The 70,371-nt window shown below is 34.2% G+C and overlaps 9 protein-coding genes across 10 annotated transcripts in view; 5 read left to right on the forward strand and 4 right to left on the reverse strand.

Annotated features, from left to right (window-relative positions):
- The first annotated feature begins 6,751 nt into the window (after positions 1-6,751).
- Positions 6,752-11,803, forward strand: LOC132181272 (low affinity sulfate transporter 3). The gene is made up of 12 exons (XM_088513059.1): positions 6,752-7,206; positions 7,345-7,393; positions 7,543-7,750; positions 7,847-8,021; positions 8,192-8,257; positions 8,361-8,595; positions 8,684-8,806; positions 8,934-9,220; positions 10,676-10,866; positions 10,965-11,050; positions 11,150-11,226; positions 11,428-11,803. Exons 1-12 carry the CDS (start codon positions 6,871-6,873, stop codon positions 11,578-11,580), a joined length of 1,986 nt encoding a protein of 661 aa, XP_088369185.1. The 5' UTR covers positions 6,752-6,870; the 3' UTR covers positions 11,581-11,803.
- A 428-nt stretch (positions 11,804-12,231) lies between these two features.
- Positions 12,232-13,734, forward strand: LOC132166877 (zinc finger CCCH domain protein). Its single transcript, XM_059577723.2, has 2 exons — positions 12,232-12,413; positions 13,428-13,734. The coding sequence occupies exons 1-2, from the start codon at positions 12,234-12,236 to the stop codon at positions 13,566-13,568; spliced, it is 321 nt and encodes a 106-aa protein (XP_059433706.2). The 5' UTR covers positions 12,232-12,233; the 3' UTR covers positions 13,569-13,734.
- Positions 13,735-14,967: 1,233 nt separating this feature from the next.
- Positions 14,968-21,644, reverse strand: LOC132170565 (uncharacterized). Of its 2 annotated transcripts, XM_059581622.2 has the most exons (21): positions 21,597-21,644; positions 20,186-20,329; positions 19,926-20,102; positions 18,998-19,204; positions 18,765-18,899; positions 18,423-18,544; positions 18,178-18,307; positions 17,957-18,063; positions 17,773-17,859; positions 17,575-17,688; positions 17,389-17,496; positions 17,211-17,300; positions 16,983-17,096; positions 16,682-16,795; positions 16,403-16,585; positions 16,185-16,302; positions 16,030-16,101; positions 15,799-15,879; positions 15,554-15,660; positions 15,352-15,446; positions 14,968-15,190 (listed from the first exon to the last, which is right to left on the reverse strand). In XM_059581622.2, the coding sequence occupies exons 2-20, from the start codon at positions 20,327-20,329 to the stop codon at positions 15,359-15,361; spliced, it is 2,298 nt and encodes a 765-aa protein (XP_059437605.2). In that variant the 5' UTR covers positions 21,597-21,644; the 3' UTR covers positions 14,968-15,190; positions 15,352-15,358. The 2 variants fall into 2 exon arrangements, with proteins under 2 accessions (XP_059437605.2, XP_088369184.1); XM_088513058.1 differs by lacking the exons at positions 17,211-17,300; positions 17,389-17,496; positions 17,575-17,688.
- Positions 21,645-25,728: 4,084 nt separating this feature from the next.
- AGL104 (AGAMOUS-like 104) lies at positions 25,729-28,952 on the reverse strand. The gene is made up of 12 exons (XM_059578333.2): positions 28,768-28,952; positions 27,925-27,978; positions 27,796-27,822; positions 27,519-27,537; positions 27,327-27,391; positions 27,170-27,197; positions 27,013-27,074; positions 26,802-26,901; positions 26,637-26,687; positions 26,415-26,521; positions 26,000-26,165; positions 25,729-25,884 (listed from the first exon to the last, which is right to left on the reverse strand). The coding sequence occupies exons 1-12, from the start codon at positions 28,950-28,952 to the stop codon at positions 25,750-25,752; spliced, it is 999 nt and encodes a 332-aa protein (XP_059434316.2). The 3' UTR covers positions 25,729-25,749.
- Positions 28,953-32,718: 3,766 nt separating this feature from the next.
- LOC132167675 (Heavy metal transport/detoxification superfamily protein) lies at positions 32,719-33,412 on the reverse strand. Its single transcript, XM_059578685.2, has 2 exons — positions 33,148-33,412; positions 32,719-33,025 (listed from the first exon to the last, which is right to left on the reverse strand). The coding sequence occupies exons 1-2, from the start codon at positions 33,305-33,307 to the stop codon at positions 32,727-32,729; spliced, it is 459 nt and encodes a 152-aa protein (XP_059434668.2). The 5' UTR covers positions 33,308-33,412; the 3' UTR covers positions 32,719-32,726.
- Positions 33,413-37,948: 4,536 nt separating this feature from the next.
- Positions 37,949-44,630, reverse strand: LOC132167455 (aspartic proteinase-like protein 1). Its single transcript, XM_059578438.2, has 10 exons — positions 44,232-44,630; positions 43,972-44,110; positions 42,253-42,494; positions 41,885-42,112; positions 41,614-41,752; positions 41,458-41,528; positions 41,276-41,375; positions 40,306-40,366; positions 39,828-39,899; positions 37,949-38,346 (listed from the first exon to the last, which is right to left on the reverse strand). Exons 1-10 carry the CDS (start codon positions 44,537-44,539, stop codon positions 38,084-38,086), a joined length of 1,623 nt encoding a protein of 540 aa, XP_059434421.1. The 5' UTR covers positions 44,540-44,630; the 3' UTR covers positions 37,949-38,083.
- A 1,915-nt stretch (positions 44,631-46,545) lies between these two features.
- LOC132167611 (Ribosomal protein L7Ae/L30e/S12e/Gadd45 family protein) lies at positions 46,546-49,372 on the forward strand. The gene is made up of 5 exons (XM_059578621.2): positions 46,546-46,667; positions 46,769-46,874; positions 47,023-47,124; positions 48,971-49,039; positions 49,129-49,372. Exons 1-5 carry the CDS (start codon positions 46,647-46,649, stop codon positions 49,167-49,169), a joined length of 339 nt encoding a protein of 112 aa, XP_059434604.1. The 5' UTR covers positions 46,546-46,646; the 3' UTR covers positions 49,170-49,372.
- Positions 49,373-56,230: 6,858 nt separating this feature from the next.
- On the forward strand, positions 56,231-57,307 carry LOC132167610 (structural constituent of ribosome). Its single transcript, XM_059578620.2, has one exon. The coding sequence runs from the start codon at positions 56,465-56,467 to the stop codon at positions 57,212-57,214; it is 750 nt and encodes a 249-aa protein (XP_059434603.2). The 5' UTR covers positions 56,231-56,464; the 3' UTR covers positions 57,215-57,307.
- Positions 57,308-68,914: 11,607 nt separating this feature from the next.
- Positions 68,915-70,371, forward strand: part of LOC132167663 (Galactose oxidase/kelch repeat superfamily protein) — a 2,846-nt gene continuing 1,389 nt past the window's right edge. The window contains exons 1-2 of the mRNA XM_059578676.2: positions 68,915-69,124; positions 69,895-70,371. The exon at positions 69,895-70,371 is cut by the window's right edge and continues 1,389 nt beyond it. Coding sequence (XP_059434659.2) covers positions 69,995-70,371 — 377 coding nt within the window. The 5' untranslated portion in view covers positions 68,915-69,124; positions 69,895-69,994. The remainder of the gene's footprint in view (positions 69,125-69,894) is intronic.

Raw genomic sequence — 70,371 nt, forward strand, 5'->3', positions numbered from 1 at the left:
AAATATTTGGTATGAAAAAAGTAAAGAAAAAAAAATATTTTGTAGTGATTTTTTTATTAAAATAATAATAAAAAATGATTAATGTAATGTAAAAAGTAAAAATATTGAAAGTTGAAAAAATTAAGGAATAGTATTTGGCAATGGTTTGGCCTTTGCCAAACAAAGCCTAAAAAAATGTTATCAAATTATCGTGTTTCTTCTCTTAAACAATGTTCAAGAAGAAGTAGCAAGTCAGCCAAAAAAATGGACTCGGAATTGACTCGAATAATCATAGCGCAATCAACTGGAGCTCACGAGTTGACGTCCAGTCACACCAACGTTATGTGGAAAACATTTATAAGATGAACGAAGCCATCTCATCCACAGAGTCATATCCTCTTGTCAGCACAATTCATGTGTGGCCAAACAGTCATACTCGATTACAAAGTTGAATTCATGAGATCCTGATTGTCAATAATTTTTATTTTTTATTTTTTTTAAAAAAAACCTTCACTTAATTCTCATATGTAAACCTTCTTGTCATATATGGGGACGGTGTCATTACATTTAGTTATTTTTGTAATCATTTTTTTTACAGTAAAAAAAACTCTTAATTTAATGTATCATACTTTAAAAAGTTTGTAATGTTACTCCACCCATTAGGATTTGAGATTAAATCAAACGACAAAGAGATAAATGACATTTATACTCCTATAAAATTTATAAAGTTACAAAATCACCTTAATTAAATAATTTTTTAAGAGAAAACAAGGGTATTTTGAAAATTTCCAATTCCTTCAGTAGGATATAATAGAAAATCATAACGAAAAAGTGATATTACAAACTTTTTAAAGTTTTGATACATTAAATTGAAATTTTTTGAATAATATGAAGTAATTATAAAAATAATGAAAGTTCAAAACAAGTTAAGTAGAGCCATAATTTTTAACAGTTCAGTAAAAAAATGCAAAAGAATTCTTATGAAATTTACGTGTTCTAATAAGTGGGTGAACTCTTTCACATTTGTCATCCGAATTACTAAGAAAACGATCCTCCTTAACTAGATGTTTTCAAACAGAGAAATGATTAGGTGTGTGAAGCCAATTAACCAATAGTTTAGCTGCAAATTAAGGGGGCACTTTAACTCAATGTGCATGCCACTGCAATTAAGCATCTACCCCTTATTCAGTCCAAATGCAACATGAAGTTGATTAGGAACCACTTTGCTGAAACAAGGAATTGATGTAGAGGTAGTAGAAAGGTTGACTTCCACTTTGGCAATAATCAATTGCAAAATAAAGCATCTTTGAAACTTTTGGAATGCAGAGACCCACTCTCCATGAATCATGATCGTCCAAGAGCCTGTCTTTTCATTATACAAAAAAATTATGACAAGCATCTTCCCATTCGCTTCCCTTCAAAACTTGAATCACACCTATAAACGATTCCTGCATATTCTGTGTAAAATGTGGATGAAAACAAGTCCATGTACCCCAAAGGAGAAGAAGATGAGCTACAGAAGGGCTGAGGGCTGAGGGTCAAATGGGAGTAAAATTTTAGGAAAAAAGTTAGTGGGTCGGCTTGAAATGGTTGGGATGGGATTGTAGTGGCACATCCTTTCACTAGGATGGGCACTAGTGTATGGGTGAGAGACCCTATGGATTTTGATTGAACCAAAGGGGACCATAGCACAAACAAAATTTAGCTAGATATATATAGCAAGTGGGCAGGCCACCATTTATATCCGACCAAGTGGTGGTGTTGCTGCTTTATTCACACCGACCAAATCCACCAATTTCATGGTTCATTGTCTTCTTGATGGTAACACTTTTATCATTGGGATGTACATGCGAACGAATATTAACCGTCTGCATTCGTTATTTACTACCCACACATACGGATGTGAATACAGTTAGCAAAAATTACTATTCGCTCATGCGGATGCAGATAGTGATTTTAAAGTATGCGAATGTGGTTAATTCATTTATATATAATTATCTTATATATATATATATATATTGTATTTAATAAATTCACCAAAACAATGTTGTTTTGGTGTTTAATACTAAAAATGACATTGTTTTGGATTAAATTCATATGGGTTATGTGTTACCTTGTTTTTAAAAGTAATGTGAAATCAATATATTTTCAAAATATTAGGGCTTTAAAAAAAATAAATAAATAAGCCCAAAACACTAAAAATCGGCACAAATTATTTTCATAATCGTTTAATAGAGACCTAAAGAAGGCCAAAAAAGACTAAAATAGGCACAAAAGCCCATTACCTAATATGCGGATAGTGAATAATAACCACATTTAATAACTGCAATAATTAATGCAGATTCAAATATCTAAAAGTGATATCCGCATTTACGGATACGGCTACAAATATTGTAAATAACTGCATCTCATTTACATCCGCATGTACACCCCTACTCTTCCATACTTCTTCAATAGGTGTGTGCCTCGGTTCTAATTTTGAAACTCCATATCTTATCCTTATCAAACACATACAAAATATATTCATACTTACTTTCCATATGAAGACTTTGACCCATTATATTTCTTCTGCTTGGTAAGGATGTTCATAGTTAACAACTATGATCTCTCCATTTTTTTTTTCTTAGCAAGCTAGAGCAAAGAAATTCACATGTGGATCTTTTTCCACTAGCAACCATAGATCCAAAAATTAAGAGCTATTAATCTTAGAAACTACAGTTTTTATACAACAAAACTAACGTTGCAATTCCAACCAACTATTAGATTAGTCATAGTTAAAAAAAAAAAAAAAAAAAGAAAAAAAGAAAAAAAAAGAAAAAGAAGGAAACAGAGTCTTGGTTCTTCAATACTATCTTCTTTATATTTCAATTTTTTCTTAGTCCTTTTATTTGGTCAATTGTATGGCTGTAATCGAGCTGAGAATATTCAACCATAATTTTATTTTGACCTCGATCAAGCTTATCATTAAACTCGAGCTTTTTTAATAATTGATCATAATTTTTATATCAAAATAAAAAATAAAATAAAAAATAATTTATAGTAATTTTATGTTCACATTCGACTCATTCATCAAACAAATTAAATTTAAGTCAAATTTATATAAAAAAAATATCGACCTAGTTGTGGAACAAAACTTACGTGGAGAACTCCCTATCTCTTTTTGCTTGACTTGGGTCTCCCCATCACCTCCACTTTATTCCCCACCCCCCCCCCCCCCCCCCCAAATAAATGAATTATTCCCCCTAAATAAAATAAAAAATAATTTATAGTAATTTTATGATTCACATTCGACTCATTCATCAAACAAATTAAATTTAAGTCAAATTTATATATAAAAAAAAATATCGACCTAGTTGTGGAACAAAACTTACGTGGAGAACTCCCTATCTCTTTTTGCTTGACTTGGGTCTCCCCATCACCTGCACTTTATTCCCCAACCCCCCCCACCCCCCCCCCCCCCCCCCCAAATAAATGAATTATTCCCCCTAAATAAAATAAAAAATAATTTATAGTAATTTTATGTTCACATTCGACTCATTCATCAAACAAATTAAATTTAAGTCAAATTTATATAAAAAAAAAATATCGACCTAGTTGTGGAACAAAACTTACGTGGAGAACTCCCTATCTCTTTTTGCTTGACTTGGGTCTCCCCATCACCTCCACTTAATTCCCCCCCCCCCCCCCCCCCAATAAATGGATTATTCCCCTCCACACCCCCCCCCCCCCTAAGGCGCATAAATGAATGAGAAGGGGGTGTAGTGGTGGAGCTTTCAGTGCCAACAGTCGAATGAATTATTCCCCTCCACACACATCTCCCCCCCCCCGCGCGGGCATAAATGAATGAGAAGGGGGTGTAGTGGTGGAGCTTTCAGTGCCAACAGTCGAATGAATTATTCTCCTCCACACACAACCCCCCCCCCCCCCCCCCTAAATGAATGAGAAGGGGGGGGGGTAGTGGTGAAGCTTTCAGTGCCAACAGTCGTTTGATGCTAACCCAGTCAAGAAGTCAAGCAAACATTTATTAGGTTTATATTACTTTATTACGTAATAGACTTAGATTTTTTTTTTTTTTTGTTAATGGGTGGCAAAACCCAAAAAGAAGAAACTTCTTTGATGGAAATTAAGGATTTTAATGCTCTCATCTGAAAGGTAAAAAGACAAAACATTGTACAAAAAGATCTTGCCCACCAAGCGTTAAGAAGATAAGATAAAGATTAAGACGAAGATAATTATCATTTTGATGCATTATTAATATCTAATCACTATAAATTTTGAGTAAACTTTTCCTTTTATCTGTCAAAATCTATGTTGGTATAGATAGATAGGTATGGTAAACCCTATCAATTTACATACCTTCCGTCCCACTCTCTGTAAAAATCTTTATAAATTTGTTTATGTGCATTTTCCTATTGCTGTTATGATTTGTGGGGAAAATCACTTATTCAGAAGATAGAGCAAATTAATTAAGACAAAAAAAAAAAAAGACTAATACTTAAATAAATGGGTTATTAATAATGAAAATAATTTGGTTAATTAAATGAGAAAATGTGGGAGGGAGTTTCATGGGTAAACAAAAATATCTTGACAAAAAATCTAATTCCAACGTTGATAAGTGAGATATCTTGTCTTAATTAAATGGATTGAGATATAGAAGAAAAAAAAAATCCAGTCTGATTTCATTCCATTTCCTTTAGCAGTAAATTTAAATATAGTGATATAGCATAAATATTTCAAAATAGTGATTCAACACTAATGCAGCAACGTTTTTCACGCGCACACTCAAAAATTCCTCAAGCCTCTTTTTATACAGTGAAAAAAGAAAGATATTTATATATACCAAATGCTCAAAATGTCTAGTACGTACGTAATATCTATTATGAATCTATGAGTCATTTTGTTTTTCCAGTGGCTAATAAAATTTATACTACTCGGTAAACATTTACATATAAAAATTCACTACAACACACCAACACACCGAAGGAAATAAAATTATGAGGGTTTTAAATTTTTTTAACGTTCCTTCGGTACCCCGGAATGACTAATCTAGGGTTTTCACTAATCTCTTAGGAAAATGAATAATTATTACTGAGAATAAAAAAATGTTAAATAAAATAATTATTTATATTTCTTAGTTCAGTGATAACACATATACTTTCATTAATTAGATTGAATTGTATCAAAATTACTAAAATACTCAATAAATATATATAAAATAATAACAACATTTTTTATTTATTTATTTATTTTTATATAATGGTAGTTCCACCGTACCTACCACCTCAAACCTAGGAAAAATTACTCTTTATCTTCCATTATGTTTGAGTGTTTTCTGTTAAAAGTAATAAGTAAGTGATTAAATTTATCTTTTCTTATAAGCTTATTCTTTTAAGATAACTGGTGATTTAACATGGTATCCGAGCTAAAGATCCTGAGATTAAACATCGTCAATTCACCCTATTTAAATTAAATATTTTACGTATTGGGCTTTACTTATTAAAAGAGAGTTTAAACCTGCACATGAGAGAAAGTGTTAAAGTAATAATGAAGTAATTAAATTTACCTCTTCTTATAAGCTTAAGCTTTTAAAATAAGTGATGATTTAACATTTTTTGCATGAGAGGAGAGGGTTGTGTCATGACTTACCATTCTGTTTGAGTATTTCCACTGTTTTCTGCTGGAAATACACTTATCCAAAAAAAAGGTTAATATTATACTTCGACAAGACTAGATAAAATAAGAGAAATTAGTATTCATTCCGCGTATATTTTCACCGAATTTGCATGTTTTATTTATCATCATAGATATGCGAAATGAGCGCAGAATACAAAGAAGCATTTCTCCAAAGCCAATGATTTTTTTATTTTTTTTGGTGCTTTGAAATAACTGTAGTACTTGTAGTCTCACAGGGAATGGTGTACGAGGAGATTCCAAAACATCGTACGTGGGCGTCATATCCGGGAAACTGTGATCTTTAAGGGTGGAGTTCACAGGGCTGGGGTGGGGATCATATCCCCTCTCGCACAATCTATTATATAGATTCGGATTCGATTTGCAGACCACATCTATAGCTTTACATAATGGACTGTCTAATTAGATTCATAACTACAACACTCTATTTAATGAGCTTCATAAAGTAATTATTGAACATTTTGGAGTAATTCTAGCCTTTCTAGGTGGTCTACTTGTATCTTACTACCTACTTGTATCCTACTAAGAATAATGTGATTCTTAAAATCACTATTAAGCTTTTGATTGATCATTATTGAATTTTGATCAAGTGGTAATTTTAATAATCACATCATTCTTAATAGATTCGACTTACATGCTGTTATTTTAATAACAACATGTATGCTGTAGTTTAATCAACGGTCAAGATTGAATCTTAAAGTTGACTTACTTTTAGAAGTTTTTAATAGGAGAGAAAAAATAAAGAGAAATTTTTAGAAATTTAATATTAATCATTGATTAAATTATAACATACATATTTAATAACAATATGTAAGCCAAATTCATTCTTAATATGACACAAGTAAGACACCTAGAATTACTCAAGATTTTGGAACAATTTACTCAAATGGGATACGTTTATTTATTACCATTAATGATTACTAAATGGATAGAATACTGACAGAACAACATTAAATGATGATGAAATGAAGAAACAATCTCGACCGTTTATTTTTTCCATAAACAGGCTGCAACTCTTTACATCAGCAAAATATTAATGACCCTATATAATTTCTCAATTTCACGAGTCAATCACTTTCTGAGAAGTCCTACTTCGTGCAATCCATTTTTATTAAAGCATAAAGCGTACGGAGTACATAACTAACTCTCTGGAGGTACATAACAAGAAACGTTCTCCCAAACACTTCAATCGAAAAAACCATGACTTCTGCTCCAACTGGACAGAGCTTCAGTGTGGAGGAGGAGCAGCATCTGGAGATAGAGGATTCGGGTCGGGTTCAGAGGGGTGAATGGGTGCTCAATTCTCCTGACCCACCTGGGATATGTTATGAGCTCATAGGCTCAATCAAAGAGACAGTATTTCCTCATAGAAACAAGCAGTCTTCATCGTCCAAGAAGAGAACTCCATGGAAATGTGCAGTTTCATTCCTTCAGGGTGTGTTTCCAATCCTCAGCTGGGGAAAGAATTACAAGGTATCAAATTTCAAAAACGATTTGATGGCAGGTCTCACACTTGCTAGCCTTAGCATTCCTCAGGTACACACAAGTTAGTCCAGATCATCATCGACTTATATATATATATGGGTTTTTTTTTTTTGGATGAACTATATAGTTTTATGAAATCACCCTTGATCATCATTTTACTAATCACTCTTTTTATGAAATCTCTTGCAGAGTATAGGATACGCTAGTTTAGCAAAGCTTGATCCTCAATATGGCCTGTGTAAGTGTATATTATATGATCTGATGTGATCATTCTTTCAGAGTTCAGACCCAGTGACATAATAGTGGTGGAGAAAGAAACAAATGTTAATTCTGAATCAGAATCATTCTATGAAGTTATTTTTGATTTGGGTTATTTGCATTATTTAGATACAAGCATTGTGCCGCCTCTGATTTATGCTCTAATGGGGAGTTCAAGAGAGCTAGCCATTGGACCAGTAGCTGTTGTTTCCATGTTGCTGGCCTCCTTGGTTCAGAAAATACAAGATCCTGTGGCTGATCCCATTGCCTACAGGAAGCTTATTTTCACAGTGACCTTCTTCGCTGGAACTTTCCAAGCTGCATTCGGAATGTTCAGGTAATCATGATTACTCTTATTTTTCCTTGTCAACTATAAATATTTCTTGTTTCTCCTAAGAAGTAGTTAGTTTTTGTCTCCAATGTATGTCTGCAGATTGGGCTTCCTCGTTGATTTCTTTTCACATGCTGCTATTGTTGGATTCATGGCGGGTGCAGCCATTATCATTGGTCTTCAACAACTAAAAGGGCTACTTGGGTTTAGTCACTTCACCACCAACACTGATTTAGTGTCTGTCCTAGAGTCTGTTTTTAAATCACTTCACAGTGAGGTAAGTTTACATTTGGGGGAATTCTGTTCTAAGTTTACATTCATATATATGAAGAAATGATTAATGAAAAGTGCTAAAATAAGGGGTATTTGTTGTTTTTATTTTTGCTCTCTTTATGTTTACTTGATTAAGTTGACAGTTCCATCTCTCCCCTGTGCTTTCATTGACAGTGGTATCCTCTGAATTTCCTCCTTGGTTGTTCATTCCTGATCTTCCTCCTACTCACCAGGTTTATAGTAAGTGATAATTTAATCCTTGCATGATCACCATTTCTCCTCTAAGGCACCTTTGTTTTCTGTTTTGTTAATCAAGTCTTGATAAACCCCATCATATTTGCAGGGCAGAAGAAACAAAAAGCTCTTCTGGTTGCCCGCAATTGCTCCTCTTATATCAGTTATATTATCCACTTTGATAGTGTTTTTGACAAAAGCTGATAAGCATGGAGTTAAGATAGTAAAACATATCAAAAGTGGCCTAAATCCAAGCTCAATTCATCAGTTACAACTCAACGGCCCACATGTTGGAGAAGCAGCAAAAGTTGGACTAATTTCTGCAATTATTGCTCTCACGGCATGTCCTCATTCCTTTTCTCCATATATTGTCTACTTTAATTTTGACTGTAAATTGTTTTAACAATTATCTGACATGACCACCTCAGGAAGCCGTTGCTGTTGGCCGATCTTTTGCTACCATTAGAGGCTACCACATTGATGGGAACAAGGAAATGGTAGCCATGGGCTTCATGAACATAGCAGGATCTTTTTCTTCATGCTATGTGGCAACTGGTGAGCTCTCCTCATAACTTTTTCTCTCTAATATATACTGATCTTGCATACCAATTAAGCTAACAAAGTATTAATCAATACTTTAATAATTTAATCAATACTTTAATATATCTATGAAATTCTGCAGGTTCGTTCTCCCGAACAGCAGTAAATTTCAGCGCGGGATGTCAAACAGTAGTATCAAATATAGTGATGGCCATTACTGTGCTTGTATCAATGGAATTGCTCACTAGGCTTTTGTATTTCACTCCAATTGCCATCCTTGCTTCAATCATTCTATCTGCACTTCCTGGGCTTATTGACATAAATGAAGCTTACTATATCTGGAAGGTTGACAAGCTAGATTTCCTTGCATGTTTGGGTGCATTTCTTGGGGTCCTGTTTGCATCGGTTGAGGTTGGTCTAATGGCTGCGGTAATGTTCAAACTTTTTATCATTATTATTATTATCCTTTCAACTTCTCAAGTCTAGTGTGAATATGTCGGATGGGATTCATTTTACTGTATATGTTTTTGGATTCATGCTAGTAGAATAACGTTAAATGAACCATGTACTCTCATCATTGGTGGTTCCATTACATTTACATAATTGAGATCAATAATGGATTCATGCTAGTGGGTGCTCACTTTCTTTTTTTTTTGTATCGTCAGAGCATTTATGGGTATATATATATATATATATATATATATATATATTTCTTTTAAATCTAATAAAACTCATAAAAAATACTCATTTAACAAGCCCATTTTTTTACTTTATATTTAACGCTTGTCGTATACGCGCAACTGAAGTCAACCTATTTTGGCGTATTCTGCTGTTCATGATGTGCATCCATCACTTTCAAGGTCTGCCAAGCTTGCTTTATGGATAAGGTAGGAGCCCAGTGAGCCACGCGTGTCTCTGATGTATAGAAGTACAGAACATGTTCTCTGGAAAGTACTGATTTTAGAACACATCATCTATACATGTAGCATTATTTGTACCTTCAACATCTTAGAGTCTCTGACAACTTGTTACATGCAATTTAACCCGCAACATTAGGTTGAGTATGGGATTAAATGGATGGTAGGTTGTAGCTTTGTAGTCAAGTCTCATAAGGAGCTACCTATAAGCTTAATTAAAATGTCTTGATATTATGTATGCGTCTAGTGTTAAGTCATTGAATACTACTAGGTAAGTGGAGTAGCTAAAAAAAATTGGCTATCATCAAGTCAGTATCAATAGAGTGGGATGTCATGAATGTTGGATCGATGCAGAGCATGATAGTATGTTACAATCTTAAGTATTCCGCATTGATTAAGTGAAATTCTAACCATGTGTATATAAATTTTTAGACACACTCTTTGCAAGCCGATTTTCTCTTAAGTAGCATGGACATCTGACTTAGCGAAAGTATTAGCCGCACTTGCACTATCACTTCAAAAGAACAAATCAATTTGGAGATTCCTCATAATCACTTATAAAACCTAGTTTCACCTAATAAGTAAGCTTTGTGTACTTTGCACTTATGAGTGTTTTTATAAAACACCAACTCTATATGATCGGCTACTCATCTTCTCAATGTAGGACCGATGGATGTTACAATCTTCCCCCATTAAACCCTCTTATAGCCCTGATACCATTTATAACAAATTAGGAAAAACGTTAATCATATCTGCGTTATCACCTCAAAATAATTAGTCAATTTAATTGTGTTTAATGGATTACATTGAGCTTAATTGATAACTGAGGGGGTATTTCTACATTGTAAATGGGACACAAATCACACATGTTTAATGGATTACATTCAAATCACAAGTGTTTCATCTTTGCCTTCACCTTAATTACTGTCTGCAATACTTACTGATGATCTTTTTGATGGGGCTGCAGGTAACAATCTCATTTGCGAAATTATTGCTAAGATCAATTCGACCCGGCATAGAAGAACTAGGGAGACTTCCTGGAACCGATATCTTCTGTGACATCAGTCAATATCCGATGGCCATTAAGATTCCAGCCATTGTGATCATCCGTGTCAACTCTGCCTTATGCTTTGCCAATGCCAATTTCATAAGAGAAAGGTATATATATATGTATGCATTTGTGCACATGTGAGACACAGAGAAGGGGTGCAAGCTGAACTTTATCTATATGTGATGAATATTGCCACTTATTTCAGGATAGTGAGATGGGTGACAGAAGAAGAAAACAAAGCGAAAGAAAATGGGAAGGGAAGCGTTGAAGCTCTAATCCTTGACATGTCCAGTAAGTTTTGTAATATATCCAAACACCAAATAGGAATTAATTCTGTCTCAATGATATCCTCATGATCATGACTAACTCGAATTCCTCGTCTTATAACAGACATGATGAACATTGACACTTCAGGAATATGTGCACTAGAGGAACTACATAGGAAGTTGGTTTCTGATGGCATACAAGTAAGGAATTTGTCATATTATATGTTCGTTTTGTTAGGAGAGTAATGTGGGCTTGTCCCACATTGCTAGTATTTTAAAGTACTGATTAAGTGATTAAATTTATCTCTTCCTATCAGTTTAAACTTTTAGAATAACCGGTAGTTTAACACGTTTTACTTGGTCTCTAAGCCTTAACAATGATGTCTATTTGTGTGTTTCCAGTTAGCTCTTGCCAATCCGAGGTTGCAGGTGATTCACAAGCTGAAGTTGGGTAAATTTGTAGATAAAATTGGAAGAGGATGGGTTTTCCTCACCATCGGCGAAGCTGTAGATGCATGTCCGGTTTCTGAATTGGTTTGTCTTAGCAGCTGTTGATGGCTTTATGATCGTGCGATCGGCTAATTTTGTAATATAATCACCCTAAAGAAACTCACTACACTACCACATGTTGTGACCATGAAACCAGGGGAAAAAAAAGAGTGCACTACGGTTTGCTAAAAAGTTTTCAAATTTAAGATAATTCTGTATGTATGTCTATATATATTTGGTTTGAGAGAAAAAAACATTAAATGATACAAGACATTTAAAGAGTTTTGGATGAGGAGAGTCCACATGAACAAAAGAGAGAAAATAATGGAAGCGTTTATATATAATGTCAACTCGCACCAAGTTATTGCTTTAACGTAGTATTTGAGTGTATGTTCTAGTACGACGTGCATAAGTGTACGTGTGATAGTGGGCTGTAAGGCGTGTTGATGATAAATCATTATAAATTTGTAGTAAATTATTATTAGATTTTGATCCAATCGTGATTTTAAAAATTATATCAATTTTAAGTGGACACGAAGAAGACACAAGGGTGACATCTGTTATTTCTCAATGATTACCATTCAATTTGTATTTTCATATTACAATTTATCAAAAATTGGATTAAGTCCATCTAAAAGAGCTTTGAAAAAAAAAAAGAAAAAAGAGGGAGCAAGCGGTGTCGTTTATTGCAAGTAAAGCGTAATATATAAGGCCTCCGTATGGTAAACGAGGATAAAGATCGCAAGAGCACTGAATCACACAGACGATCCGTTTTTGGCAGAAAAGAAAGGAAAAGAATTATGGGGGCGGAAGCAGAAGAGCGGGAAAAGCAGGGAACTGAGAAGCCAAAGCCCAATCCCATCACGCAGGCTCAGTTTCTATCTTGGAAGCGACAGAAGGTCAGTAATTTAATTTTTTTTTTTTTTTCTCAAACTTTCCCTAGGGTTTTCCTTTTTTTCCGCTCTTTAGGTTAAATTGTTGATCCAACTCATTACAATTTTATTTCAATAATTTCCTCTAATTGAATGTGTTATTACTACTATTTTTTTTCCATGTTAATTACAGATGGACTAGTCGGAATTTAAGAAAAGCGCTAGTAATGAATAGGGAAGATTAGCCTATGGCGCAATTGATTTTATCTTTAGGTAGTTGTAGGAATGTTGGGATTTAGTGATCTTAGTTGAGATATGCTATAGGAGTATATTAGTGATTGGGTGATGTTGGTTTGGATGCTTCAATTGTTTCCTTTGATATGGGGCCATTGCACACATGCTCCCATTGATGAGTGGCATTTCCAAGAGGGTTCTTTAGGAGGTAAAAGGGTAGGAATGGGATGGTGGGCAACCTAACGGAGGTCCTTTGGCAGGCAACTTGGAGAAGGGTATACCCTGTTAACCCCATAGAGATAGGTCTTGCTCCACTGCAATATGAGTGTAGTGGGATCAAATCCCAAGCATTGAGCGAGTAGAACAAGTGCATATACCCTTCAATCTTCATTCACCGGCAGTGGTGGAATGGGGTTTTTCTATTTATTTAATATGCATTTGATTACTCTGCTTTCTATGTTTTGCTTTGTATTTGGTTTTCAATATCAGAGCCTGTTAGTTTTCATACCACCCCCCTCTTGCCAAAATTTAGTAGCTCGCCCTGTCCCACTGCTTCCCCGCAAATTCATACTATTAGTAAGACAAGGCTTAGATGTTGTGGAGAAACAATGAATCACATAATAAGAGTGAAATGCTCATCTTGGATCTGATTGATTGCTACGTAGAATTGCATGTTTTGAAGTGCCTAGCCACTGAGTCCCGTTTCCTTGACAGCCTTAGGACTTGAGTTACACAATCCCACTCACATTTCTCTTTCTTTTTCTGAGATTCCTATATATCCATAGTTACATAGGTACTTTAATGCAGGATGCGGATGCATCAGCTAGAAAAGCTGAAGCAACAAGGAAACGTGCAGAGGATATTGCTGCTGGAACAGTCCAAATGAATGGCCGGGAGCTGTTTCTACATGAGCCTTGGGTTTTTGATGACCCTCATTATTGGTCTTAATGAAGGATTACATATGCTACTTTGTGTATTTAAATAAAGGCTTACTCCTATGATTAAATTGTTATAACAAGGATTACATTTGAAATTCAGCTATATGGTCCTGATATCTTACTTGGGATGTATGGTGATTCGAACTCAATTCAAGACATAAGGTATTCAACCTCTATTGATATCTCACATCCGGCTTACATCCAGTTACTGATATCCCCAGTTAAAGACTTGGATGGTCAAAATTTAATAATAGCATTTTTACACAAACAACATCATCTGACCAAAAGCTAAACAAATGCCGTTTGTTTTCAAGAGAAAAAGATGCTTACTTTGGAGGGACGTAAGGCTTTGAGGAGTGAGAAGCGAGAGGGAGATTTGGGGGAGAGAGGATTATTGCAGAGCTGGAACAATCTGGGGCTGTTGTTTTTCTTTGGGGTGGTTGAAGTTTTGATTTGGAGTTTTGAGCTATTGGGCAATCAGGAAGTGGGTGTTGTGGAGGTTCAGCTTTGGAGCCTGCGGCTCAAGACTGGTTGAGACTGCAAGCAAGGCATGGATGGGTTGGAGAAAAGCCCGAACTTGGAGCAGATTTTAAGGCTTTGAATGGCATTGCTATTCTCGCAATTATGCTGCTGAAGATGTTTCTCTGATAACACTTCGTTTGTTTCTCTATCTTTGGGGATGGATGTGCAGAAGGCTCTAGTCCAGCCACTCACCATTTTTTTCAGTCTCAAGTTCTCTCAGTTTGTTCTGCTAAAGAGGGTTTGTTTGTTTCTCCATCTTCGGGAATGGATTTGCAGAAGGCTCTTAAGTACCCACTCACCAATTTTTCATGGTCTCAAGCTCTATTAGTCTCTATTCTCCTAAAGGGGTTTTCTAGAAAGGAACGTAAGAATCTTCATATTAGAGAGGGACTCCATTATTCTTAGCCCTAGTGTATCAATTATGGTGTACAAGTGGTGTGCTCTAATATATGGGCTCTTCGATGCATTGTGCTTATGACCCTAATCAGAAAGCTATGGTGGCGTACCAAGTATGGTTCAGAAGAGATTGAAGATCTTATGTCTCGAATTGATTCTGAATCATCGTACATCATGAGTGAGATATCATGACCAAAAGTAGAAATCTTGGGAGTCATTTACCATTTCTATCTCGTTTTCTAACCGTATTTTGAGGAATTTACCTTGAATAAGACTATCCTTTGTGTTTCTAGAAACTTATGGAGTCAAGGTACATTATCTTTTACCAATCCTCATGATGTCTTTTTGGATAACGTAATCCTCATCATGCCACAACTTAATTTTTGTTGCTTTTTCAACATTAGCATGCCTGAAGGATGGAAGTTGAGCTTTTGGTAGTCATACTGAGTTTAAAGCTTCACAACCAATTATAGCCAATTTCAAAAAAAAAAAAAAAAGGGGGAAAAAAAGAGCATATTATTGACATCATGCGGTAGATATAAGAAACAAGTTTGTTTAGCTCACAATCAGATTGGAAAAATAGTATCAAAGTTGATAAATAGCGCCTAATCATAGAAATATGATGCAATAAGTCCCATCTTGAAGATAAACAAACTCGCCTCAAAACTTCAAAAGCTAACATTGACTCATCTAACCCGCACGATGTACCATTGCCTGTGACAATCAAGGATAATAGATCAGACAAGCTAATTAAATATATTGTATACCTGCGAGGATTTTGCATTGTCAAACTTTTTAATGTGCAGAAATAGCATTACTCTTCATATAAAAGATCAAAAAGAAGAAACACAAAGTATATATGTGAAATCAATTACCTTGCAACTAGCATGAGGCAAATAGCCGAAGATGAGGGTCAACAGGTAGACCAATCCCCTCAAATGTTGGATCATAAACAGCGTTCTTGGTTGGCCTGCTCCCATACAACTTTTGATCAGTTTGGATTTCATAAAGTGAACTGAAAAGAGAACACTGAAAACCCTAATTGATGATACAAGAAAAAGTGATTTTTCATATAACCTTGTATAAGAAGGATTGGAAAGAATAGAGTTTTGGACTTCATTTCCTTCAGATTGAGAAGTCCTCTCCTCATCTTGTAAACTCCTTTCTCCCCATATTGTTTCGATCTACATTCAATCAAATCCAGAGAAGATGCCTCATAATTATTTTACGTAGAATGCTAACAAGCTTAAAGCTTTAACATATATAATAGGAGAAAAAAAGTTGCTTTTTCTTTTAATCTTTTGGTGCTCAGTAAGTGATACCATGGAGCGTTTAGACGACAACGATGATTCTCCCAACAGATGTCGTTTTGCTGCCCGTCTATGTCCTTCCACCAGTCCTTTCTAAAATTGATATTTTCAAACATAATATTATGTCATCAAGGAGAGACCAAACTAAAGCTTGGGCACGATCAAATTACAGAGATACGTAACATATTTTGTACTCTTTTTTTTTTGACCAAAACTATTGTACAACAATGTAGAGAATAATACCTCTTTGAAGCCTCTCAGTGATGTTTCACTTAGATCAGAGATTGCCACTCTGTTCTTTCCACCCCCAATTTCCTGTCGAGAAGATTGTAGTGAGCTAGTAACAAAGTAGAAGAAGGAAATTTCTCCAATAATGTCTAAAAAAAAAAAAGGCTTACTCGTTCAGTTTGTAAGTTCAGGATTTGCGTTTGCTGAGCATTTGTGCCAGAACTGAGGTAGGGGATATTTTGTCTACCAGTTTGATTCAACAATCCGTGGGTTTGGATGGTCTGTAAACTATAGGAGAAATTTATTTATTTTATAGATATTTGCAGTTTTAAAGAGCTGACCCAAAAAAATAAAAACAAAAATAAAGGAAGAAAACTCAGGTACATACCTAAAAGGAGTTGAAGAGTCAGGGAGCAAGATGTTGTGATGCTGAGGATCAATTCCAATAGCTGTCTCAGTAACTTGATTGAGCCTTTGATGCAGAGATGATTGTTGGGGCCGCATGGAGCTACAAAATTGTGAATCCTGGAATTGCTCAAATAGATGCTGATGATCATACAACCTTGTAGCCCTAAGAATTAAAAAATAAAAAATAAAAAATAAAAAATTAACACATATTGCTAATGTTATATACTACTTTATCTGAAGTTTATAGAATGTTAGGTACCTTGGCAATGCAGCAGGTCCAGATGCTATGGAGTTATGTTGCAGAGGGTTACATACACAAGGTGTCATTGAGACTTGGTTAGATTGTTCATAATGATCCAGTAGCTGTGAGCGCCTATATTCAAAAAGCAGACAATAATGATAAGCATGTAAGGAAAGCTATATATATATATATATATATATATATATATATATATATATATATATCAGACACCAGATTTTGATCTTTGATCATCCATTGTTACCAGTCTTAATGGTGTTTCTCTTTCAGATTTATGAGGCTTAATGCAGAGGTTACCTACCCAGAAAGCATGATTGGTTCAGGTAGCATGGAAGCACCAAGTTGTGGATTAAACACATTAGGCATCAAGTGGGTTGATTGATTAAGCTGTTGACGACCACAGAACTGTTGGAGCCTAGACTCAAAAATGCAGATAACAATCAGTTCATCAACATGGTGTATATATATATATATATATATAACTTGTCTTCACTGAAAAGATGGGAAAGATGGAAAGGAAAATTGGGACCTAGAAGGCATTGAAGATCCAGGTAGTAAGGAGTTTTGTGTTGTCCAGAGTTGGTTAGGTTGTTGGTGATAATTTGCAAGTTGAGGAGGTCTACAATGGAGAAAAATGAACCCCTTAGCTACAGTGAGAAATGTTTATCTTTCATAGATAGAAACATTTGTAGTAAATTAACGAGTACCTGGCCAAGATAGAAAGCTCAGGCAGCATTGAGTTATAGCCTTGTGGATCGTATACATTAGGCGGCACTGGAACTTGATCAAACTGATGATGTAAGAAACTTCTTGGCCTATAATTGGAAAATATGATGACAGCAATCAAGGCTAAAGTTCTCAATATAAACTAGACAAAAAGGTGGATAAGATACCTAAAAGGCATAGAAAGGCCAGGAAGCATGGAGTAATGACATTGAGGATCAAAAACACTTGTCGTTTGGGGGGCTTGGTTAAGCTGTTGTAGCTGATTAGAAGACTGCTGGGGCCTAAACCCCAGAAGTATGTATTAGTAAATATCCTTGGAAACATAACATGTATGCCTGTTTGATAAACAACTACTTAGAAAGTACCTTAAAAATGCATAAGATTGAGGTTGCATGAAGTTGATACATTGACTGTCATACACATTAGCTGTCATGAATTCATTAGCTTGGGGCCTGAAATTAAAGATTAAATATTAAATCAGAACAAGCAAGTCAACATAGTAGGCAAAAAAAAAAAAAAAAAAACCAAGAAGAATGACAAGCCATATACCCCAGTGGAGAAAAAGGTCTGTAAGGTGTGTTCTGGTTGTGGGGGAGTAAAGTGGCCTGTTGTTGGTTTATTAGCAATGGTCTCTGACTTGTTACTCCAAACCCCATCTGCTCATTGTGAACAAATTTGACATGGTCAAACTAACATGAAATAAGTAAAGCCTAATAAAGCAGACATTGATGTAGAACAAAGATTTTAAGGATCAAATAATAGTACTCAACCGGATTTTGAGGGAATAAAGTTGGGCAGAGTGACTGTTGCTGGCTGATGCTGCTGAAATTGTTGCTTGTGATGTTTTTTGCTATTTGATTGTTTGTGCTACATTCATTGAGTGGACGCATACTTTGAGGCCTATGACGATAAAGTGATATTGAACATAAATCAGGCAGAAAAGAGGAAAAGAGGATGGAAGAATAAAAATTAACATCAGTATGAGGTTGAAATGAGCATCAGGTTGGTGCCATACAGAGGCATATGCTCAATTTGAGGGACATTTTCAGGCCGAGCATTCATCAGCTGATTGGGATATATCACTTCATGAGCTTGAAATGACTGAACTGCTCCATCAAATGCCAGCAGCCCCCCCACCTGATCATGATCATAGCCAGTGGTGATCTTTTGCTTTACACACACAATCAATGACTTTGAAACAACTACCAAAAAGAAAAGACTTAGAACTATAAACCTTAAAAAGATAGATAAAATTAAAGCACATGTATATCATTTTATAATACACAGTTGCTATAAAATGTGGTTATAATGTTCTTGTGAAAGGAGAACTGAAGAACGATGAACTGGTTTGCCTTACATTTGGAGAGGTAGCAAGTGAAGTATTAAAGCACTCTAAACTTGAAAGTGCAGATTGCTTGAGGTTCTGGCTGGAGCCTTCACTGTTTAGACAGGACCAGTTACTTCCACCCAATGATCTTAGCTCTGCTTTCTCCTGGTAACAATAAATTAAAAATAAAAAATAAAAAATAAGAAGAGAAAAAGGCATATCATTGTATAAACTAGTTATATCTGTCATGTATAAAGATTTACCATTGTTGGAGGATGAGGTTGTGGCTCTCCCATTAATGTACTATTCAAGGAGGATTGTCCCAATTGTTGCAAGCTTGGAGTACTAACAACTGCAGGGCTAGGGTCTTCAGAAGTATTGTAGGCATGTTGAGAATAGTTGGAATTTTGGTTCCCCACATTAGGTTTAGGCTGAGAATATCCACCTGGTGATTGGAGCTCCGCATAGTCCTGGTCAATTAATGAAAAAACTTAATGATCATAGCAATGTAGCTTAAAAAATGTTCTAACTAATACGCACGATTGAGATGGAGTTCTTAGGTTTGATTCAACCTAGATGTTCAGAGCAAATTCCTATCCATATTCACACACAAACTGTGAAAGGGCTGACAATTCGTGTTGACATACTGAATTTGTGCCAAGTCAACTTGAATTAGATTCATTTAATTAAACAGGTCAAACTCCTCAATCATAACATAACCCATTTAAATTTAACAAGTGACACGGCACGGCCTATTAACCCCTTTAATAAACAGGTCGTATTGAGTTAACCAAAACACGTATATATAAATTTAAAAATAATAATAATAATAATAATAATAATTTATATGAATTTTAACTTTAGTTTTTTTTTTTTTTAATTGAAAAAAATAATAATAATTTATATGGGTTGGGCGGGTTACCCATGGGTTAAGCAAGTTGATCCAAGATTGATATATTTCTTAAACAAGTTCATTTAGGTCAACCCGAATTGACTCAAAGCCGATTATACAAAATTCTAACATTTTAATTTTATGTTGAATTTGTGTTACGTTTGTAAGTCATGTCTAAAATTGACATTCCTGTATCAAAGTACTATAAAGACATATAATCATATAAATAGATTTTTCAAAGTAAAGATTGTGCAAATGAAGTATACTATCGTTGAACGGTGGCTTTGTGGTGTCTCTACCAGTGAAGGATTGAAAGATGTAGCCGGTTGTGCCAAGTTTGGAGCATGTTCAGGTTGTGGAGTGTCAGAAAGGCCGCTGCTAGTCATTGTAGACGGTGCGAGGTTTGGCTTCGAGTTTGTTCGGTTGATAAGCGGTTGATTGCTTCCAGATGAAGAACCCAACTCCACATACTCTTGCTGATATTTACATTATATCATTGGAAATAAACATTAATTAAATCTACAATATCATGCAAAATGCTTAATAATTAATTACGTACACTAGATATATTTTCCGTTGTTTCGCCCGGCTGATCATTCAAAGGCTTATGTATATGGGGATTCTCCATTAAGTTGTCATCGTCGAAGTTAAAGTCAAATTCCAAAGAAGCTTCTTCTTGACAAGTTGAGTCAGCAGTCTCCATCTGATTATAATCAATACTAACAATTTATACTCATGTAAATCATCCATTTCAATTATAAATATGTGACCAACTACCCAAAAAATGCTCTTTCATACAAACAATATGTTCAAGAAGAGAAAAAAAAAGAAGAAAAAGTGTTAGAATGTTTTCCTTGTTTAATATCTAATGCATGCTTCATGTTTACATGTTAAAATTGCTTCACCGGAACCCTCGAAGGAAGAGTTCATCCTTAAGAATACCCTCATCTGTATTAATATGTAAAGAATCTCCTTTGAAACATTTTCTTTCATATAATGTTTAAACTTTATTTCTAATAGTATGATTTCATTAATCCAACCCCCCAAGAGAACCCCAAGAAATTAAGAATTTAAGGCAAGTACTTGTAAAATAGAATTAACCTATGTAATTAGCAAGTTAATTTAAAAGCTTTACTTTTCAACACAATCTCAAACACGCTCTTAATGTCGTGCAAGCCTATAATTCAGAAAGTAGACAGTTTTAACTTTAAAATCTCTTTCTTAGGCAAGCCCTAATTTTAATTAATATACTAATAAAACCACTTATACTTTTTATGTAAGGTCTTACTTCTTAGGATATTGTCATATTTAATCAAGATTTACAGGCTGGACAGCATGGTGAAAAAGTGTTAGAAAAAGTTTGCCTTTTTGTATTTATCTTAATCATTAATACACTTGGCTGATTTTAAATGGAGGGAATATTTTGACTTAAGATTACAGGTAAGATTCAATAACTTCGTTGCTCACGTCCTTCATGGGTTTCCTTGTAAGACACAAGAAAAACAATTGAAATTGACTTCCTATGACATTTGCTAATAATGGATGATGACATGCATGATTCAAATTGGAATCCAATGCATGTGAAAGTTTGAAGAAGTTAATTAATTATATATTCATATCTCAGCAAACTGTAAGCAAAATGGGAATCAAATGGACTGAAAAAGTGTCAAATATATATAAATATAGGCCATGCATGGTGGCTTAGTTGTCGTAAAAGAATCGACAACACATTTTCTGTAGTTTTTTTAACGGTTTATATTTTTTTTTTCTTTTCCGTCAAGAACCGTATAATTTTTTTATAGCACCTAAGCCAAATCCAATTATATATCTTTCTGAAAATTTCCAATTCCACCACCATAGAAGAGAAAAAGATACCAACAAAAAAGAATATATATATATAGAGAGAGATTGACAAAGTAACATAAGTTTTCTTTTCTTTTTTTTAATTAAATTTCTCGGGTCGTTGTTACCTGTAAAGCGTTCGCGCAGATCGCTTACACAGGCACCAATTGAGGCCTGTACATGAAAAGAAAAACAATGGTGATATTAGAAGCCAAATGGTCTAGTGATCTTTAAAAGTAATTAACAGAAAAGCATGGAAAGTGAAGAAGAAATTAGGTCTCGATAAATTAAAGAGAAGCATGCCTTGAAAAGAAATTGAGAAGGAAAGAGGGGAGATCGAGTCAAAGGTTGAGATATGGGGAAGCCAATGAAAGAAGTGAACAAGAAGACAAGCATGCAGCTCTTTGCTTCTGTGAAAATTAAACCTTGGAGATAGAGCTTATTTATAGGGGAAAATAGCATTATGTGTCACAAGGATATAAGCCATGAATTAATCCTTGATTGACCAACTTTTTTATATTATAATTAACTAATACTTCTCTATTCTTCTTTATATGGTTAATTTCAAGAGGCACATTAGGCTACAAATTAAATTGTATACAAGCAAAGAACTCACTTGCACTTAAAATTTCTTCCAAACTTGTATTTTGAATGAGTTTATAAGTGAGTACACTGATAATGTAATCCTCATTAATAATTAGGTTAGAAATAATATTCTTTTTCCGTACAACCGCGGCGACGATCGAGCTTACTAATATTAATAATAATATAAGAATATCCGGGTTTAATAACAAACATGCAGATTATCAAAAGTGAAGTGCGGTTTATGTTTCTTCTTTATTAATAACTCAGTCCCGAAATGAGGGGTTTTCGGAGCAAATACGACAACAAAAAAACCAAAATAGAAAATAGAACCTCCCCAAATTTTTTTTTTTTTATTTAAAAAAAAATGGACTAAGCTAGAAACGAGACTTAAAAGAAGATTTTAAATCACTAATCGGAACAACTACGAAGAGAAACAAAATGCGAACGCTTTATGTGACCGGATTATGTACAAACAAATTAATACGATGAAGAACTTTCCAAAATAATTAACGGTAAACGACATTGATCAAGAGATAACGAACTTTAAAAATAGAAAGAAAAAAAAATTAATACTACGCAAACTCTCACTTTTACACTCTCAAGTGATTACTTCCTAATGTATCAATTATCAGGTCAACTTTTCATTAGAGGAATGCTACGGTTCTTCCATGTGTTCTCCTAGTGTTCTCGTGGTCTTACATATATATTATTTATTTTTATTTTTCTGAGGAATCGGTGAGGTAAACTTTTTCTGCTTTTTTAAAAAAACAATATCCAAATAAAATAAGGAGAACACCATTTTAATCCATTCATATATTTATTCTATTTTTGTGTAACTGTCACATAAGCATTTAAACGAAAATTGGTGTAGCATTTGGATTCGAAAAATCAAAATGGGTTGACTCTTGGATTATAGTGTGAAATTTATTAAAAACCTCCTTAATTTGTAGGATATTGTGGACAAAGTAAGGGTTTGACCTTTGGCAATGTGTCAGAGTGGACCAAGGAGACTCTCAGATTAATACTGCAAAAATAATTAATCAGATTTGTAACCGAAATCAGTCTCCAAGCTGTACCACACAAGGTTCACTTTTTACGATATAACTCCCGTTAATAATTAAAGACTCTCTCGTATATATACTATTCTGAGAAAAAAACAAAATTAGTTACAATTTTAATTTATTTTTTAATTTCAAAAAAAAATTAAGTATTTATGTTTTACTTTTTAATTTTTTTTAATTTTTTATATATGTCTGCAAGAGAGGGAGGGAGGATTCGAACTAGCGTAACCTTTGTTTCATAAGACATGATCTCCAACCAATTCAGCTATCTCTCAGTGACATATTTTACTTTAATTTTAAATAGATTCATCCAACAATTTGTACGTCGTCGTCCAATTAATTGATGGTATGCCACATCCGACTATTAGGTCGATGATAAGTGGCTTATGTTTAGCACGCACCAGCTATATGATCCATTAGGCAAATTTATCATAAATAATATATCTATTCTAATTAAAATGAAATAAAGGAAAGTTCACATACTCCCCTTAAACCACCATTTAATTGACAATATCCACCCCAATGATGAAAATACCCTTAATAAAATAAAATTATATATATTAAAAAAAAACTAAAACTAATTTTAAAAAAAAAAACCATGGTGTGGAAATTAAAAAAAAAAAATGTTTTTTTTTTCAAATTTATTAGAGTAATTTTTTTTTTTCTAATTGAAAAAAATGTAGGATCATTTTTGTCTTGTTGAAGGCCTTGGTGAGCATTGTCGCAATTGATAATTTTGGAGGACATTGTCAATTTGGCAGTAGTTTGAAGAGGGTATGTAAACTTTTCCCAAATAAAAAATAAAAGAAGTATTGTGGTGGCAGTGATGGGAGTTCTAACTTTTAGAGAGTTTTATGTGTTATATATATACGAGCCACATGTATTAATTGATTTAGGGGTTTGAAGTGACACGTTGTCAATTAATTGGACACTAAGTTGGCGGGAGACTTATTTGAAACTTAGGTGAAACTTAAAAATGTAATTGTTGTAATTGGGAACTTAAAAACTAAATTAAGACTACAAGAAAACCTAAGAACTAATTTTGATTTTCCTTCTATTTAATATAAACTTTTAAATCATAGTAAAAATTTATCACATTAGTATTCAAAATATCATAAATTGTTATATTAATAAAATTGATATAACTCAACAATTTAATGCTAGAAACCACATTTATCTCACAATGCTGATGTCTCACTCGCAAACAGCTTTTGAATTGGTCTTTATTGAAAAATATAAAAAAAGTCAATAATTATGTAGGACTATCAGGTTGTTATTATCAGATGAAAATGTGATATATAGGATTACTCATTTAATTTACAGTATCGGTAGAATTTTTAAAAATATACATGATGCATGCGGATTGTGGAGGATCCCTTTTGAGAGATGTCAAAGGGTTGTAATTACCAAATGCAACCAAAAGATCAAAGTGGCTGCCACTCGGTTTTGGATTAATTAATATTTATAGTCTATTGACAAAAGAAATTAACAATTGCACAGAGAGAGAGTTGTTCTTTAACATTACATAAGAAAAATATATTTAGTTCGAATCCTCTTTCCCCTTTAACTTGTATGGACATGTCAATATATATATATATATATATATATATATATATATATATATATATATGTGTGTGTGTGTGTGTGTAAAATAAAGATATACTTATTTTCATTTCTTTGCACGTACAATTTTTTTATTCATAGATAGTTTTTAAAACTACTATTGGATCTATCTCTCGGATCCAATGATGGTTTTAAAAGTCATCTATAAATATGAAAAAAGTGTATAAAAAAAAAAAAAGGAATAAGTGTAATATTCCTCAAATACGCGAGTGCTTTTAAAGAGTTATGACTTCTGAGAACAATTTAAGTACTAAAAACTAAGAAGTAACTGAAATGTGAGAAAGTCAAAGCTAATTGGAGACTTTATGATCAACTTGGGCCATCTGGGGGAATTTTATCAAGGATACATGCAAATTATTATTATTATTATTTATTTATTTATTTTGGTTGGATCCTATTGGATATGCTAATGCTTTCATCATAGCTAAACTTGAGTTACGTGTAACTCTAGGAATCAAATTAATTCCTTTAATCAATTGAGCTACCTCTTGGAGATAAATCAAATTAATTCTTAAAACTTATAACTAAAGTAGTAAGTAATTAGTACGTCTCCAACATTCATTTATACCATTTATCATCGTTTTTTGGACAAGGCGGCTTACCCTATAATTAGTGTTCATTATTCAATCAAACATGTTAAAAAAAAAAAAAAAACAGAAAAGGCTTTGTAAATTGTAACTTAGAAGATTCAAACATTTTACATAAAAATGGTGTTACAGTTGGAAAGCTGAAGAGAGGAAAACATTCATTTTCTGATTCTATTTGGAAGGTGAAATTGATCAGATAAGTGGAGAATTATGTACATAACACCCAAAATTCTGATATATTTTCATACAAAACCTTCTTCTTCTTCTTTCTTCTCCCGAGCTTCCATACAAAACCTTCATAAGCACTATTATGTACCTTTTTATATGCATCATTTGGTAATCATCCGAGCCGTTGAAACCCCTATATATATATATATATATATATATATATATATATATGCTCTCTGGTTCACAAAATCTTAGTGTCATTGCCGGTTCAGCCGAGACACTTCCGTCTCATAATTTGCAGCATCATTGTCCACCTGAACATGCGAGCCGTTTATTTGGATCTCCACGTGCTCACCTGGCATCATCTCCGACATGTCTGACCCCACCATTCCCTGCTGGTCCCAACATCAAATACCTTTTTTCTCTTAGACTTAAAATTAAACTATTATGTTTATAAATTGCAACAAAGAAAAGAAAAAGCAAAAAAAGAAAAGAAAAGAAAAAGACCTGGATTTGAGGGAATAAAGTCGGTGACAAGAGGGCGGTGGAGTGGTGCCCCGTAGAGCTGTACCCCTGAGGCCACGATGCGAGGTTTCCGTCGCTCATGCTTCGTGGATCGGCGGTGGAGCTGCTTCCTTGAGGAAACGGATCATACACCGTCGATGATAGCTCCCTGTTAATTGTAATTTTTTAATTTCCAGCTTATATATATAGATGATATATAGGAGTACATGTGCATGTTTTAATTAATATATGCCTTTGTGTAAATTAAACATGTTTAAGTAAGAGTTGTAGATTATGTTTAATTAATTATATTGATTTTTAATTTGCTATTATGTGGTTAATTTCTTTTTGTAATAGACAGTTTTTTATTTATTTATTTAATTTTAATTTTTATGGATAGTAGAGAGGGAATGGTTACCTAAGTTGATTCAGAGAAGTAGACGCTTCAAAAATTTGTCCATGGTTGTGACCACCATCGGGCAACCAACTGACAACTTCATTTGCAAAAGAGGCCGGCATTCCTTGCTATTTTACCAAGAAAACTCAGAATTAACGTTAACCCATTTATGCTAATTATTTCATAAATATTACTTCAATTCTATTAAACATATATTTCTCGATCTTGTACGTTCAATTATACCTGTATACTGGATGGATCATAAGAAGATAAATGGTTGCTCAGCAAATATTCCTACAAAACGTACGTTTGATAAAAATGGCAAGTTAATTTAGATCAAATACTATATAGGAACATGCAATTAATTGTTTTATGTCATCAACAAATAAACACAACATACCAACGTACCTTTCTCTGGATGACACGCGACATGGTGTCAACAAGATTTTTCTCACAGGATTCTATCTCTCCAATAGATGTGAGCTTTAGTGGGTCAGGCTCATATACCCTGCATGTGGTCGTAGCACTTAAAGTTACTTTTAATTAAGTTCCCATGCATAAACTATATCTTATATCGTAAATACAATTATTTACAAAAAAGAAAAAGAAAAAAAAGGACCTAATCTGTTCTTCAGCCATTTGGACTTGCTGCTGTAATCTAACAATTTCTTGTTGGAGTTCCTAGAACGAGAAAGATTAACTAAAGTCAATTAAGCTTAATTAATTTGTTAAGGTGACAATTGTGAGCTCCAACACAATATCTCTCTCTGTCTTACCTCAATGTTGGAGTTAACAGCCGCAGGACTTTTTTGAAGCATCGGTAATGCACCATTAGTGGGGAAAAAGAGAAAGAAAATGAAAATCATTCAATTATTTGCACAAAATGAGATAGAAAAAATAAAAACCATGAGAGAGAGAGAGAGAAGGACAAACTTGGCAATTTGAAGAGCGATGTCGTTTTCACCCCTTAGTTGCTGTAAGGTCCTAAGCAAATACTGCTGCAGTACAACACTAAAGTTTCATCAATACTTATATTGATGAATCTTTGTCTTAATTAACATTAGAAAAATGAAAACTTTGAACACTAGAGAAAAAAAAAAGAAAAAAGTTGTCTTAATTAATTACCTCTTTGTTTTGGATATCACTGCAAAAAGGAAATTGATGAGTAGTTATTATACATTGAATTGTGGGCACACCAAAGAAATATTTCAAAAATATCAGGATATTTTTGTCATTTTGAGGGTGAAAGGGGGACATTGCAACCTTAATAGTAAAAGATTAAAGTAAGATTGAAAAATCATTGCAAGAAGAGTAATAGAGTACTGAGGGGACTAAAAGCAGTTTCCCCTTTTAATTAAAAAAGATTAACTGATCATAAAAGGAAAAGGATTTGAGAGCATACCAATGCCTGCCTTTCCCAACAACAGCTCTGCAACAAAGAAATAAATGAAGCTGATCAAATTAACAAGCCAATTAAAAAGGAAGCATGTGTGAATTAATCTATATTAAATCACAATTTTGTAAAGCATACTGTTCTCTTTCTTGGTCGGGGAGATTGAGGAAACGAGTAAACACATCCTCGATCCTGATTTCAAAGAAAACAAAATTATCATGCCAAATCTTTTAACTTAATATATCATGCGAAATAAGGTTAATTAGTTAAAGTAAATCATGTGAAAATGCACGTGTTCTAAGAACATACGTCAATTTAACATATATTGAATTTGAAGAATTTCTTCCTTTTGGAGAAAAACTTTGTCCTTTACATAACTTGGACGCCTTAAGTACAAGTTATTAGTGATTAAATTAAGTTATATATCAGGATTAATGTGGCCGGAGGTCAGGGATACTCATAGCATTTGAAAAACTAGTGCTAAAAAAGATTGTACGTAGCTAAAGAACAAGCATCGATCAATGCATGACAAATTCGAATTTTTTTTCTTTCTTTAAACTTGAAGAAATAATGTTCTTGAAGTACCATTATAACCCTAAACAAGTTAAAACTAATTCCATCATTTTCCACCCCCTTTGCCGGTGCTGGTGCATGGTGTAACAAGTCCAATGCGAGGTGGCAACACATGCAGAAACCTCATAAACAAAGAATACACAACGGATATTGATATTCTTCATGAAAATGCTTCAAAAAGTTTTTGGTGAAAACAATTTCCAGAAACATATTTATTTGGCCTTGAAAATATTTCATGATCGAGTGCATGTGGGGTTTGGGAAATTAACAATTCTTCGCAAGAAATTTAGTGAATTTGACTAATCTCAATTCGAACACAAGCAAAGGCAAATATAAACAAAAACCAAAAAACAAAATGCAAAATATATATCTATATATAGAACGGGTAGGATGTATATATATATGCACCTTCTTTTGCCGGAGAAGTGGCTAAGACGACCGGAGGGAGAGAACATGATAAGAGCAATATCAATGTCACATAGGATGGAAAGCTCATAGGCCTTCTTAATGAGACCATTTCTTCGCTTTGAGAATGTAACTTGTCGATTGGTGTTGTTTTCTATTCTCTTTATCTCCAGTTTAACGCGACCCATCTTGACGATGATTTGATTTAATCACCTTTTTTTTTTTTTTTTTGCTTTCTATACAACAAAAAAACAAAAAAAAAAAAAAACAAAAAAAGAAAGAAAGAAAGGCTGGCAATGGTGAATTTCTTCCGGAGAAAATAAACAAATTCTTGAGAGCAAAAAGAATATTGCCCTACGTATACCCAATGCGTGGAGATGAACTTTTAAGGGAAGGGGTTGTTGAGGAAAAGAGAGACAGAGAGAGAGAGAAAGAGAGAGATGGTTATAAATGGGTGAGAGGAGAGATAGGAGAGAGAGATTTAAGGTTGTTAATTTAAAAAAAGAAAAGGTCTCAACTCGGCTGTTTTTGATGGTTCATAGGGTTTATGCACTTTATGCCTTATTTATATTTATACCGTTAATTCTTCACCCTCCTACCCCGACCAGGAGAAAACGTACACAGGTTGTCAAATATTTTTATTTTTATTCTATCAGATAATCACACCAACCAACAAACTATCCCATAATACAAGCTAGAGATAATGTCGGCTTTCGCCACGTACATACTTCTTCTTCTTCTTCATCACGTGCTGCTATTGTCTTAACAAAAATCACGAGTTTATAAAAAAGATCTTCTCTTTCAAATACAAAAGTTTTGTATATAGCTGGTCGCTATAGATATATTGTACAAAACAATATCCTAAAAAGAAAGTCATTTAATTCCCTTGAATTATGCTTGACAATGGTATTTCATGGAATAAAATTTCTCTACTATCATTTCTATATTGAAATGTTGTTAGCTAGAAACTCATATTCCTTATAAAAAAAAAATTTTTAAAAAAATTGACATAGTAGTAAAGTAGAAAGCTAAATTATCTAGTCATCTAGGGAGTGAAAAAGTCATCATTGACAGATTGTTTTAAGGCTGCCAAGGACCTCCCAACTACAAAGGTGGGGGTTTGCCCCCAAAAAAGGATTGGGATGGCGGTGACCTGTCTCGTCAAGATTGGCTCTTAAATATTTTTTAGGATGTAAGATTTAGTGAAACTCTAGTTATGATAAATGAAAATAAATTTTTAATTTTTTTTTGGATTTATTTGATATAGTGAAACTCTATATACACTATTTTGTTGTTACACATAATAATTATGAAATTGGGTTAAAATTAAATTGGGATTCATATGAAGTTGATCTGCATGTAATCTTTAATTAGCCACCATTAAATGGAAATCATGAATCCAAATTCTATTGTTTGTCAAAACATACACAAGATTATGTGTTTTTCTGTTCTCAATCTCCAAACACGCGCGGATGTGCACGTGGTGAAGAGTTGTCTTTGTTGAAGATGATGATCTTCTAGATTCTGACCAGACCAATGGCCCAGGAATAATAAGGGGTTCTTTAAAACATGATTTTAGCACAGGCCCAAATACAATTGGGCCTAACTGGTTGAATTCTGAAGAGCCCAAAATACACATAGAGCTAGCTTATCAAAACTCAGAGACCTTAATTTGTTTTATTTGATCATTTTTTACTTTTGAAAAATCATTTTAGACCTCAGGTTACGAAAATTCAGATTATCAACCACAACAATATATTATTAAGCCAAACATCACACTTAATATCACCGCAATCCAACAAAGCATAAAAGAAAATCAGAACTTTTTAAAAATAAAACCACTTCAAAGATCTGTCAATCCCTGTAGGTATTGATCAGTTACACAATATAACACGACATATATGTATATATATATATATATATATATATATATATATATATATAGTTTGATGAGATTGAGGAACAAACTTGTATACGTTTGTGATCAACTCTTTCAACCATAATATTCGATTTTACATAGACGTCTATATATGGAGGTTCCTAACTTTGAAGTAGTGGCACTTCTCCTTATTCATTGTCAAAAGGTAGGTTTCCAAATTTGCTTCGTGTACGTACGTGAGCTCCGGTGGTTGGGAAATAATTAATTGGCTAATTAAGCAAGAATATTCCTTGCAATTAATTCCTTGCAATTAATTCCTAATCCTGCCTTCTTTCTAAGATTTTTTATTTATTTTTATGTATAATTTTAATAATTTTATGAAATGGCATTTAGTTTGAGAGATGCCCATGAAAAAGGTAAGACGGCTAGCTGGACCACTTTCCCCTGATCGAGCTAGCTAGCTTTATATGTTGTTTAAGTAAGCCATCTCAGAATCTATAAGGTGTGCAATGGAAAAGGTAGCTTTTTGTGATTTCTCGCAATAATCTGGCAAAACGGAGATCATTCAAAGTGGGCAAATTAACAGTGATAGTAAAATAGCTTTTGGGCGGCCGGCCATCGGGACACCCGGCCTTATCCTTAGAGATAAACAACGTTGTATTTTTTATTACAAAAAAAAAAAAAAAAACAACAACGTTGTATTTATATACCTTTGTTTTATCAAACATTACTGGTTGTTTTGGACAAAATCTCTACATGATACCTTCTTTGTTGGCTTCTTATGATCAGAATCTAATTCTGTTGCAATCATTTGTCATTGATAGACAGTATAATTTGATATTATTTTGTATTAATTCTCTGATTTCCATAATTTGTAGCTTCCCTGTACATCAGATTATATGGTGTACTTGTGTATTGTTAGGAGGAGGATTAGAGTCTTTCTTGTATCATTTCAAATATGATGTGACTTTTAAAATCACTAATATGTCAAAATTTAGTAATAATTATCTCAAAATTCATTGGTGATCTTAAAAGGTACATCACATTTGTGAGAATACAAAAAGAACTCTAATCCTCCTTCTAGCATTACTTTTACATTTTAAGACACCCGGTTATAACCTGGATATATATATATATATATATATATATATATATATATATATATATATATTTGGTTGTATAACTTGTAAGGGGTATCTCTTTTGGTTGTTGGTTTGTTTAAATACTTGTTTTTATTATTTTCTTAGTTTTCTTTAGGTTTGTAGTTGTTGTAACTTGTAAGAAGATGTCTCTTTTGGTTGTTAATTGCTTTGTTTGCATACTTGTTTTTATTGTTTTCTTTGGGTTTGTAGTAGTAAATATTTAGTGTTTAATCTCATAAGAACGAGATTTGTAGTTGATATATACGTAGATGTAGTACTTAGTTGTTAAATCTCAAGTATTATGAAATCTTTTAAAATGATTTTTAAGGGCACTTTTAAAATATATTATGAAAGTTTTTGAACAACGTCCATAACAAAGCCTAGCTTATTGGGCCAAAAAAATATATAATTATTTTTTTAAAATGGCCAAAAATGGTTAAATTAAGCCCAAATACCAAAAATAAGCCAAAAATGTCCAAATTTTTGAAAACTCAGTTACCGGTCCGGATAACTGGGTACCGGTTCCGATTTTCTAAATTCAATAACCGGGTACCCCGGTTCTGATTAGCGATTTTAGCTAATAACTAATAACCGGAACCGAATTGTTACCCATGCTCAATATACCTATTCAAAGAGGTGCAACAGTCCTACCAAACGGGTAACAAGATTATCAACATCATGCAAAGGTCAATAATTATTAGAAGAGAGACGACTATACGTAAGAGCAATAACCCATCACTTCATTTCAAAAAACATTTCCTAATTAATGCTAAAGCTTATGTGCACACAAGACAAAACCCTGGAAATGAAAGAAAATTCAAACAGAAAAACAAATACTATAACATTATGATCAAATTGGCCTAGCTAGCTACTATTTTCTTTACAATCAAAATTATCAATTTTTTTTTTTCCAAAATATTTTGTAATATATATTACTCTAGCTACATGATGAAGCAGGCGGCGTTAGGGTTTTCATCACTGAACATAGTGATGTAGCCGTCATCCATGGTTGTCTCCTTAATTGTTGCAGTGTTGGGAACGCTCCTGACCATATTCGGCGGTGCCTTCTTGTCATACGCCTGAGAAACATAAGGATTAGCCACCAGTGTGTACGGAACATACGGCCACATCTCCACCTTTTTCTTCGTTGACTGTGCCGCCTTCAACACCTTCTTCGCCTCAACATATCCTGTCACCGTCACCTTCTGCTGTTTCATGTCCACGTCCACAGATTTAGCCCCTGCCCAAAACCAACAAAAATAGTAAGAACAAAAACAAAACATTATCATCTGATCGATGATCTCTCACATGAACTGCATGCAAATTAAAACATGTTAGAGATCGAAATGGAAACGCACGTGCCTTTCACCCCAGAGAGGACTTTCTTGACCTTACGCTCACAGCCTTCACAGTCCATCCTGACTTTGAGAGCTACAGTTTGTATTTGCTTCTTCTTCTTCTTCCCTTTTCTGACTCTGCTTAATAAATCTGACAAGTATTCCAAAGTGCCTTCAATTCCCATTTGCAAGGGGCCGGGGGATAATATTAATAAAGCAGATATTTGAAATGCAAAACAAGAGGGAATTCGATCCAAGTTCTTTGTGTTTAAAGGGCAGGGAAAAAAGAGAAAGGATGAGCAATGACAAGAGACTCTGGGGCTACTCCAGTACTCCTGCCTCCAGATATATATTTATAGGCAGTGGCCTATAACAGATGGGTCAAAGAAAAATACCCATGTGAATACATTAAATAAATGAGCAAATAAACATATAAAAAAAAAAATGGGATGTCTTAGAATCTCCACGAAACTTCATCACTTCTAGACCTTTGGATTCCCCTTCTTACCTTGTCAAGTGGACAAAAATGTTAATTAAATGATTAACTTTATCTTTTATTATTTTAAGTTTTCAGGACAAATGATACTTTAACATGGTATTAGAGCAAAAAACTTAAGTTCGAACTCTGATTTCTTCATTTCAATTAAATATTCCCCGTTAAAATAGAATTTGAGCTCACACGTGAAGGAAAATGTTAAAGTATTGATTAAATGATTAAGTTTGCCACTTCTTATAAGTTTAAGCTTAAATCAGAAAGCGTTTTTTTTTTAAAAAAATAATTTTTACCAAATAAACCTAAAAACCTTTTTTTTAATGTAGTTAACAGAATCCCAATACGCTCTTAGTTTTGCCTCCAAAAGTCCATTTCGAAGGAGAGTTTAATGCTTGGGGAACACGAAAGTTGAAAGTAAACAGCAGTTGGGGTTTGAGAGCTATGCATGGAAAGAGACTCGTCAAAAGTTTGAAACAAAAACAAAAAAACAAAAAAAACAAAAGTTTATAAATAAATAAATAAACGCACAATAATAGGGGTTAGATGGATTTATATTGTATAATCAGCTGCCACGTATCAAGTGATCCAGGCGACACGTGGCAAGGAAAAAATCGAACGGCGGAGACCGGAGACAGGTGGCAACAAATATTCTAATGGGGCAGGTGGTTGCTTCAACCTGTTGAAATGGGTACCCCGCACTAGCATTAAAAAAAAAAAAAGGTGGTTCCATTTGTTTCAAAATGTATTGGTGATTGGGAGTAAAAAAGGGGGTATGATTGGGCGGTGGGACTGTAGGAAGATAAAGGCAAAAAAAGAAAAAACAGAAAGAATAAACAAAGCCCACAAATGGGGTAGGCTGCTGTGCCAGGTGGCTGAATCATAGGATATGAGCATTTTAAACCACCATCTTAAAGAAATACAATTCAATGGATCTCTCCCTTCCTTATCTACTAGGTTCAATGGGAGAAAAGTGAGTGTTAAAATTTTAATAATATATTATTTTTTTATTTTTTTATCAATTTAAACTTTTGAGATAAGCTTTCGATTACTTATATGCGTCCATATTTGTTGTAATTTTTGGGTTAATTTTTATACATATCAAGGTGCTCCAGTAGATATGATCTGATATGGGCCATGCATAAACACACTATATATATATATATATATATATATATATATATATATATATATTAGATTTTGAATAGAGATGGGGTCGTAGATCAATATGATTGCTATGTTCTAACTACCTGATTTAGATCAAGCTGTAGTTGTCTTGATAATTGTCATGCATGCATTTGAAAGCAAACGTACAAATTATACACATCTATATGTATTTATTATCATCACATCATTTTGAAAGAAGATCTACGAAGAAAATTTGGCCTCAACGCTAACCCAACACAAAATTAAAGGGTTAAGGTTGAAGAATATGACATGTTTAATTACATGGGTCGGGTTATAGTTAACCTATATATATAGTTTTATACGTACACATGCCTTGATACAACCTAAATCCGACACGTGACATAATAATTAACAATTTTTTACATAACTCGTGAAGTCGACACGAACCAAACACAAAATTAGATTGTTAGGTTGAGAGGTTTGACTTGTTTAATTAAATAAGTCGAGTTATGATTGACCTATATAATCTTATACTCATGCATTGATACAATCCGAATCCGAGACATAAATACGAATTATCACTCCTAATAAGAACACGGGTTAATTAGTATTGCTTTCTTTGAATATAGATGTTGCTTTCTCTGAATATGTGTTTGTTAGTAATGCCTATCACATCATTTTTTAAAGAAGAATAACATTTAAGAGAAGGGGCAGAGGCTACAGCCACAATTTGTGTTGACCAGGCGGCCGGTGGTGCCCATTTCCATAGACACATGTGACATGCCGCAATCGAAGGCCCCAGACAACACAAGCTACCATCTCTTGCCAATACGCAAGCCATGCCTTAATGAGATACATGTGCCATAATTCCTTCACCATCACCACTAGTCATTGACATCACTATTAGTCGGGGACGGAACTAAAAATTTAAGTTGATGGGGTCGGATTGTATTGAGTTTTTTTTAGGGGTCAAAGTAAGAAAGAAAAAAAGATGCCTAATTTTTCTTTTTTCGCTAAAAAAATGGACCAGGGCAGGACTCCAGCCGAACTAGCGAACAGCCACTATTGGTTGATTACTCATCCAGACACGTATCAAACGAACTATTGCTTTTTGCACTTGTCCCTGTGTGTTCCAAGTGAAGATCTTTAAACCTCTTCCAAAAGCCTTCTTAAGACCTTGTTCAAACAAGTTTTAGACACTAATGTCGGCACCTATTTTCTTCATAAACTCAAACTCAACCCAACCTACATCATTCCCTCCAAGTTGGAGAGATTTTACTTTCGAATTCACGTCCTCATGAAAAGTACCTGTTGTGAATGAAAATACTTGACATTGAATACATTAGACATTTTGATGTGGCTTGGTAGCTTCAACCGGCATGAATTTGAATCGATCTTCTCAATGGTTTTCACCGGTCCAATTGCAAGTAGATTGCTTTTTGTTATACTCCCCAGCTAGAAACCTATATTTTGTCAAGATAGCTATACATAGTCATCTTCCTCAAACTCCGCAACTTTACTCTTCTTATCTGCCCTTGCCTTATGTTTTGCCACTGAATCTTGCAAATTCTAAATTGTCACCTTGTGAGTATCTATGATTTGAAAGTGTAAAAGACATTGATAAGATGTGTAAAAGAAAACCTTTAAAAATAATGGCTTAAGAGGAAGTATTTGATCAAATATTAGGTCAGGTCAACACATGAATTTGTGTACGGCTAAAGTCATTAATTGTGGTATTAGTGTGGTCTATGTTCTCAAACACAAAGAATTTTCGCTTGGAATATAGCAAATTGAAGTTACCTCTAGTATATTATCAGTAAGAGAGCCTATGGTAAAGGGTGCAGTCAAATAAGGTAATGACAAAGTGTGCACACATAAGCCAGTCACGATCTGATGCAGATTTGTGGGGACTCACAAATGAGAGTTGGCATGGAAGAGTTATTGGTACCAAGTTAATCATATCCAAACTCAGTTTATCACCTAATGTTAGAGTCTAATCAAGTGAGAGATAATGACATGTTTTAAGGGATGATTACACCATAACAAATGTGATCATCCCCACACTAAATCATCTCTATAGAAGGTAATAACTTCCATGGAAATTAAAAGAAAAATAATGCAACTTTTCATAAAGAGTTTTATAAGGCGCATATATTGACAGGGAGAGAATGAATGGCAATTGCCTTTGGGACATGGCTAGAGAGATTTTTTCCCACAACAAAAGAACTTTCATATCTACCAATTGTTGTAAAATGAAAGTATTATAGATTAAAAGTGCGTTTGACACTATTGTTTTAAAAAATATATTGTTTGAGAGTGCGTTTAAAAAAAATTATGATTTAAAAATGTAGAAAAAATTGGGTTTTCAAATCGCAAGAAAAATGGTGCGTTTTTAAAAACACATGATTTTAAAAGCTAGAGTGAGATTTTAAAGGCCCAAATACGATTTTACCAAACGTTTAACTACATTTTAAAAATTTACGTTATTAAATTTTAAAATCCATATTTTTGAATCGAAATTAAAAACCCAAACAAACCCCCTCCTATATGTGGAATATAAAAAAGTTGACTACTAAATGAAATCTTCATCATTTATCCAGTTATTATGAAGTAGGGTGAAGCTAAACAGCACGCTGGCGTGCTTGCCACACTAGTGTAAATTTTTTTTTTCTTTCTTTTTATAATTAAAAATAAAATAAAATAAAAAATTTACACCAACGTGCTGCACACGCCGCGTGCTATGTATCACGGTCCAATGAAGTAATAATTAAATATATATGTATATTGAAAGTTTCGTGTGCCGATCGAGTAAACGGTGCCACCATTGCTCAAAAGTCCAGAGCCAGTCAATGACAATTGCTTAGATCCAATGCACCGACTTACCGTTGACGCGTGACCACCGCCTAATCCTTAAAAAGTGGCACCTGCCATGGGCTTTCTACACAGAGTCCATACCTAATTGTCCAGTTCTGAGGATCTTGGAACCATATCTTTGCCGTCCCTCAGAATTAGAAACTTCATCCATTTGAATCTTCTACAACATTTTAATTTTAATATATTATTATTGTCACTGATAAAACCTTCCCTGTTTGCTTCCAAATATGTTATAATAAAATAACCTACCCTCATTCAAGAAATTTGGTCTATGCATCTCCTAGATTCGCTAGGATACCATGTGTTGCTAAAATGTTTCAACAAAAGCTTTTACTTTTTCAACATTAATTTATACCGAAAGTTGATACCAAAAAAGATAGAATATTACCATCAACCACCACCAATCAATACAACAACCTAAAAAAGAGTACATCCAGTTTAGGAGAGCTTTGACAAGAATAGATAGGATTTACAAGTCAAAGAGAGATCTGATTAGGTGACCGGCACACAGGCATAGTAGCATTACTAATGAACTCGTCAAGCACAGCCAGGAGGGAATTTGACACGGCACAGCTACAGAGGAATTCGACGAAGCCCTCCCGGCAAGAGCAGGCGGAACTGCCGGAGTCTTGGGCATGCTCTGCTGCTGGGTGGTTGGCAATGGGTTTGGCGATCCATCATTTGCTGCCGTCGGCGGTGTGAGATGGACTTGCTCACCACCAATATCTTGACCTGTAGATTTAAGGTTGGTTAACAATAAAGCATCTGAGAATTACATTGAAAAGGTGGGAAGTATGAGATCAAGATTGGTTTCGCCCTAAAATTATAGAGGATCAATTGATGCAGCAAATAAACATATTAAAAGAAAAACAAAAAAGCGTGACACAAAAATGATAGGGTTCTGCACAAAATTAAGTTTTATACAAAACGTATGCAATCCACTTGACGATACGTAAGATCAAGATTAAATATTACGTTACAGCAGGTCAAAGGAGAGAGAGCTTTAGCTGACATATTCTTGTTTAACATGTAGATGGCCATTATAAATTTCCACCTCTTCAATATTCTGCTTTCTACCTAAATCAAGAACACTTCAATATCAAAGTTCTAAAATTGAATAGACCCCAAGAAAAAAAAAATTAAAAAATCAAAGAACTAAATGAAATGCTAGAATCATTAAAGATGCCGTTACTTATTATGTGCTATATACTCCCATGTAACACATTTGCATAACTTAGACGTTTAACAACCCTTCCTAGCAACAAAAGACAACAGTCATCAATAAAATTTACGATCTTAAGTATCTCTCATGACTTAAAATGTAATCTTAACTATGTATATATATAAGCTTTTAGGTACCCTTCCCCTGTAAGCTGATTCTCAAGGTGAGTTTGTATCATAAAACTGTGCATGCAAAAGTAATTCAAACTAACCATCATAAATGAACCCGCCTAGACATGCAAGACCTTCCCTTCTACACCCCAAACACTCACAAGCGAAGCCATAGAACAGTAAAATCCGGACTCCAATTTAATTGCAACCTGATAATTGATGGTTGAAGGGCCCACGAAAAAGTTTAGCATATATTAATGGGCCCGCCTCTTTATAACTACCATCATGGAAAGCTGTGGAACAGGCATAGCAGAAGCACGCACACAAGCTTAGTCACCCAATCTGCCCAAAGTTGCTCTATATGCTGACTATGAAACTCCCTAAATTAGAAGTGTTTATTATTTGAGCAAGTATTTAGGTACTCCGGGAGCAATGCCACCCTGAACTAGGAAACTAGGAAGTCTAGTAATGGCCATATGGTGTCAAAGTTGAAAGAGACTTTGGACAGCAATAAGAGAGCAAATGCTGACAAGATTTTTACTCTCAGCCTTACACAGATATGACCCTATCCTTGAGATAATATCAATTCTTCACAAGCACTTTGAAATAGAAAAGAAAAAACAAAGCAAATCAGGAATTTAAAGGATCATCTCAACAGAATTCCTGCCATTGCCCTGCTTCAACATTCAGAGTTCAATTTATGCTTCCACAATATCAGAGCTTAAAAAAACACTCCAAACCATAGTTACAAACTCTGCTTGTGGAAACCAGACTTAAGGAGTAAATGAGTAGTAAATGCTATCCTCAGAAAGGATTAGATAAACCAGTGCTTAAAATGATCAGAATCCGAAAAGTTTTATCCAAAAAGCTTTAGTACTTACAATTGGATTTTGACCAACCCAACTTCAAATTTTCCCTATCAAAAACCAGGCGATAACCCATCATGAAGTTTTCTGCAACAAATATGTTAAGCCAGTCATCAATACATTGTGTATAGATATAAGAGTGCATACGTGGGACACAAAAAAATGCAATAACTCATCATCATATTCTTTGTGACAGATAAGTTAACCTATAATTATCAATACATTTTGTGTGCTAATAGAATATTAAATAAATGATTAAATCAAATGGAGTGTTATAATAAAATTTAAATAATTAAATCAACGATTTCGTATAGCATAAGTTTTTGAAACAACTGGTGATTTAACATACGCACACAAGTGTACTTGTGTGCACATGCACATGCACACACACACACATGCATGCGTGCGCACACACACACACTCCCATAGAGCATAGATGGACAAGAAGATAGCAATTGATTCAGTTATGCGAGAAGCAGAGGGGTATACTCACGTCCAATAACACCATAGTCAAGGTCCGTGCGTAGTAAAGTTAAGCAGAATATAGTAAATTCCTGCACCACATTCCAGAAAATTGATATTTTCCATTACTACCACAACCCATTATATTGAGCAGTCCATGCATGCAATCACTGCACAATACTTGCTAGAAAAAAGAAAAAAAGATATTCGTTGCACTTCCTGGTTTCTAACAATAGATATTTTATTGAGGTTCTGTTCTTATTGGACACCCCATAGACATGAAAACTTATTTAAGTGATGCTAATGAACAAAGATTTTAATTAAGAGGTAAAAATCAATATCAATTTCCTGATGGGATATGCAAAATGAATAAAATTATTTAAAACCACAGATAGTTCAAAATCAGGAGATAAAGGGTTATTGGCAGAATACAAGTACTATATGAAAGCAACCAGATTTAATTATTATCCATGATGGATTTTGTTAAAATATTAATTAAATAATTAAATCAATCATTTCCTATTAGCTTAAACTTTTGGGATAATCAGTGATTTAACATGGTATTAAAGCCAAAGATCTTGAATTCAAACATTGTCTTTGTCATTCACCTCCTATTTCAATAATATTCCATATGTCAGGCATCACTTATTAAGGAGTTTGAACTCACACATAAGAGGTAATGTTTGAATATTAATTAAATGATTAAAATTTTGTGACAAGTGGTAATTTAATAGATTTCAAAGTGTTACCATCGCTAGAAGTCTCTGAAAAAAAGTGGATGTGTAAAGTGGCAATAACATGTAGATCCACCCGGGGAATACTAGGAATCGACAACTGTGCCACTTACAAACACAATAATCATTGTTTTTAATATGGGCTCTCGTTCCTTAATGCAATATCAGATACATGCTCCAACTATCTTGCAAGCCACTAGTGCTTGGACTAAATGGCCCCATAAGTTTATGTTCAAAAGAAGACAAGTTAGAATTTAGGATTATTACCTGATTCACAGGGACAGAATATACAGGATTATTGACCATAAAGCTTTGGTTCATAATAAGCATGAGTCTCATGGTAGGAACGCTATGCAATTCCTGTGAACTGTTACACAAAGGAATTGCGGACTATCAGTTCTGAAGAAATAGGTAAAGAATTTCAAAAGCTCTCCTCATTAGCATCCAACCTGGCATTATAGCAGTACTCCCAGGTGCTTTCAGATTGATTAATCCTGGTAGCATTCACTTGTTTGTCAAACTGTAATTAAGAAACAACAATCTTTCAGGCCATATTAGAGAAAAACTTAGACCTCAGACCTCATAAAATTAGGAACAGGAAGCACCTCCAAAACAATTTTTTCATAAATTTTGGCTGGAAGATATGTGAAGGATGAGCCACTATCAACCAGAGCTTGGAACTGGGTTAGCTTGAGACAGAAACTCCCAACACAATAATGCTCTAATCCAATAAAATAGGTGTCACTGAAACAAGGAAGAGACTGATTACAAAAGGCATAGAAAGAATTCAAAGCATCTCTAGGACTAAGACCTGCTAAGAGAATTCACTTGGCTAATAGAATAAACAACAATTAAAAAAGGATATAGATGGCATACAATTTTCCTGCAATAGGCAAGAATGGAGTAGATTGTTGGGTGGCAAACCCTACATCCCCAAAGAGAATTCTCCCAGAATCATTCTCATCAAAACAAATTGAAAAAGAATTTCGAACCAATCCTGCTTTTGCAAGCAAACTTGGAACTGAAATGTCCCCAGGTCCCAATCCCATTACACCATCAGGGGCGGCTCCATTCAGATAGCCACCACTTTGTTTCCTACCACAGCTGCATTAATAAGAATGGATATAAAATAAGGGAATCTAAAAAGTCAAGCATCAGTAAACAAAAATATACACAAATCAGGTCCCAGAAAAAATATATAAATGAAAACAACAGAGAAAGGAAGACAAACAATATAAACACACCCCAAAATGACTGAAGCCTGCACATGATTTTGTGTTGCAAGATTGCTAACCGATGCCAAATGTAATTTGTCCTCGACCAAAAATCCAGAACTTGATGTATTTTCAGAGTCGTATTCAGCAATATATGGGCAGGGCTCTTTTGGACCTTTACAATTGGTACTCAGTTTGCACAAATTATGACTGCAAGGTAGGTGGTTGCTGGTGCTTGAGAAAGATGGACTATACTCACTCAGATCCTTATCCTGCATTATAGATGCCCCAAATACGAGGGAGCACCTGCCAATCAATCATTGGAATCAACTGCTAAACCTAGCTGAACCACCACACAAGCACAAAGCGAGTACATTTAAAACCCTTTCCACATCTATCCAGTAATTTGAATACAGAATAAAAAGCCTGAAGGACGAGAGCAAACGGAAATTATAAAGAACTAACAACACAAACATAAATTAGAAAAGACATTCAGCCTCCTTTACATAATAATGAATTCACTGATCTTATTGGTGAACATAAAATATGTAAACCCTAGAATCAAATGCATCCTGAGTGCCACTGACATGAATAAGCATTTAGTTAGAATAGAGGAAGGAAAGTATACAGTATTTAATAAAGAAAAAACTCAAAGACAAAGAAAACCATATACGCATAAACTAAAAGGATTTTACTTGAACAGCCTTTTCTTAAAATATTGATCCATACATTTAATTGTTAAGTAGAATTTTCTTAAGCATCATAAAAGGAGCAGCCCTCTTTGAGGGACAGTGCAACTTACGAAAGAGAGGAAGAGAACGCACAGTGATGTGTTGGAGGGAGCAACCGGTCGCCAATCTTTTGTTAGTTCTCTCACAGTGGACCAGTGATGGTGCCACACAACACCTAGAGAAAAAAGAGAGTTTTCTCTTTTGTTGGTTTTTTTTTTTTTTCTCTTTTTTGGTATTTTTCTATTTTGTGTGAGAGTGAGATTTTGGTGTATTGAGTCTTTGAATTTTGAGTGATTCTCTCCCAACTATACTTGTACTCCATCTTTTAATAGTAAATTTCTTTAAAATCGTCTTTACCAATTAATGTAGACTTGTTAAACCGAACCGTTTAAATTTTGGTGTCTTGTGTGCTTGGTTTATTTTCGATTATACTCTTTTTTTCATCTTTGGAGATCCTATATTTATTTGGTCACAACAGTACACCTAGCTAGTCAAGGTAGCCGCACAGCCACCCTTGTTCGACAAAGGTAGCCGTGGTTGTCTCCGGTCTTTTTTATTTGTATTTTTTTTAAAAAAAAAATGAAGTAATAAATTAGCCCCAACATCTGAAAAAATTAAGTACTTGTTCTCTCAAACTATTCTTAAAGGTGTGAAAATTTTTCAAAAAAAAAAAAAAAAAATGAAAAAGTGTTTTAAAAAGTATTTTTTGTTTTGAATTGCATGTTAATGGTTTTGAGAAAGTGCGATTTTTAGTTTTGAAAACCATTACCAATCGAGGCCGTGGCCTTCTGGTTTTATAACTTGTGAATGTCTGACTCTAACATCAAACCACGTTAATACCCCACCCCGCACTCTTTCTCCAAATATTTTCTCTAATATTTTATTTTATATTTTATAAATATGTATACAAGCGCCAAAATAAGAACCGAGAAAGCTCACAAATTAAAATTGCAGAAATAGAGCTGCAAAGCTGGAGCGAAACAATAATAGCAATAATGGTTAGTAATGGAAAACGTACCAACATACTATAGTAACTGGCAGACAAGGGAGCACATTGAATGCACTCGCAAGGGACCCAAAGCAGATCGCTCCCAGCATCCAATGCAACAAGAAATGAAACATTCGGTGTCCCTATATCAATCCATGTGTAATGCAACCTGGAAATTAAAGATCGATCGGAAGATGAGCTAACTAACAAATAATCTTACAAATGCGCATTTACTCTTTACTTTTCACTACATTTTCTCGGGAACCAAACAGGCACCGAATATGGCTCACCAGTCAAAGTCATTCCCGAAGAACAAGGTCCCGCTGCCCTCGGAAGGGAACAGCATCTCGTACTTGGAGCCGAGCTTCAACCTCTGCCGCTTCAAGTCGTTGCTGAGAAGCAACTCGAAGTACTCTAGGCTGTTCCTCCTCGGCCACGATCTCCCCTGCACATTCCCGTTCCTCGAGGCCCACAGCGCCTCGGCCTCGCCGGAGAACCTGTGTATAAGCCTCGACGAAAATGTCAGCCCCGCCGAGCCATCCACGAGCAGCCAAGCCGTCGCCACCACCACCACCAACAGCACCGCGCGATTCTCCATGAAGAACTCCAAAACCAAGCCCTAACGTTCAAAAATGCGTAGCGGAGCGAGCGAGACACAGAAAGAGAGAGAGAGAGAGCAGCGCAGGCTTTTGTTTGAGCAATACTTATTAGTTATTACTGAGTGTGGAACCAGGGAAGTGTGCTAAAATGCCCGGGGGGGCGTAGTGCGCACCGGGGGTCTAATATTGTGCCCGTGAACGTGGCAGAGTTGCTACATCGAGACGTGTGTGCATTGGGCATCACATGTGGAGTGGCGATAATTTTTTTGTTTGTTTAATTAAAGCAAGTAATGGAGAGTTTGAAAGATTGGGAAAAAGATAAAGATGGTTGTTAGGGAGGGACAACCAGGGAGCGCCACGTAACGGTTTTATGAGTACGTGTCAGAAAATCGGGTGGTGTAGTTGTTACAGCCACGTGGGATTCGTATTTTCCGGCTTTTTCCCAATCGCACGCAATTAGGGTCTGGCTTTTGGAGGGAAGTGAAAAGGTTAATAGGCCCCATACCCTCGTAGCGGTGGTTTTTCAAATGTGAGAAACTAGTCGCCCAGCCCAAGCCAGCCACTTCTCTTAAGAAACACCAAATTCCACACCATTTTCAATGGTATATGGCTAATTATTTTTGGTTTTAACATTTTAATTTAATGATAATTTTAAAAATTACTTCAAAAAAATGTGAAAAGTGAGAATATATATATAACATTACTTATTCTTAAAATACCCCAAAATGCTGACTAAGCAATTGTTACGACTTCACCAAATTAATGTTAAAAGTTATATTACTAATGATTCGTTTAGATTTATAAGTTGAAAACGTGCGATTTAAAAATATAAATTTAAAAACATACCATTTGAAAATACGATTTTTAAAAACGCACATCTTTGCCAACTATTTGATAAGGTAGATTTTCTTTGTTTTGAAATCAATCAAATCATAATTTTTTTCAAAACGCATTTTAAAACAATACATTTTATTGTAATTTAGTTTAAAATTCTACTTTCGGTCTACAAAATCATAATATCAAATGCATTTGAAGTCATTTGATTGGCTATAGAACACTCTAGTGTCATCTTTGTTTGATTTTTTTTAAAAAAAAAAGAATGGTCAGGCATTTAGTTGATTAACTTGTATAATATAACTATCTATGTTTTTCACTTTTTAAAAGTTAAATATATTCTATATATATAAAGAAGTAAACTACAACTACTAATTATGTTTTTTTTTTTTTTAAACATTTCCGTAACATTTCATTCAAGGGGAGAAAAAGAAAGAGAATAATTCGAACTAATGACCTCCATTTCATAAGATATGATCGTCAGCTAAGTGAGTTACCCCTTGAAGACTACTTAAAATAACATAAAATATAAAGCTAGGTGCAATAATTGGTTGAATTTCCTGATATATGAGTGCACTAGTCCAATTTTTTTTGCAAATATAACATATAATAAACATATCGTCAAATCATTTAAAATCTTAAAATAACGTAATATCATATATATAAAATTAATTAAATACAATAAAATAATTTTTGGCCCATCATAAAATTTGCTTTTGCTTATCCAACTGAGAGCTCAATAATAGCTTTATAGGAATTGGCAAGGTGGAATGAAGCATTTGAGTCCTTTGACAAGTGATGGACATACATATATATATATATATATATATATATATATGGACAGGGCTTTGGTGTTAGGCCCAAGAAAAGAGAAGGATTTGAAACGTATGGGCCAACCTACAAAAGAGCCCGATGGGCCTAAAATTTGCTTTTGCTTATCCAACTGAGAGCTCAATAATAGCTTTATAGGAATTGGCAAGGTGGAGTGAAGCATTTGAGTCCTTTGACAAGTGATGGACATATATATATATATATATATATATATGGACAGGGCTTTGGTGTTAGGCCCAAGAAAAGAGATGGATTTGGAACGTATGGGCCAACCTACAAAAGAGCCTGATGGGCCTTTACCCGCGACATAAACATTTCCTCAGCCTGAGTCAGCCATTCCATAAACCCTACATCAACAATCGCCGCACACAGAACTCTGCGTCTCTTCTTTCTTCGCCAATTCTTCTCCATTCTTCATTGTGTTTGAGCACAACAGCGAAAATGGTTACGGCGAAGAAGACGGTACCTCTCGATCTCTATCTCTATCGGAAAATCTACTTTTTTTGTTTTGATTGGCTTAACGGTATCAATTATTAACTAAATATTGAATTCCATACGCGCAGAAGAAGACCCATGAGAGCATAAACAACAGGTTGGCCCTTGTCATGAAGAGCGGCAAGTTCACTCTCGGTTACAAGACCGTCCTCCGATCTCTCCGCTCCTCCAAAGGTTCTTCTTCTATTGTGTAAAATGGCGTTGATATGTTTTTTCTTCTTTTGATTTTGTAGTATTTTTTTTTTCTTTTTAAGCTTTTTTAAATAGTATTTTGGATATGGGCAATTGAGTTTCTTGAGTTTTGTTGGTCGTCGAAATGCAGGGAAGCTGATCATAATCTCCAACAATTGCCCCCCACTGCGCAAGTCCGAGATTGAATACTACGCGATGCTTGCCAAGATTGGAGTCCACCATTACAACGGAAGTAAGTGGTTCCCTAAACAAACTACTTGACTATGCCATCAGCATCAGCTCCTTTTGTTTTTAGTCGTTGTGCCTGTTTCGTTTCGCATTTCTGTTTGTGCGTTCTGTGGGTCTTTTCTGTATGTTAGCTTAAAGATGTGAAATTATTGCTAGGTTTGAATGCTAGCAAGGTTCAGTGCTCATTGATCCTTTGAGGCCTGGTCACAAGCCCCATCTCTCGTGGCATCTTCTTTTCGAGGGGAGATGCTTGTCAAACAGTAGAATTGATGCAATTTGATTCCGAACCGATCCTTAAATAAAACTAGTCCAATTTTGAACTAGTTTTGGTTTATGTGCAGTTTGTTTAATCCATTCATCACAGTGTTTTTGATTTTTTTGAAAACACATGTACACTAATTTTGGATACTAGAATGACAAATTTAAAACCAGTTCTATATTTTAAAAATATTTGACAAGCACAAAAAAAAAATGTCGTCTATTATTCACAGTGGACTGGTTTGTGATTTGCCGAGCACTCCCGTGGAAAACTAAAAAATGGGGTGGATCATCGTCATATGCATATGATGGGAGAATAAGTTCAATTTTGAGAATGTTGTGCAGACTAGCTACCTTTCCTAGAAGTTTATACTTTGTTGGGTAGGTCTATTATTTTGTAAGCTTTACTAATAACCGAAAATAGAGAATTATTTAGAAGCTTTGTAATAGACTTTGTTTAACTCAAAAATTAGTAAAATCTTGATAGCTTGTTTATTTGGACCTATAAATGGACTGTGTTTTCCTCCAAATTGAGGTGGAGAAATTTCTTCTAACCTAGTTTATAAAAATGACATATGTCTCATTACATGTGCCTTTTTAGAGCCTGTTTGGAACTGCATTTAAGAAATAGAGCTTTTAAATTAAAAAGCGTTTTTGGGCAAAAGTTTTATTTTTAAGCTTTTGCTAAAAGTGTGTTTTGGCCATTTTTAGGCTTTTTGGACCCTTAAAAGTGTTTTTAATTTTTTTACCAAATGACTACTTTTTTTTTCAAACGGACTTTTTGAGTGTTAAAAACACTTTTGGACCCTCAAACGCAATCCCAAACAGGCCCTTAATAGAATTTCTTCCAAAAATTGTCTTCATAATTAACAAAAGCATATATTTTTCACATGTAAAAGGATACATGAAACATGTCTTTTTTATATACCGGATTTGAGGAGTTCCTTTGGGGGAAATCGTTGTCCAAGAAGCCTATTGATTGGGAACAATTCTTCAGGTCATTAGGTAGGCATCGATCTAGTGAACCGTTGCTTCGGTAATTAATTGTATGAACTCAATGCATGTGAGACCTGGCCTTTACTGAGGTAAATCAGGGTTTCAATAACATGTTTTCCTTTGACAAAATATGTTAAACATGGAAAATGGTGTCTTACGTATGACATTTAATGATTAGTTGTCCTACTGTGGTGTTCAACGAATGCCCACTTCAGCCATAGATGTGTATAGATCCGGGTGTCTTGAGTTTCTGTCTTGCAGACTCCCCTGATAATTTGAAGTGCTTTTTTCTTATTCGATTGGTTTATTTGTTCAAGAAGATTTGAGCTTGCTTTGGTTCTTAAGTACAAGAAAATAATCCACCCAAATATCACATTTTACAAAAAATTTCGTTTGTTCCCTTATATAATTTATAATCAAGCTAAAGGTTAACTTGATATAGCATTGTCACTTACAAGGCAGTAACTCTGTGCTGGTTGAATTTCATTAATTGTATAAGTTGATAAGTTTCTTTATAACTAGTTTGTTATGGTTTATGGTACTTGATCTTTTAGTCTTTTTTGCATTTTTTCATTGTGGCTTCTTTGTGCTTCCAGACAATGTTGATCTTGGGACAGCATGTGGAAAGTATTTTCGTGTGTCTTGCCTTAGCATTGTTGATCCAGGTACCACAAATTTATATTCTCCTTGTATGATTGCATCATCAATGTCACAGTTTTGGTTTACTCTGTTTACCTTTTGTTTCGTTCCTCAGGTGATTCAGATATTATCAAGTCACTCCCTGGTGGTCAGTGAGAGATGCCTTTTGGTTATAATGCCCTCAAGTCCTAAAACCATTATAATTGTCTTCTTAAGACGTTTGGTAGAGTTTTCCAACTTCTGTTACTAGAATACAACACTGCATCCTTCCATTAGCAAAAGTAGTTTTATGTTAATGAGCTTGGGGAGACCCTGATCTTTACTTGCCCGACATTGTTTCTGGAACTTGGTTTGATGCATGTTTATTGAAAAATGATTCTTAGAGCGGGTTTGGCCCTGCAATTTCGCAGACCAAACTCATATTTTTAAACAAAATTGCAGTAAGTGTCTCGGTAGGTTTACTTTTTTGATTCTCGACCTATGTTGAATGTTCTTAGATATGTTGTGCCAGAAGAGGCCTTTGAGTTTGATTTTGACAGATGCTCAAGTCCAACAAATGTCGCAAGAACCTGACTTTCCTTTGTGCTCAGGTTATGAGCCTTGGTTGCAGCCAGATGTAATCAATGTCTGGCCAGCCCTTGGATTGGCTATATGAATTTTGTAAATATCATGAAAGGAATCTCAAAAAATTAAAAAAGGAAAATGAGAGCGTATATACGACATTTAGAAAATCTGAGAGGATCTCAGGCGACATGTACGATAGATCTTGATATCAAATCCTAAATATTTTTGCAGAAAAAGTCAAAAAGAAGTAATTAGAAGCAGTTATAGTCATTATAACAAATGCTAAAAGCATGATGTTTGTTGAGTGACTTGTCCTAGTCTTGGGCCCTGATTTTTATATCCGACCACCATTTCTCTTGTTTTATTGCGAATGATAACATAAATTGATTTTAGAGAGTAAATTATTATTTTTATTTACTTTGAAGATTTAAAAATTATTTTTTATATCATATAGAGTGATTTGTAATTTAAGTAAATTATATGAACTTATAAATTATTTGTTATATCACAAAGAATTATTTGTAATTTAGATAGACCACTTTTGCATTTCTTGTGTTGGGTGACAATAATATGAAATCAAAGGTTTTTTATGCCAAACGTGATAGAACCCCTTATCAACCTCATAAACTCCTTCCCCGTCTACTTCAGAAAAATCTTGAATATCATATGGTTGGGTTAAAATTAATTGGATCTTTATTGCCACCCTTATCCTAACTATAGGTGCTAATAATCTAATTCACCTGCCTAAAACAACCCTCAAATATTGATTAGAACAGCTTTTGTCGTTCAACAGAACAGTAATTTTAGAAGGAAGACTTTTTGTCTTCCTCTTGTCCTTGCATTGAAAAAATACAAGATAATTAAAATTCCACGTGTTAGTTTGATATTTTATTGGTTTTTTTTATTTTATTTTTTGAAAAAATGTATGATAATTAAAATTCCACGTGTTAGTTTGATATTTTATTGGTTTTTTTTTTATTTTATTTTTTTAATAATTTAGTATAGAGGCTGATTTGATGTTTGTTTATAGACTTGTGATAACTAACATATTCATGCTGAATGATTTTTTACAAACGGTTAACATAGTAGATAAGTAAATTTATTTTTCACATCAATTTTAAAGCACTCAATCACTCACTTTACACTGGTTGATGTGGCATAAGTTGAATGGACGCTTAAGAAAACAAAAATTTTTGCCTCCATTCAGCTCATGCCATGTCAATGGTGCCAGTAATGCTAAGAACCATATTTTTATCTTTTTTCTTTTTTATCTTCCTAATGCTTATGTGGCTTTCAAAATCATCATTTGATCAAAATTCAAATATGATTCATTTAAAATTTAATAGTGATTTTAAAAGTCACATCAGCTTTAAAAAGATAAAAAAAAAAAAAATGGTCCTTAACATTACTCCATAAAATAAAGGTGAAGTGTAACGATACTCGGTGTCAATGACAAAATGTGTAACTTGTACAAATCTTTCCTTTTTTTTTAATTTGATTCTATCCACATTTTTGGAACACAATCGAAATAAAAAATTTTGTATTTTTCAAAAATAATTCTATATTAAAATTATTAAAATCCTAATTGTTATTTTAAATTAAAAGGATACGGATTTTACAAAATTTATTACATGCAACTAAATTATCCTTTTATATATATATATATATATATATATATATCTCACCAACGTCCATGCATGCATAAGCCTGTGGGGCTGTGACCAGCCCTAAGATTATGGGGGTTCGACCACCCCCATGGCCAAGGGGATGGTCTGGCCACCCCAAAAAGGCCAAAAAAAAAAAAAAAAATGAGGGTGGGGATGGGGATCAGGTGCATTTGGAGGTGGTTAACCAAGGGGCTATAGGTGGTTTTGGCCACCCCATGCACCTGATCCCCCTTCTTTCTTTTTTTTTGGCCAAGGGGGTGGCTGGACCACCCCATATTGGCCAAGGGATGGCTGAAGCCACCCCGATCTCTTTCTCTGGTTTTTTTTTTTTTTTCTTAAAGAAAAATAATAATTATTATTATTTTAATGCCCAAAACGACACCGTTTTGGGCTGGGGTGTTTTTTTAAAAAAAAGTTTTTTAATATTTTTTCATTTTCTTTTTTCTTTTAAGAAAAATATATATATAATTTTAGGTTGTCATTGAATACTTGTTGGGGTGTGTGAAGTGTGAATGAAAACTGCGTAGACTTTTTGCTGCATATTTGAGAATGGTACTGTAGCTGGAACAGTACCATTCCAACTATAGTGCCGTTCCGCGCTATTGGCAAATGGGGCCAGTGAGATCGGCTATACGAATTTTGTAAATATCATGAAGGGAATCTCAACAAATTTTTTTTTTTTGAAAAAAAATGGAAGCATATAGTCTGATTTTTTTTTTTTTTTCATGCAGCATGTTTAGCAAAAACAGTAATGTTATACACATTAACTCTCTTATACTTATTTTTTCACTCTTTTAGGTTGCTTTTAAAACCATTATTAGATATTGGATAAACTCCACTTACCCCCATGAATTTATGCACCTTTTACAAACACTCCCACAATCTTCAAAGTCTCTCACATTGGTGGCCCGCCGGTGGGTCATTTTGTGACCCACGGTAGATCTTTTTTTTTTTAATATAATAATAATAATAGTTTTTTATTTATAAATAATGGTAAATTTGAAATTTTAAAAAAATTTAGGGGTATAAAGATTTTTTACTTATTATACCATTTAATTTAACTGCATTATCTAACCGTAGGCGGTATTTAGAACAAAATGAAAGTTCGATACACTAAAGTGAGAGACTTTGAAGATTGAAAGGTGTTTACAAAAAGCGTGTAAGTTCATGGAGGGTGAGTGAAGTTTCTCCTTAAATTTTAGATGAATCTTTAGTATATTTTAATCTAATAGCGATTTTAAATTTCACTGGAAAAAAAAAAAAAAAAAAAGTATGGAAATGAGTGGGAGAAAATAGGAGTGTGTGTAACATTGGATTCGGATCTTCTCAAAAAAAAAAAATTTATATTTTAAAATTTGAGTTTTTTATCATATTTAATGGTTCAAACAAATGTGAATGCGCATACATTTAGAAAATCTGAGAGGATCTCAATAAAGCGTGAATGCACATAACCCCGGCAGGGTGACAGGGTGACACGAATGACACATCTCCTAAATGTTTTTGTAAAAAAAGTCAAAAGGAAGTAGTTAAAAGTAGATTAAAGTCATTATAACATATGCTAAAAGCATGGTGTTTGTTGAGTGACTTGTCCCACTCCTAGCCCCAGATTCTTATATCCGACAACACTTTCTCTTGTTTTATTGTGAATGAATTACATATTTGATAATCTATAAATTATTTTTTATATTATACAGAGTAATTTATAATTTAGGCCAATTATAAGGGCCTATAAATTATTTATTATACAACAATAAATAATTTGTAATTTATGCCAACTATAGAGATTAATTTTGCATTTCTTCTTAATATTTGTTTGGGGTAACAATAATACGAAAACAAAGGTTTTTTATGTCCAACGTGATAGAACCCTTATCAACCTCTTAAAACTCCTTCCCTGTCTACTTCAGAAAAATCTTGAATATCGAATGGTTGGGTTAACATTAATTGGATCTTTATTGCTACCCGTTTCCAATCCGTAACAATGGGTGCTAATTAATAACCTAATTCACCTACCTAAAACAACCCTTGCATGTTGATTAGAACAGCTTTTACCGTTCAACGGAACAGTAATTATAGAATGAAGACTTTTACTTTTCTCTTGTCTCGGTTGTGAAAATATAAGAGAATTAAAATCCCACGTGTTAGTTTGATCTTTTATTGGTTTTTTAAAAAATTTAATTTTTTTTTTTTGTCTAATTTAGTATAGAGGCTGATATCAAAGATATGTATTTGTTTATAGACTTGTGATATCTAATACATTCATACCAAATGATTTTTTACAAATGGGTGACATAGTAGATAAGTAAATTTATTATTCATGCGTCTCTAATGGGTAGCTCAATCGGCTGTGAACCACATCTCATAAAGTGGAGGTCACTAGTTTGAATCCCCGCTTCCCCTTCCCTTGTGTGAACATGCCAAAAAAAAAAATTGTTCTTCACGCCAATTTTAAGACACTCAATGACTCAATCACTCACTTTACACTGATAGATGTGACATAAGTTGAATGAACACTTAAGAAAACAAAATTTTCTACCTCCATTCAGCTCATGCCATGTCAACGGTGTCATAAAATAAAGGTAAAGTATAACATTACTAAGTAACTTGTACAAATCTTTTCCTTTTTTAATTTTGACTATATCCACATTTTTGGAACACAATCGAAATAAAAATATTTTTATTTTTCATAAATAATTCTATATTAAAATTATTTAAATCCTAATCCTTATTTTAAATTAAAAAGATACGGATTTTTCAAATTTTATTACAACTAAATTGTCCTTTAAAAAAAAAAAAAAAAAAATTATACTTCACCAACCAATATCATGCATGCATAGCAGCATAAGCCTGTGGGGCCGTTGCAATGGATAGAGAAAATATAAAATTATTTAATTAAATAATTTAAATAATTTTTTTTATATATATTAGAATTCTAAAGAATTCTAATCCCAATTGTGATGATAAAAGTCAAATACCATAAATAGCCCTCATCGGCGAAAAGCCTAGTCCCTAAAACTCCGCCAGCATTTACTGCTATAATAACATTCAAATCACGCAAAAAACGACAAAAGTCTGAAAACGACGACATTTTCTCTCCTCTCTCCCGAAAGCATATGGAATAGAATCTCGGTGCCTCTCTCTCTCCCCTTCTCCCTCTCTCCCTCCCTCGATCTCACATTCTGAGTTGTCGTCTTCCTCTCCCACCCTCTCTTAATGGTTACTTCACCACTGTATAAGACGATCATCCCCACCCGGGTAAGTTTATGCTTCTCTCTTTTCCTCGTCGTCTACCCACATTCTTTTTCATGCTTCGTAATTTGCTGTTATTAATGTTTGTATTGTCTGTTTTTTTTTTTGTCTTTTGTTTCTGGATTCGACATTCTTGGCAGTATCAAATGATCAATGTTTTCGATGGATTCATGTACTACTGTGAATCTACAGTTAAATACATCAAAATAAAATCTTTCACTTTTAGGGTTTTTTTTATTTTTTTACATGTTCACGGGTAGAGGAAATTCGAACTAGTAATCTTCGCTTCACGAAGCGTGGTTCACAGCCGATTAAGCTACCTCTTGAAACACTTTTAGGGTTATTTAGTTCTCGGTATTTGATAGTGACTTAATTTTGATTCTTACTATAACATCTGGGAGTGGTTTCGTTTTTGACCTGCAGAGATATATTGAAAGAGATTTTTTCTAGTTTTTATATAGTCATGGTGCATTGCTTGACTTGTCAAAAAAGGAAAAAAGAAAACAAAAAGGAAATAAAATAAAATAAAGATTTGTATGGTTTTATATAATTAGTGGCTTCCAGGTTTGCATGCCAGATCCCCCCTCTTTACTGCCAAGCGTTTTGGAAGCGTATACGCTTCACTTTGTATTCTTCTGTTTATTTGTTAGTATTTGTTATTCTATAATTTTTTTTTAAAATAATAATAAAAAATCAAGGAAACGTCTCGTTTCGTGATTATAGACGGAATTTGTATTTTGAGCAACATCAATTATATATATATATATGTTATTATTATGCGGTGTCAATGTGTCATCCTCGCATACTCTATAGATATAGTTTGATTCAAATTCACTACAATGCCTTTTTTTTAGGACTACAAATAAACTCTTAAGATTATGACAACAATTTCAAAATGCCCAAAAAAAAATTATATATATATTTTTATAGGATAATCTCTCTAAAATTAATTTGTTACTCCTAGTTCTACTGTCGAGGGTAGTAGATTGAACCATGCACCCTCAAAAGATTAAAGTAATTCTACCGCCTCCAAATTTGGCCACTCGACTATGCCACTCTTGACCCACTAAAGATAATTTAATTGTTTTAGACTAACTAAAGGATGACTGGTTGGCTGAATCATCGCACCAAAAAATGGTGGTTTGGGGTGGTGGAATCACCTCATTTAGTGATTTAGCTACCTATGTCAAATTTTTATTTTTATTTTGGATATATTATGATTTTAACAGTTAATTTTAAGGATCGGAGAAAAGTATATGGTGCAATAATATCTAAATTTGATATAGGTGAAATAGTTGGGAGTATTAGGTTGCAGCTTTACATATTTTCAATGATTAAGTGCATGATGACGGCGAACAAGATTCAATCATGTGGGCCCGCCAGATGGGCGACAGTTTGGAAGTGTAGAGGGTAAAATGCATGAAATATTACCTACACGTGGTGCCATGTATCATCCCACGTGTATGGCTAATCTATACCATAATGTACCTATAAAATTACAGCAAACCAAAAAACAAAAAACAGAAATTATTACAAAACTTACATTGCCTTATATATATAGATCCTCCCAGGTTGTCTTTCTACATTTTAAGCTATGCTTGTATTGGCAATGTCTTTTAAGAATCGTAGTTTGATTTGCTGGGGTTACCTTATTTGAGAACTTATATATTAGTATTGATAATTAATTGCTTTAATTTTGTTGAAATTTTGCAGGATAATCAGAGAATAAATTCAGATTCTGGGGCCACGTAAAACCCAATCTTTGACGTCACAGATATTAGCTGTCTCTGATCCATCTTTCCCTATCTTCAATGCCACCCCTTCTCGAAAACGCACTCTCTATCTCTTTCTTCCATTGATTTGAAAGCTGAAACACCGTATTACAACACCAGCCAGCCAGTCTGCCAGCACACTACTGTTTCTGTTTCTGTTTCTCCTCCCTTCCCATGCACTTGCCCTTATAATATTATTATGCACTCTCCAAGCCCAAACCCAAACCCACCATCCCATCATGATGCCCTAAAACTCTCTCCCCAAACGGACCAATCGCCCTTTGACATGTTGTCGTCGTCGGCCTCCGTGATGGGCGACTACATTGGCATGGAGAGCGGCCTTGATCTCGAACACAACGGAGGGGGGGCACATGCATCATCAAGGGCTGAGAATGAGTCGTCTTCGGGGGTGTATAGCAACGAGTGTCGTGGTAAGCGAGATCAGCGGCTGGCGATGATGAAGAGGAGAGAGTATCCACCGCCGATACCGTTGCTCGCACGTACTGAGAATCTGCCTTGTCGTATGCCCTGGGTGCTGACGAGGCACTACACCAGCGATGGACGGTTGATCCTCACGGAGGAGAGGGTCAAGCGCCACGAGTACTTTCGTGCGCACAGGGCCAATGGGCGTCTCACATTGCAGCTTGTGCCCCTCGACGACGACGTTTGGCCCACTCCCGTTGCTGACGAAGACGACGACGACGACGACGACTATGACGAAAATGAAGAACCCCAAGATTACAATGAAAACGTTGATGTCGGTGCGGTTGACAAGGATCGGATTAGCGTCGTGGAAGATTCAACGCCGTCGCCGGCGCCTGCGAATGGGAGTACTGGTGGAATTGGTGGTAATGGGGCTGGAAAGTGCTTAAACTACAACAAACTGGCGTCGGGGTCGTCGTGCATATTTGGGGTGCCATTACCAGCAATCAGGACGATTCATAGTTAGCAGAAATCTGCATTAATTCATGTGGATGCAGATGATGAGGCTGCCATTTTTGTACGTACTAGTAGAGCTTAGAAGATGCTTTTTTTTTTTGGGTGCCCATTGTCAATCTTCATTAATCAAAAGGTTCTTTCTTTGAGTGATCAATCAAAAAGTTCGTAGGCCATTGTTTTGTGTTATTTCAGGGATGTTGTGCAGAAGATTCATTATTTGTTTAATTCGAGTTTCTTTTCAGAGTTTCTTTCGATTTGAAAACAATTAAGCTTATTAATTGCGGGATTATATATATATATAAAATACTATATATATCGGCACTTTGAATTTTTCCCGCTAAGGGTTGATTAGAATTGTCACACCAAACAGTAGGATCTGAATAAAAATTATCAGTACTGTAATTTTTTTTTAACAAAAGTTAATAAACACTACCAAATCAATTTAATGAGATGTAAGAAATTGAGATGACATAGTTTAATGAGATGTAATGAAATTGAGATGACATAGAGTACAATGTGGGATGCAGGTAGAAATTGATATATTCCTCCGGTAAAATAGTAAATATAGTATGCGACATTACTCTAATTACAATTGTTTGCTGTAAGCCTGTAATGAATAATACACAATCAAACAATTAATTAAGGACACAATGCAGAGTATTTGGTTGTACTGAGTTCTTAAAATGATGATTAAATAAATTTGTTATTTTCAAGATAAGTTCATAAATTTAAGATAAGTGATAATTAATTTTATCATCATGGTATCAAAAGGTAAGAAAAGATCCTGAAACAAATCTTTGTTATAATTTTGGTGAATTTCTAAGAGTTTTCCTTGGCGCTCCTTTTATTATTCATACGCCAAACTTTTTAGTTATAAGAATTAATTGATGTGATATAAAGATAAAAATATTTTTGAATTTTTCGTGAGATAGAAGTTAATGAAGTTGTGCATAGGAGGAAAACAGATGAGAGAGATCATGCTCTAATATTCTAACGTATTTGTGTTCATTCTGAGGACAATAAGATTGTTTTTATTTTATTATTATTATTTTTTTTTTTACCGTCCATCATGACAAAACACAGATCCCCTCCCCTGTCCATTTCTCTCGCTGGCCATACCCTAAAAAACCACTTGTGGTTGTGTCTAGCGAAGCTTTAAACTATTTTTTTTTTTTTCAAGAATAGTAATAAGGATTTATTTATGCCATATAGAGATGAAAGGAGTTTTAAAATTTTTGTAAGAAAAAAAAAATCTTTATTAATGTGAATAAATGAGTTTGATTTTTATTTTATTTTTTCAATGAAAAAGAAAGGAGAAAATCTTATTGCCAAACACATAACAAAATCCCTTCGATTGCATCACCATTGTCAAATGCAATCCCTCCATACCAGACAAACAGCAAAGTCTGTATGTAAATTAAGCATAAGGCTTTTAAGGGAATAAGGGAATAGTTTAGGATGCGATAACTGACGGTCTAAAATGCTGACGAGTGTCATTTTATAAATTGTACGTTTAATAATGAGAAATGATTTATTATTTTACAAGTTTCTTGTCCATCTTCATATATATAAGAAATGTGCAAATCCGCCATTAAATTTGCGGGTTCCACATATTCAATGTTGAATTTACAAAAAAAGAGGTTGGCTAGTCGTTCAACTCTTGTCCATCTCTTACCCACCATTAGATCTCTAGGACTCACGTGTGGGTCATACATATCCAATAATGGATTTGAAACAAATATGGATAGAGTTTGAGGGAAGTTGGACAGGAAAAATCAAAGAAAAATAGCAATTTTATTAAAAAATAAAATAAAAAAAGATGGACAAAAAATGCATGTGTAAGATCGAATGACACCAAACACTTCCTCTTTAATAATATGGGTTTGATATGTTTAATTTTGACAAAGGGCACTTGCCAATTATAAAAGTTGAAAACATTAGTAACTAATAAATAAATATTTATTTTAAAAGGAAAGAAAACCATACATGAAAAATATCTATATTAATCATATATCTTATACGTACACTGAACAATAGTAGAATCACAAGAGAATGTATCCCCAGAATGCTTATATTAGTTATATAACTATATGATACATATATAAATATAAATAAAAACATAACAGATAAAATCAAATTAAAAAATATATATATATATTAAAAAAATAAGTACAAACCAAATCATATTGAGGAATTTAGAACAAATAACAAATTTAATTAGTCAATCTATGATTTTTCTTTTCTCAAGATGGAAGAATTTTGCCGAGAAAGTCTCAGATTTCATACTATCATTTGAAGAAAAAAAAAAAAAAATCGATTATTTTTACTATTCAAATTTTGTCACATATATATATGTGGGTCTCAAATGTGTTCATTAGTATTTTGTATTCATATATTTCAGATTTTCTCTAGTTGATGCTTACATACATTTCTGGATATTCTAATTCAAAATGCTTATAATTTTTGTATTCTTAATGTTTTGCTTTTATTGTGTGTAAATTTTTATCCTTTCACTTTGTTTCTTAGTAATTATATAATATTTGAAAAACTTTTTAATTTTATGAATAGAAGCACTAGCTTTACTAATATATGTTAATAATATAATATCAATCCAGTAATATAAAAAAAAATATCATATGAAACCAATTTGTAAGTTGTCCGCTAACATTATCAGTCTAAAATTACTAGAATTCAGACATATATATATATATTGATCGCTATCCTTAGCAAACAAACTCTGCGATCGTTTGAATAAATAGTATCATGATCGACGAATGATTCGACGAGGTGAGTGTTAAAACCGTTGATGTCACTTGATGAAGACTGGAATTGAAGGACAAGAAATGACATAGAAAACAGTTTTGATGAAATTAAGAGTGACGGCTTTGTGCGGCAATTTCTTATCGTATACAATTATCTTTACCGTTATAATCTGAGAGTTTTCAGTTTTGTGCCACACTCCTCATCCTCAAAAAGAAAAAAAAGAAAAAAATCGTGTCAGAATCCAGAACAGTGATGTTACAATTTCCGAGGTAGCCTATTTGGGTTTGTCGTGTGGGGATGCAATCAATCATCATCAAATATTACCACTTCTCATGCAGTACCTCTACGTATTCATGCTGACAGTGACGGGTGACGGGTACGTCTACCGATGTTCACCTCTGCCTGTCATTTTCAATTTCTTTACCTTTTTTTTTAAAAAAAAAAAGAAAAGAAAAGTAAATATATAAAGCCAATTTAAAAATATTTAATTAAAAATAATAATTTTTAAGGACACAACTAATTAAGTGTTTAATGAAATTGTAATAATTTTTAAAATCGTGTTTTTTAAAAATACTCTGATAAAATGTATTATAAAACCAATAATCAGCTTGATTCTTTATTAATAGTTTTTTTCTTTAAAGTAATAGTTGATAGAATAAAGAAATAGGAATTCAACTAGGACTCCAAATTATCTAAGTGGCGAATTAAGATTAAAACTCTCAACGCTATTAACTTCAAATTAGGACTCTTAACGTGACTCTAGATTGTAGTACATCATTTGAGAGAGAGAGAGAGAGAGAGAGAGAGGGGTAGGCAATTTTTTATTTTTTATTTTGTAAGTTATAGAAGCAAGATGCTGATGTTAGCAAGACAGGAATAGAGAGTTAGATGGTAGAGAAATGTTTATGGTCAATATTTTTATTTTTATTTATTTAAATTTTTTTTTTTATTTTGCCTATTTTATCTTATAAATTAACCATTAGATTTATGAATTTTTGTGGACTTCACATAAGTCAATGGTGGACTTAATTCACAAATCTAATGGTTTATCTATTGAATTTGTAGGACAATATAGACCACATATGAGGAATTTATTGACCCCCTAACCATCTAATTTAAAAGGGTGAAGTAAAACAGAACGCCGGCGTGCTGACTGCTAAGCATGCCAGGCAAATTTATTTTTTTTTTTAATATTTTAATAAAAAAATAAAAAATAAAAATTTATGTATCACGACCCAATTTAAAATAAGAGGTTGTAATCTTGTACGTCTATCTATCTTTCTTCGGATGAATTTAACAAAAGTATATTATATATGTTGATGACAGTTTTTCAATGAGTGATGCGGCACAATTCCCGTGGATTGTTGCGATGTCTGAGGAGTTGTCCGACTACAAAATAACAAAGATTGGGATAAGAGCTAGCTGCCGATGGTGTGCTGGTGGAGGATAGCTCTGATGCCTAAGTCAGTGATTTGGTTTGAGAGAATGTAAGCTCAATGAGAGTTTAAACAAGAGAGAAATTGAGAGATTTTTTTACAATGAATTAGAGTTCCCCTTTTATAGGCATGAGGTAGTAGCTGCCCTGCTGGCATTGTGGGCCCCATATTCCTGAGGATCCGTGTGTGCCACGTTAGCAGAATGGATCATGAGTGGAGGCCACGTGTGAGTTGGACGTGGGTGTCCAAGCAATGCTCGGGTATACGTGTCTAGATCGGATGGTGACAACTGTACCATGTGGATATTAGGTCATCGTTTGAAAGACTATTGTACCCCCGATGAAAGACCATTATGCCTCTGGTGGGCTAATCACATGTCAAGCTCGGTCTGGTCTTTAGTGGGCTTATGCCTTGGACCGAGTCCAAAGGTTAGTTGGGCCTTACGTGGCTGATCCATAACCCAACAATATATGACAAGTAAAACATTTGACAAGACTCACGACTCGATGCTTTCAAATAGTTATGAGAGTGTAATATGATGAATGATTAATATACATGATTATAATTGAGATTATCTTCCATTATCATTGATCACGATTATCTTGAATTCATAAGGTATTCTATTATTTACAATTAGGGTTGTAATTGAATCAAAGTTGAGTTGAACCTAGTGTTAAATGTTTAGTTTCACCTTTTTTTTTTTTTCGAATGAGATCGAGCTTGCTCATGAGCTACTCAATTAACTTATTCATTTTATATATAAAGAAAATGTCGTAATTGTTTTTTTTTTTCCCGTAAATTCATACTAATTATTAGTTATTGTTAAGATTTATTTATTTGAGTAATTGCATAAATGGACAAGGTTTTCCTCCAAACTGGGTTGGAGGAATTTCCTTCAATTTAGTCTATAAAAGTGACATGTGTCTTTTTTTTTAATAACATGTGAGATGCACATGAGTTTTTAATAAAATTTATTTCAACTTTGTCCATGCTATTAAAAAAGCATGTGCATCTCACATGTTCAAAGGACATATGTCATTTTTATAGACTAGGTTGAAGGAAACTCATCCAACCTAGTTTGGAGCAAAAGTTGTCCCTTTTACTCAAAAATTTCCTCCAAACTGGTTTGGAGGGAATATCCTCAAACCTATGTAAAATAGTGCAAAATGTCTGTAAACATTTAAAAGGCACATTAAATTTAGTCTAAGTTAGTAAACTGCTATTAATGAGGTTAAGAATTTAATATGTATTTTAAATATTTATAGACACTTGGCAATGTTTTACATGGGTTTGAGGATATTTCTTCCATACTGGTTTGGAGGAAATTTCTGTCATTGAAATATTTAATATGTTTTCATTACAAAATTAAAATAATATTACGAAAGTAATAAAAATGAAGTTTGTCTTGTTTAATAAATGAGCCTAAATTTATGTTCAAGCTTTGTTTGTTTAATAAATAAACCAATTCCGAACTGAGCTTATCGGAACCAAGCCTGAGCGGGTTCGTGAGCGGTTTTATTCATTTATAGTCCTATCTACAATTCTTTAAATCATAACAATTGTTCTTACATAAAATGGTTGGGGTTTTGGTATATCAATATTTAAGAATTTAAGTCCCTAAGGAGTTGCTTAATCGGCTGTGAACCACGCCGAAGCGAAGGTCATTAGTTTAAATCCCCTCTTCCCCTTCCCTTGTGTGTACATGTAAAAAAAAAAAAAAAAAAGTATTTAAGAATTTAAAATGTGGTTAAATATAATAAATATTCAAACGATAAATTGTGTAGGTTGGTAAAAGTGGTAAATACTAAGCCATTATCCTATCATGGTTAACTTAAATCTTTATTCTGGACGAATAGTTGGAAGGTGGACTCACATATACTATTTCTGTCAACCTACCATTTATATATCATATCAATTTATGTTTACCATATATATTTAAAAAGTGATAATAGGTCTTTCAAAAAAAAAAAAAAAAAGAAGTGATAATAGGGATGTAATCAAAATCTCAACTATTTAGCTTAATAATAATGATTGGGATTCAAGGAGTACTGCTACGTGGTAGAATATCTTAAGATCGAGTACTCTTAAAATTTTTTGATCCTAATCTATATTTAAACTTTTTGGGTTTTTATTATTTTTATAATTCACAATTAAATAGATAGGACCCACATGTGGGTCTGACGAATCCAATGGTAAATTTGGAAAAAAGAAAAAAATAGATGAGAGAAGGATGCTTAACACGTTTATTGTGTGTTATCAATTTTAAGTAAGTACTTGAAACTTATCCATACTCTCTCATTATTATTATTATTATTATATTTCTATTTAAAAATGGTAGGCCGGGGAGACTAATTGTGGCTATCTTACTGAGACATACCTGAGCGTGATCATAGTAGCAACTACCCGCTGGGAGCTACACAAGAAAAACCTAAATGGTGGGAACCGCATGCGCTCCTTCAAGTCAGATTGAGTCATAGTCTGACCCAGCCCCACCATACCCTCTCATTATTGATACAATGAGAGTAATGTCCAAAACTGATGTGTTTTTTAAAATTACTATTGAATTTGTAATAAATTACTATTAAATTTTAATATACTGATAATTTTAAAAGTCACATGAATTTTAGGAATACAAAAAAGACACGAGGACATCTAACATTACTTGTGAGTGATGGTCATAGTGCATTCAAAGATATTTGACTCATGTTCATGTTCTAATTACCATAACACCCTTATATATAGTAATAACATATTGTTTGTTTCAAATAAGAGTAATGGTAGGTAACATAATTTCATCCAGATTTACTCTATAGATGACTATATGTCTAGATGAAGAGAATATGTCGACACTTGACATAAAATAACATGGGATGAAATAAAAAGAAGGTTAGTTATATGTTTCCCATAAGGTGGTCAGTAAAGGAACTAAACGAACAGACTTGACATTGAATTTGAACATGGATGACAGAATAGCGAACCAATTAAACAAAATCAGTTGATACATATGGTTCAATGTATGATTTTCTGCGCACATCTATAAAAGGTTCCTCAATCCAACCGCAACAGGCAAAGGAGACAGATTTTGTTGTGCAACAATACATGCCTTAAGAAGTGTTTGGTGGCAAGGATAATATTGGTCGTCTAAGTTCATCAAAAGTACAGTGACAAATTAAGGTAACGCATAAACATACACTTGTCAGGGGTATTCTAGAGTAATTTTCAATTCATAATATTTATCTAGAAGATCTAATTTATTTCTATTAATTTACCATGCAGGTTGTTGGTCGGAGAATCTTGAGTCTCTTTTAATTTACAGTAGCCTTATACCAAAAATAGCTAGGGTTTAATCTTAAGGTTCTATATTTAGCATGGAGTTTATGGGCAAGGCTAGATCCATAGTTTCATTCATTTGTGGACTCGTGCAATGGTTATTATCAAGGACGACGTCGTTACCATCTCCTATGCAAACTCCAAAAGAATCTCCACCCCACCAATATTGTCTCCAACCTGATCATGATTCTAAGACATCATCTTGGTCTTCGATAAATGGGGCAGAGAGCGTGGCTTTCTTGAGCTCTAGCAAAGAAGAAATGATAACAAAAGACATGGAGAAGCCTGATTACAGTACTCGTAAGCAAAGGTTTGCTGTGAAGAGGGAATACCCGGGTCCAATACCGCCGCTTGCTTACGGCAATTTGAGAGCTCGCATGCCTTACGTTTTGACCAGACATTATGGAGATGGAAAGCTGGTGCTTCGAGTTGAGAGAGTGAAGCATCATGGCTACTTTGAAGCACGTAGGGAGAATGGTCGGCTTGTCTTAAATCTCCTAACACTTGGCGACAAATGTTGTCACGGGGTTTGCGAGGACAGCGAGGAGCGTGGAGAAGATCGTCTCCAGACCGTTAATGAAGATATAGAGTACTCTGAGGAAAAGATAGAGGAAGATTATCAAAGAAAAGAATATCAAGAAACTGTAATGGATTTCCAGGGCAGGCTAGATGGTTATGCAGCTGCTATTGAGGTGGCAGCATAATAAGGCCCCATGCATGTTAATTAGTTATAAACCATGAAGATTCCTACAACATAGTTTTTATTTTTTTTATTTTTTATTTTTTATTTTTTTTAGGGATAACTTCAGAAAACTCCCCTGAAGTTCCAGCCGATTTGAAAAGACCCCCCTGAATTTCCAAAACTCTCATTTAAGCCCTCTGAACTTCCATTTTCTCTCACTTTGGACCCCTTTAACATTAAACTACGTCGTTTTGAATGTTTTATACCCATTTTACCCTTCCCCAAAACTACGTCGTTTTGTGTCCTAAAATTACCCAGCCTAAAACGACGTCGTTTTAGGCATTAATTTTTATTTTTTTAAAAAAAGAAAAAATTAAAAATTTTAAAAAAAAAAATTAAAAAAAAAAAAAAAAAAAAAAAAACTGGGGTGGCTTCAGCCACCCCCTTGGCCAAAATGGGGTGGCCGAACCACCCCATTTTTGGCCAAGGGGGTGGCAGAGCCACCCCCTGGACGGTCTGGGGGTGGCCGGACCACCCCCTTGGCCATGGGGGTGGTCCGGCCACCCCCAAAAGGGTTAAAAAAAAATAAAAAAAAAAAAACGGGGGGGCGGGGGGGTGCATATGGGGTGGCCGGACCACCCCCAAGGGGCTGGGGGTGGTTTCGGCCACCCCATACGGCCGGTATGGGGTGGCCGAAACCACCCCAGCCCCTTGGGGGTGGTCCGGCCACCCCCAAAAACACCCCATCCCTTTTTTTTTTTTTTTTTTTTTTGGGGCCAAGGGGGTGGCCGGACCACCCCCTTGGCCATGGGGGTGGCTCGACCACCCCCAGATCGGCCAGGGGGTGGCTGTAGCCACCCCCTTGGCCAAAAATGGGGTGGTCCGGCCACCCCATTTTGGCCAAGGGGGTGGCTGAAGCCACCCCCGTTTTTTTTTTTTTTTTTTTTTTTAATTTTATTTTTTATTATATATATATTTTACTTTTTTTAATTAAAAAAAAAAAATTATGCTTAAAACGACGTCGTTTTGGGCTGGATATGTGTTGTGATTTTAGGACACAAAACGACATAGTTTTGAGGAAGGGTAAAATGGGTATAAAACATCCAAAACGACGTAGTTTAATGTTAAAGGGGTCCAAAGTGAGAGAAAACCAAAGTTCAGGGGGTCTAAGTGAGAGCTTTGGAAATTCAGGGGGGTCTTTTCAAATCGGCTGAAACTTCAGGGGGGTTTTCTGAAGTTATCCCTTTTTTTTAAGTAATTGAGATATATATATATATATATATATATATATATATATATATACTTCATTCTTCATTACTTATAAAAAATCAGTATTAATTAATTAATCACTTGGGCACTTTACCGAACAAATTGGGGTTCAAATACCCGCCTCTCACATGAGCCTGTTGTTGCATAATATTATAATGAACAATCTCATTGCACCCGTCTTTAAGGAATAACTCAATCAGTTAAGAATCATGTATCATGCAGCAGATCTAATTAATTCGAATTCCCTTTTCTCTTTTGTGTAGATGTGTCAAAAAATAAGAAATCTCATTCAACCCGATAAACATCCTTTTGGACTCATGCTTGAGTACCCTATAATGGAGCTAGAGGCAAGAGCAAATTGGGCTATAATAGCTTATAACTCCAAGTTGCATAAACAGTATTGGACTCAATTACAAGAGTAGTGGACCTTCGGCCTTGTAGTTTCGAATAGTCATGAATGTCTTCACCAAAATAGAAAATAAGAAATGTTATAACAGTTTTCGGGCGCATTCTTCAAGGCGTTCTTGACTTTTGATCTTGATTCATTCCCACGGCCGAAGAATGCCTAAGTTAGTTTATTGGAGAAAGGGAGTTGATACATTCTCCTCACTATTTCTTCACCATCTTCCTTCTTTCAACATCTTGATTTTTTTTTTTTAAAAAAAAAAGAGATGGTGAGGAGATGGTGAGAAGAAGGTGAGGAGAATAAAAAAGAGCATTTCTCTTGGAGAAAAGTGTATATGCCTCAATACACAAGATTTCACTCTTAGGTTAATACCTAGTGTGGTGGTCTATTAATTTATAGGTTAAGAAGTAGAGTTAGACATGTGCTATGTCTCATTTCTCAAATTGATTTGAGAGTCTTGAGAGTTTAAATTAGACCTGAGCTCTTACTTTTAGACCATATTATTTCAGTAGAGTCCTACATGGCATCAGATTGTGTCTTCCTGAAGTAGCATCTCTAATGGGCTTGTCATTTGCCTTGAGGGTACCTAGTTTAGTAGTTAAACTTCAATTGAATTTCAAAAAGAAGTTCTTCGTTCAAGTCACCTATACTCATATATATACAAAACAAAATGTTAACCACAACTTGATTTATCTTTATTTTACGAAATGAAAAAATCATGATCCCATATATTAGTCTTAAGAAATGAGTTTATACATCAACTATCATTTATTATAAAAAGACAACTTTCAAACTTCATCATATTTGTTGACTAAGGGTGAAAACCCGGTTCCGGTTACTGGTTATTGGCCAAAATTGGTAACCAGAACCGGGGTGCCTGCAGGTTTTTAATTTTTGAAAACTAAAACCGGAACCGGGTACTCAATTAATCAGTTATACAATAATCGGCCAATTTCGTGTGGTACTTGGTTATCCAGACTGGGTAACTGGTTTTTTTTTTTTTTTTTTTTTTTTTTTTTGCATTTTAGGTATTATGTCTAATTTTTTTGGCTTAATTTAACCATTTTGTGCCCATTTAATTTAATTAATTTATTTTTTTTAAAAAAAAAGGTAGCCTACATAATACATGAGATTAAACTACATCTACATAGACTACATATATGTTATGTCCACCGATTCAACTACAAATCTCATCTACATAGAAGAAGAGAAGATAACTAATTAAAGAAGTGATTTACGATTTTTGTGAACCTTAGAGTAAAAATAATAATAATAAAGATGCTAAATTCGAAAAAAAAAAATATAAAATAAATAAATATATATATATATATATATATATATATACCCGGTTACCCGGTTATAACCAGGTATTTAAAACCCTAAAACCGGTAACCCGAATCGGGCACTCCGGTTACCGGTTTTTCCCAACCAATTTCCCGGTTTTCTGATTTTTTTTTTAACATTCGTATTGTTGACTGTATCCTTCTCTTCATGTCTCAATAAAGAAAAAAAAAACAAAAAAGTTACACACATTTTTACTGTAACACTTTCACTTGTACATTCAAAATTTAGTAATGAATTATCCAAAATTTAATAATAATTTTTTTAATTGTACATTTGAAAATGCGAAAATAAAAATGTGTGTAGGGTAGCAATTGCCAAAGAAACAACAACATGGACCGTACCTTTTTTAAAAAAAATAAAAGGAAGGAAAAACAAAAATGACTGACGACCGTCAGTATTGACTCATGTTACACGAAATCAAATCCACCTAAAAAAGTCGACATTAAAAAAGTCTACAAATGTGTTCCAAAAGAAACACGTGGACACAAACTATAGATCCACGTTTCATCTTCCGATGAATCGCAGTTTGAAGGATGGGCGTGCATATATCGCACATAGTACTTCATCGAGATCATGGTTCGATCGGGACAGGAAAGCGTGAACGAGGCCTTTCGAATTTTGCTACCAAATTAGGGTTCTTGCATTTTGCTCGATCCAGCTCCTTTGGCAATTCAGATACCGAATTTCTTTGTAAGTAGTCTACGTGACCTATAATTAGAATTTCGAATTCTGTATTGATTTGTAGTTGCTAAGGTTCGGTGAATTATTGTTTAATCATCGTTTTTGTTGTTTTTGGGTTCGGTTGAGTAATGGGTATTAGTTTCTCAGCTTGTTTGTTTTATGGGTTGTCTTTTTGGTGTTTGTCTGTATGTGTTCGTGTGTTATTTGTTTGAATTTAATTTATCGCGTTTGCGAAATTCTTTCCTGTTTTGCTTGTACTCTCTGTGTGTGTTTCTGTGAATTCGAAAAGGTTTTGTATGTGGGTTTGCTGAGTGATTTAGGGAAAGGAGGGTATCAATGATATTGAGTGATTTTGATTTTGTGCTGTAATTTTGCATGACGCCATGTGGATGAGGCATGAAATGAGGGAAGCAGTTTTAGTTCAATTTTTTTGAGGAGTATCGAAGTAGTATTAAAAAATATTATCAGTCTTCATTTTCTCTCTTTCCATAGCAGTGTGTGAATTTCCTGAAGTTATGTGGGAGTTCTTTAATCATGGTTAATACCATTTGGCGCCAAGTGATGCCTGGTTTGGTTTTTGGAAAATAAATACCTGTGTTCCCTTCCTCTCTTTCATTTCATAAAACTTGAAAGCTTGCTTTTGAAGATTTATATATTGATTTTCTGGCTACATTGTGTAAAGAGTCATGAAAATGTTCACAGCTGTCTCATTGGAGACAGGCTTCTTGCATGATATTAATGTGGTTCTCTCTCTCTCTCTCTCTCTCTTGTCTGCTTAGCTTTTGCATTGATGAAGGGGCACACTGGCATTTGTTGGCAGCGCTTGGGCTAAATTCAAAGTTAGCTGTTTCTTTGGACATTGATCTTGCAAGTTTCTTAATGGGGGCATTTTTTAGTTTGGCTGGTCCAAAGTGTATGACAATTGACTACAACAAGGTGCCTCAGAATGAGACCTGCAAGAGGCAAAGAATGTCATCAAGCTTTAGTGAGGAGAGTGCAAGGCTGATTCCAAGTCTTCCTGATGAGTTATCAATCCAGATTGTTGCTAGACTTCCTAGAATTAGCTACTTTAATGTGAAGTTGGTGTCACGGAAGTGGATGGCAACTGTTATGAGCCCCGAACTATATAAATTGAGAAAGGAGCTTGGAACGACAGAAGAATGGGTATATCTATTGACAAAAGTCGAAGAAGATAAACTTTTGTCGCATGCTTTAGACCCTTTGACAAGAAAATGGCAGAGGCTGCCTATGATGCC

Source organism: Corylus avellana, chromosome 2 (assembly GCF_965113065.1).
Source record: "Corylus avellana chromosome 2, dhCorAvel1.hap1.2, whole genome shotgun sequence".
NCBI lineage: Eukaryota > Viridiplantae > Streptophyta > Magnoliopsida > Fagales > Betulaceae > Corylus > Corylus avellana.

Coding starts and splice junctions, on each gene's coding strand:
- LOC132181272 (XM_088513059.1), top strand. CDS start 6,871: ATGACTTCTGCTCCAACTGGACAGAGCTTCAGTGTGGAGGAGGAGCAG. Junction 8,596..8,683: donor AATTATTGCTCTCACGGCAT/GTCCTCATTCCT, acceptor CACCTCAGGAAG/CCGTTGCTGTTGGCCGATCT. Junction 8,807..8,933: donor TTCATGCTATGTGGCAACTG/GTGAGCTCTCCT, acceptor GAAATTCTGCAG/GTTCGTTCTCCCGAACAGCA.
- LOC132166877 (XM_059577723.2), top strand. CDS start 12,234: ATGGTAAACGAGGATAAAGATCGCAAGAGCACTGAATCACACAGACGA. Junction 12,414..13,427: donor TATCTTGGAAGCGACAGAAG/GTCAGTAATTTA, acceptor ACTTTAATGCAG/GATGCGGATGCATCAGCTAG.
- LOC132170565 (XM_059581622.2), bottom strand. CDS start 20,329: ATGGAGACTGCTGACTCAACTTGTCAAGAAGAAGCTTCTTTGGAATTT. Junction 18,064..18,177: donor CTTTATTCCCTCAAAATCCG/GTTGAGTACTAT, acceptor CACAATGAGCAG/ATGGGGTTTGGAGTAACAAG. Junction 15,880..16,029: donor CACTGAGAGGCTTCAAAGAG/GTATTATTCTCT, acceptor TATCAATTTTAG/AAAGGACTGGTGGAAGGACA.
- AGL104 (XM_059578333.2), bottom strand. CDS start 28,952: ATGGGTCGCGTTAAACTGGAGATAAAGAGAATAGAAAACAACACCAAT. Junction 27,075..27,169: donor CTGTTAACTCCAACATTGAG/GTAAGACAGAGA, acceptor TTCTCGTTCTAG/GAACTCCAACAAGAAATTGT. Junction 26,688..26,801: donor CGCGTGTCATCCAGAGAAAG/GTACGTTGGTAT, acceptor TACGTTTTGTAG/GAATATTTGCTGAGCAACCA.
- LOC132167675 (XM_059578685.2), bottom strand. CDS start 33,307: ATGGGAATTGAAGGCACTTTGGAATACTTGTCAGATTTATTAAGCAGA. Junction 33,026..33,147: donor AGTCCTCTCTGGGGTGAAAG/GCACGTGCGTTT, acceptor GGTTTTGGGCAG/GGGCTAAATCTGTGGACGTG.
- LOC132167455 (XM_059578438.2), bottom strand. CDS start 44,539: ATGGAGAATCGCGCGGTGCTGTTGGTGGTGGTGGTGGCGACGGCTTGG. Junction 40,367..41,275: donor ATTCTGTCCCTGTGAATCAG/GTAATAATCCTA, acceptor AATGTGGTGCAG/GAATTTACTATATTCTGCTT. Junction 39,900..40,305: donor TGACTATGGTGTTATTGGAC/GTGAGTATACCC, acceptor TATTTGTTGCAG/AAAACTTCATGATGGGTTAT.
- LOC132167611 (XM_059578621.2), top strand. CDS start 46,647: ATGGTTACGGCGAAGAAGACG. Junction 46,668..46,768: donor TGGTTACGGCGAAGAAGACG/GTACCTCTCGAT, acceptor CCATACGCGCAG/AAGAAGACCCATGAGAGCAT. Junction 47,125..48,970: donor AGTCCACCATTACAACGGAA/GTAAGTGGTTCC, acceptor TTGTGCTTCCAG/ACAATGTTGATCTTGGGACA.
- LOC132167610 (XM_059578620.2), top strand. CDS start 56,465: ATGCACTCTCCAAGCCCAAACCCAAACCCACCATCCCATCATGATGCC.